General features: G+C 42.5%; 1 long non-coding RNA gene across 1 annotated transcript; it reads left to right on the plus strand.

The window, feature by feature from the left end:
- Positions 1-35,124: 35,124 nt before the first annotated feature.
- LOC138787147 (uncharacterized) lies at positions 35,125-35,672 on the plus strand. Its single transcript, XR_011362310.1, has 2 exons — positions 35,125-35,223; positions 35,304-35,672. It is a non-coding gene; the product is annotated as an uncharacterized lncRNA (long non-coding RNA).
- Positions 35,673-72,089: the final 36,417 nt, after the last annotated feature.

The following is a 72,089-nucleotide window of genomic DNA, read 5'->3' on the forward strand; positions in this document are numbered from 1 at the left end:
ACAGGTGAAGCAGTTACTGTCCCTAATATAGAGATTGCTGTTGTACCTGGTAAAACCCTAGTAATAAAAGTAGGTGTACTCACCATAAGTAAAGAGAGAGGGGGACAGTTCTGCTAACTTTGGAATATGTATATGTATGGTGATGAGGGTACCCTGATCAACTTCCCTGACCAAGGCAGGAGAGCAGGTCATCTGCTTTAGATGGGTTAGCATGCCTTCCTTAGGTAATAGTATAGTTGGGAGGTTTAAATTTGAATGAGAATAGGTTTCTGCTGCTCAATTATGAAAAACCATCTCAAATAAATTTGAAATGGAGGTAAACCAAGTACAGATTAGGAGTGGCTAGTAGTGATAAATTAGAAGTGTTTGTAGTTGTTTTTTCCCCCTTCTAGATATAGTAATATTCAGCAGCAGAGGAGTGGTAATACTCTTCTAGGCTGGGTTCACACTATATTTATTTCAGTCAGTATTGTGGTCCTCATATTGCAACCAAAACCAGGAGTGGATTGAAAACACAGAAAGGCTCTGTTCACACAATGTTGTAATTGAGTGGATGGCCGCCATTTAATGGCAAATATTTGCTGTTATTTTAAAACAACGGCTGTTATATTGAAATAATGGCAGTTATTTTCTGTTATATGGCGGCCATCCACTCAATTTCATCATTGTGTGAACAGAGCCTTTCTGTGTTTTTAATCCACTCCTGGTTTTGGTTGCAATATGAGGACCACAATACTGACTGAAATATAGTGTGAACCCAGCCCTAAACTGTAAAAGTGAAAGTTGGTATTGATTTAAAGACTCAAAGTTGTTCTTTCTATCCCTTCATACACAGGTGGATGTGTATAACCTCCATAAATCTCCATTCAGATTGAAAGTACATAGAATGGAATTTACTCAGCTGTTTGCACCAGTTTTCTGGCGCATCTTGTTCTATTGCTACCGTCTTTGACCCGTTGGTCACATTTATCAAGCATGTGCACCATTTTTCAGCAACTTTTTTTCTATACTCATGATTTTTAGTTTTTGTTCTAAAAAGATGGTGTGGTGATATGGGTTTTTAGACTTTATTTCTCCATTACTGTAATGTGCATATCAGTGTGTCAGTACTGTAGCACGAATATTTAAACAATTTTTAGATCTCCTGGTATCATAATGAATCAGGAGTTCTGGTCTGTAGCACATCTTCCATGCACGGACTGTAATCACGGAGCATGTATATGCCCCTTACTCTAACAGATTTTTCTCTAAAGGTGTCTCTACTGCACTTTATACGTTATGGATATTTATATAAGGCTTTCTGCCCAATTGGTTTGTATTATTGATGTAAGCAGATATGTGTAGTCAAATGCCCCTTCTATGTTATTAGCTTGGTATAATTTAAAAGTCTTAGTTACATAGTTTGTAGAAGAGGTATGGATGGGTGAGAGGATATGATTCTATATTTCTATATAAGCATTAATGAACTTGTCTAAGCCTGTTTTAAAGCCCTCCACTGTTTTTGCTGTGACCAGATCCTGGGGTAGACTGTTCCACATATTCATTGCTCTCATGGTGAAGAAGAATTGTCGCCTCTGGAGACAATTTTGGTTCTTTTAATGCAAACCTAGAGAAAAAGAAGTGGCTCACCTCACACCCATGACTGATGCTAATGCCTCGCGGCTACATTTAAAAACCAACGCCAGGATGTTGGTATATACTTTGATCAAACCATATTGCCTCATGTACCGCGTGCAGGTCCCCTGGACCACATGAGTCCCTACACTAAACCAACACTGTGTCGGTCAGCGACCGCCAACCCCGCAAAGCAAGTGACAACAGGGGAGGGGGGGGGGGCAATATGGTTTGATCAAATTATATACCAATATTCTGGCGTTGGCCTTTAAAAGTAGAGGCATTAGTGTCAGCCATGGGTGTGTGGTGCAGCAGCTCCTTTTTCTCTAGTTGTTTTCTGCATGTTCTCTCCTATCTGAATGGCTAGCAATCCTCCTTGTAAGACCCATGTGACCCCAATTAGCAGGAAGCACCTGTGCACATATGGTAAGTACCTCTTCTTTCTCGCATTCTACCTGTTGTTGCAATGGTGAGTAGTAACACCTTGTTCACACTTGTGTTGGTCGGTGGGCGCCAGCGGGGTGTGGGGGCCCATTGGGTATGGTCCTGTGACAGTGGGGTTGCAGGGATATTCTGAGGCCCCTCCCCCTGTTGTCGCTTGCTTTGCAAAGTTGGCGGTCACTGACCGACACAGTGTTGGTTTGGTGTAGGAACTCATGTGGTTCAGAAGACCTGCACGTGGTACATGAGGTGTGAGGTGCAGCAGTTCCTTTTTTATCTAGTTTTGTATTTAGTTCTTTTAATCTTTCCTCATAACATGCTTCATGTCCCTGATCAGCTTAGTTGCCTGCCTTTCTACCTTTTCCAGTTTCAGGGCATCCTTTCTTTGAACAAATATCTTTCTGGCCTTAGAAGCAGCAGATAGACATTGCAGACCAAACCAAAGGCTTTTTAAATGGAAGCCCCTCCATTTAAATTATTTCATTTTGCAGCCATGAGAGTAGTTGCGTTTTTTTTTTTAAAGGATTTCAGCTTTAGGGTATGTTCACACACAGTAAAATATACCAAACTAGGGCTGTAATGTTAAGTGAAAATAAAACAATGTGTAAACATGTTCATTATTTGGACGGTCGTTACGGTTGTTACTCCATACTGTGTGTACTGCCGACCAATTCCCCATTGATTTCAGTTGAGCACATTATTACTGTATATATCCGCCTGTATTTGCACCTCAAGATTACAACCTTATTTTACCTTTATTTTGGTGTGTAGACATAGCCTTAATTTCATTGCTAAGAATTTAAGCATTAATGCATTTATTTTATTTTCTTCCTCTGATTTATAGGTCAAACTTTTCTCCTATAAAATTGACATAGACATAACACAGGATCCATTATTAACTGTATACGATGATCATAGCACATCCCTGCTGGAAATAATTTCTCTTTATTGCATTAAAACCAGTTCAGGCAAGATGACTGAATTTTAAAAAATCTACAATCAGAAAATCATAATAAAGAAGAAACAGTATCAGTATGTAGATTTTATTGGCAAAAATAAATGATTTTAAGGATTTCAATAACATCCCATCTTTCCTTTCTTTCCTCCAAGCTATACAAATATAGTTCCTGATAAGTTATTGCTTCACATTTTTCACAGTTTTTGTAGTCTTGCAGTTGATCCTTGAACTCATGCTTTTATATCAATGTGGTTTTGTAGGTAAAGTCTCCAAAACTGAACACATTATTTTATATATGTTCTCACTGGGCCTCTATAAAATCCCTCTCTCGCTCCCAGAGAGCTGTGGATTTGAAACTCAGATAGATAATTACTTCCAGTGGTGGATTAAATGTACCCGGGGCGCAGGCTGTCACACTGACACAGGACCCTAGAGGGACATAATCCAGCCCAGAGGCGTTGCTGAAATGCAGAGAGGTGGGAAGGAAGCACAGAAAGGCATTGCAGGCCTAGGCCCTACCTCTTGACCCTTCTGCCACCGGAATAAAAATATTTTTTTCGATCTGTGTATCCCCTACATAGTAGATGGCCCCCTGTGTAGTCCTGCTTAAGTAGATGGCTCCCAATGTAGTTCCCCCAATAGAAAAGGCCCCTATGTAGGTCTTCTGTTAGATGAACCCCTGTGTAGTCCCCCTTTACTACATGACCGCCTGTGCAGCTCCCTTAAATTAGATGGCCTACATGATGAATGATGGGGGGGGGGGAACAATTCCCAGATGCTTCCTAATTGCTTCAACTCTCACATAGATCTCTAATCTTTTGTCATCTGGCACAGGCAGCACATGTTAAAGACACTGCCTGCACCAGAAGTCCTGGCCAATGTCAGCACTGCACAGGGGCTGCACATGCGTTCTACATTTTCGGGACACCCCCATCCTCCGGTGGACCAGTGATAAGATCAGATGTGGGCAGTTTGGATGACCATGAGGCCCCAGGAGCCTCGGGCCCCACGCCGCCTTAACCACCCGCCTTACAATCTGCCCCTGATTACTCCCCCCACCAAATTATTGTTTCACATTTAAAAACATAAAATTTAGTTTCCATTGTTTTGACAGTTTATTTTGTAAGGCCATGTGCACTCTCTGTATAAACATCGGCCGTTGTTTGACCTGGCTGGGTCAAACAACAGTCAGTGTGTGATAGTATCGGCCGGGTGAACATCTTTTTATTTGAATTGGAAGGTGGGCACATTTGGGTGCGTCTGCACTCCAATTAGCCAATAATTAGTAAATTATTTTGTGCAGACGCAGAGAACCACGGCCGGAGTGTAGGCAGCGTGTATACACTACGGGCGTGATTCCCTGCAATCTAATGTAATGCTGCAGTGTCATTAAACAACGGCCATTGTTGCAATTGTTTAATGAAAAAACACACTGTGTGAATGAGGACTAAAGCTTAATCGTTTTCTAAGTAAGTTACTATACACCTTAATAAATCCACACCTAGCCAAGAAAATAAGAACCAAAATAGAAACTTATCAACATTAACAGTAATATTAAAAAATTAAACATGTCATAATAAATAGTAGTCGGTTTCTTTAGCTTTTAGATTGTCTGAAATGTTCTCTTTTTTTGATCTCCACTTACTAAACATATTAAACTTACTCCCTTCTGTCTTGCTTAAGTTATGTTGCCATGCATTCACAAGGAGTAAAGTCAACAAGCATTTTCCACTATAACAAAATCTGTTTATATACATCAAAGAATTTTGGCAAACTTGTTTGAGCAGAGACCAATTCATTTTGGTTCTTCTAACAAAGAAAAAAAAAAGAAAAATCAAGCTTAGTTTATAAAAAAGAGGTTTGTAAAGAAAAAATATGCAATCTCAGGCATCCAGCACAAAATACAAGAAAAAAATGACTAATATGATATTTAAGATTTTAAAGAAACTTGGTCATATATTAGAAAATAAGAAGTTATTACAGCGCCGTTTGGTAATTTTGCTTTTTACTTAAAGAGATACTGACTTTTTTCCATTCAGTTATGGGGCATTACTAGAAACAGCTGGGCTCCATAGCAAGCCTTTGAATGCCACCCCAATCCCCCAGGTCCCAAGTGTAGGCATAATATGTTATATGGTTGTGAATAATGTAAGAAGTAGATGGGACAGGAGTGAGAGCCAGTGTGATCAGTAACTTTTGACATTTTTTGAGGACAAGTACAAAGCTACTGCAAATGACAGTAACGCTTGAAGCTTCTAGAAGGCCCCTGGCTGCCATGACAAGCAAAGAGCACCCTGTCATTCTATCATGGTGATACAATGACTGGACTCCATGACTGGACTCCAAAAGTAAATGACACACAGCTAGATGCCATGGTCACTACTGATGCGGCATCTATAGGGTAAAGCAGCAGTGCCATTACACATTTACAATATATACAGTATATATATATATATATATATATATATACATACACACACACACACACACACATTTATATATTGTCTGTGGCAGTCTAGCAACCTAGGCCTGGTGGTGAAAAAAGGCCTGACCACCCATAATGAGGCCACTCTAACTGTGGAACACTAGAGGCTGAAGCATGAATACAGCCCTGTGTCAGCAGAGTATTACAGGAGCTACCAAAGCTGGTAGAGCCTAACCCTTATGGTGTATGCCATAAACTGTCCCCACACACAGAACATGAGATCATACTGTTCTTAGCTATATGGGCAGCATGTACATATACTTACCTGTCCCACTCCACCCTCATTCCCGTGCCGTCCACTCTCCGCCGACAGCAATTTCAAAACATCTGGTGACGCGCCGTTCCTGCCAGAAATGGAAGATCAGTATAGCAAGTGCAGAATCTATACTGAGCTTCCATATCCAGTGGGAACAGCATGTCACCAGATGTTCTGAAATCGTTGGCAGTAGCGGAGAGTAAGCAGCAGGGGACCTGGCAACAGCGGTGGGACAGGTAAGTATATGTCCCTGACATCTCCCCTGCAGCACCAGCAGCATAGTAAAATATAATTTCATCCTGGACAACCCCTTTAAGGTTTGGTTCGGATGTACCCGAACCTTACTTCAAAGTTTGGAGGACCTACTGTATTGGCATACTTACGGTAGGTGTTCCAGTGCATTTCTGTCTGTGCATGTAATATGTATACCTTAGATGCACCATAACAAGGATTACTTAACGACTTGTGATGTGATGCTGGGATCGCCAATGCTCATTCATGACGGGAGAACAGCTGCAATGAGTTTGTATGCTTTCATCATGTTTCTGATTTTCTGTCTACATTTTCATAATAAACTAGCAGTTTTTTTTTCTCTAAAAACTCCAATATGTATATATGTTCATATGATTGCTTTAAGTCTTATGTTTTTGGAAATGCTTCATGCATTCTTGTGTTTAAAAATGAAATAGAAGTAAAGTTGTCCTACCAGTGAGATTAACTGGTCATATAGCTACAGTACCAGAAAGGAATCATTCCATGTTAACTATTTGACTTGTATTGTTCAAACCCACACAGTATAATATACTCTTTTTCAATAATATCTTAACCAGCACATCAAAAAAAGCTATCAATAATGTCAATGTCAATAATTCCGGAACCTCGCCTATATATGACCACCAACATGTTTCCCTATGACCAATAACTATTCATGTTCATCAGTAAGTACAGATATGGTGTCACCAACAGTAGTAGCGCCTTTGTCTAATCCTTATCAATACTATGTATATAGATTATGGATTACCTGCATTACCGATACTCAAAGAAGCGCTCACTTTCTGAGATTCCACGTCTTGGAAGGCTTACTTCCTCACCTTGGGAGGGACAGGGCTAACTTGCAATTATTGTGTGCATGCTCATACGCGATGTCAAATAGCTCCACAGTGTCAGTGATATTGCAGAGACACTGTAAAGCTACTGGACAACATGTGCAAGCATGTTTCACCCCCTGCTATCAGCAGCCAGGTCCTAACTGTTCATGACAGTTTTTAAAAAACACACCATAGCCCCTCCCCCAATAAAAGTTTAAATCAACCAACTTTCTCATTTTAAAAATAAAACACAAAAATAAATAAATAAACATAGTATATACCGTAGCGTGCATAATTGGCCAATCTAATAAAATAAACCAACATTGTCCCTGCACGGTGAAAGGCGTAAACAAAAAGGTAAAAAAATTGCCATGAAAATAATAGCCAAGAAAATAAGAACCAAAATAGAAACTTGTCAACATTAACAGTAATATTAAAAAAATTAAACATGTCATAATAAATGAGTAGGTTTCTTTAGCTTTTAGTTTGTTTGTTTGTCTGAAATGTTCTCTTTTTTTTTATCTCCACTTACTGAACATATTAAACCTACTCCCTTCTGTCTTGCTTAAGTTATGTTAAGTCAACATGCATTTTCCACGAAAAGCGGTAAAAAAATTGCCTGGATTGATTAATTTTGTTTTGATTTATCAAAATTGATCAATATGTCTCATCTACACAAATATGGTCCTAATAACAACTAGAGATCATGGTGCAAAAAATGACAACCCATACAGCCCCCATATGTGAAAAAATAAAAGCGCTATGTGTCAAGATAAAAATAGTAAAACATTAGAAAAGCTATATAACCTGCTTATCGTTGTATCAGACTGACCTATAGAATAAAGATGTCATGTCAGTTTTTTTCATAAATTGCATTACATAAACATGGAACCCCCATGTGCAGAATTGCATTTTTCCCCCCAATTTCACCCCATAAATGATATTTTGGCGGTTCCACCATACATTTATGGTAGATCGAAATGCGCCTTTACAAAGTAAAGTGGTGGCTTGGATTACGAGCATAATTCCTTCCGGGACTGTGCTTGTAGTCCAAATCCACTCTTGAACCAAAGCAAATTTTCCCATAAGAAATCATAGAAATGCAGACAATTGGTTCCACATTCCAAAAATAATGATTTTTATTCTGAATAACATGTAGAATAGATGAAACAAACATTTATAAACAGCTGAATATGTGATATTATAAGTTACTGTACAGTATAGCAATCAGCATGTGGAGTATAATGTATAGTAAGTGCAGAAACCTGAAAAATAAGCAGCAGTTTGTAGATACAGGATGGAGCTGCAGATCCCCATAATGCAGTAGCGTAGTACAACAGGCTAGAATAGAGAAGCAGGACTGCTGTCAGAGGTCTGTGTGGTCACATGACAGCAATGGAGTGGGGGGGGTGTTCATCATGGACCAATCAGGACTGACGGAGACTGCAGGGAGCATGAAGGAATGAGCAGGACATATGTGGGCACATACATGCAGCACTCTCTGTCCGGGAAGAGAGGGGTTACAGCTATAGAGACATTACCTCCACAGTCCTGTCCCCTAATGCAACCCCCAGCCTGAAGTGGATCTGGTATGATTTGGAAGGTGATGGAGACTTCTAGGGTCAGAGTACAGTGCTGTAGACCCCTCTAAAAAGACCATGCCCCTCCCCCACTCAGTACAGGGTGCTCTTAAACCAAAACAATGTTAAACCAAGTCACCACTAAACACCTATTCCTGAAAAAAAGTCATATATATCATATTCTTTGCTTTCATTTAAAAATCAGATGGGCACTATGCTTAATATGAAGAACAATAGCAAGTGAAAAGCATGGCTTTTTTTTACTTCATGGCAAATGCACAAAACCTTGGTTGTTTGATAGCAGAACATTCTGGTTTCATGAAACATATCTCAGACAATTGAAGTGATTTTTTTTTTTATTTAATGGCAGATGTTTTTCCCAGATCTATATAGGCCTCATGACAGGCATAAAAAATCCCAAACACTAAATAAATCTGGCCCATGGCATGTATGTCAGCTTTTGGTGCTAGAATTCTGACATACTTTGCTTAGTAAATCTCCCTCACTGTATTTGTATTTGTCATGACTGCCTAATAAAACCAACTGCTTGTTTTATGGATATAATAGAGATGGTGTGAGTGCTATGTTATAGATGGTAATATATCATGGATGACAATTTCTTGTCACTCTCTTAGTTAAATGCAAACAGTGGATGCGGGCCTCCGCCACCACCATATTTACTTACTGATGTGTCTTGAAAGATATCCAAGCTTATGGAATGATCTGCTCGCTCGCTACACTGCACAAACTTTCATCCCGCTGGGAATGACATCACTCTCTAATGTAATTTCGCCTGACTTTTTTCCCATTATACTCTAGGCTTCTACGTAATTACCCACCTCAGAAAGGACTGACCTAATTGATTTCACGGGGCTGACTTATAAACACTGGTAATTGATTATGATTAGTCTTAATAGCCTGGCTTGTGAGACCTGCCGAGGAGCATATTGGATGGCAGAAAATAGGTTGCACATGTGAAAAGAGAGCTGAAGTAGTAATAAATAGGCATCCCGATAGGCATGTGTTTAAGTAGCTTGTTTATTGTCTATAGATAGAAGAAAAACAAGGAGCATGTGGTGACTACTGGGGAATTTACTTAAGGCTTCATTGTGGTTTTGTAACGTCTTCCAATTGTTACACAGCAGCTTTGGATTATTTGTCCTACGTGAACAAATTCATCTATAAGACTGAGATTTTTCGAAGAGCTTAATACTTTTGAGCGCTCAAATGTGAACATATCAAGAGCTGTCACTTGCCTTTAAGCTGTCCCAGCTGTTTCACTGCGGAAGTGTTCAATAAAGTACATTTTCTTCATATCTTGTAGAATATAACATTGTTTTCAATGACCTCATTGGTACTGCTTTTCCTCACACTGACTGACCTGTTCGCTCTCAGTTATCCGACCAGAGTTGGGTCATTGAAATTTGAAAAGGAAATGAAGGTCAGAAGTTGAAATAATTTTTCATTCTATATTATTGCTTAGGTAGCTCTCCAGCAAAAAATGGCTATTCAAGTAATTGCATCTATAGACTTTCTATGGAATAGGCAGGATACAAGCAATTATTATTTTTTCACAGGGTCATACTGGTCCGCCAAAGAATCCACCAGTGGTCCCAGGTTCTAAAGTGATAATATGACATCAGAAGCATGGATCACACATAAATAACCCTAGAGTAGGTTCTTACGGGGTACATTTGTTGCAAAACACACTATGACTGTTTTCCTTTATCTGAACTGGGTTTGTAAAAATTCCACACATGGAATTTAGCTTTAGCTGCAAAACTTTCACGAAGAAATCGGATACCTTTTATACTGACATGGTCTATGTGCAGCCATCACAGCACAGTACACAAAGTAATTAGACACATATACACATTTTCTGTATAGCAATTCAGCTAGCCCTCAGAATCCCTTACTCTTGTGGGTTCACAAACTTTCGTGCAGAAAGCAGACATGCCAATTCCTTTAATAGGGATTATGTTAAAGGGGAACTATTAGCAGGTTAGCGCTGAAGGTAAGAGACATTCCTTCCTCCTCAATGTCTCCTGTGCAATAGAGAGCTATCAGTAAGTTAGATTCATCTAACCTGCTGATAATTCCCCTTTAAAAAAACTTCCATCCATCTGATAGACTATGGGATCCCTAACATATTTGTTAAGCAAGATAAAAACAAGCCCTAAAGTCTTTATCCACTAAGGCTTTTGCTTGCCTGCAAATCATTGTCTATTGCCTGTTTGGGGAATTGTGTCTCTAGCAGCAGAAGGACCTTAATAGAACACAGGAAGTGTGGGAAGGGCTTAGCTACTGATATGTGCAGGAGTGAGGCATAGAGATTAGGTATGTACCTGTAAGCAAGGCTTTCTTTATCTTTTTGACCACCCTTGTGCTAGTACTACTGTGTACCCAGTGATGCCTCCTGAAAATAATTTTCCTCTCCCTTCTCTGTTTTCTCATCATCATCATCAGTAGCAGCTCTTAGTGTTGTGCGCCTGCTGTTGGCCAGACAAGTGCAATAGTGTACTACTAGCAAACTGTCCAGAGTGCCGATCTCATTGATCTATGCAGTCTAATTATACAGCATAGATCTCAATGAGAGATCAGAGTGCTTATACTAGAAGTCCCCCAGAGGGGCTTCTAGTATAAGGGCCCTATTCCACTGGACGATTATCGTTTGCATAATCGTTAACGATTAACGATCTCAAACGACCGCTATTGCGAAAGACCTGAAAACGTTCACTCATTTCCATGGAACGATAATCGTTACTTATGATCGTAATTGCGATCGTTTTTTCTTCGCTATTTATTCGCTATTGCGTTCGTGTCTATTGCGAGCAAACGAACGATGTCTTATTCAATGCGAATGTTTTGCGAACGAGCAACAATAAAAATAGGTCCAGGTCTTATAAAGCAATCAACGATTTCTCGTTCGGTCGTTAATCGTTAACTGCATTTCAACCGAACGATTATCGTTTAGATTCGAACGATTTAACGATAATCTGAACGATAATCTTCCGGTGGAATAGGGCCCTTAGTGTAAAAAAAAAAAAGTGTTGTTACTAGTAAAAAGCCCCCTCCCCTAATAAAAGTTTGAATCACCACCCTTTTCCCATGTTATAAATAAAAATAAACAAACATGTTTGGTATCGCCGCGTGCGTAATCGCCCAAAATATTAATTTATCACATTACTGGTCTCGCACGGTAAACGGCGCAAGCGGAAAAAAAAAAAAAAAGTGCAAAATTGCACATTTTTGGTCGCATCAAATCCAGAAAAATTGTAATAAAAAGTGATCAAAGCGTCATATATGCGCAATCAAGGTACCGATAGAAAGTACGTATAATGGCGCAAATAATGACGTTTCACACAGCCCCATAGACCAAAGGATAAAAGCGCTATAAGCCTGGGAATGGAGCGATTTTAAGGACCATATATCTGTTAACAATGGTTTGAATTTTTTAAAAGCCATCAGATAAAAGAAAAGTTATACATGTTACATATCGTTGTAATCATAACGACTTGAGGAACATATATAAAAAGTCAGTGTTACCCCAGGGCAAACGTCGTAAAAACAAAAACCCTCCAAATAAAAAAAATGCTTTTTTTTTTTTTTTTTTTTTATTTCACCACACATTAAATTTTTTTCTGCTTTTGCAGTGTACTTTATGAAAAAATTCAGCCTGTCATTGCAAAGTACAATTAGTGGCGCAAAAAATAAGGGCTCATGTGGGTTTCTAGGTTAAAAAAAAAATGCAGGTGCTATGGCCTTTTAAGCACAAGAAGGGAAAAACGAAAACGCAAACATTGAAATTGGCCCCGTCCTCTAAAGGGTTAAACTCATAGTCATGTAGGCAGGATAAAGAAATTTGTTTTGGTGACATTTGTAAATAAATTAGCTAACACATTTTTGATTATATTTTACACTCATTCTATTCTTATTTAATCTAATTTAGCAATAAAAACCAAGACATGCAGTAAATAGTCAGATTAATGGCAAAGCTTCTGCATTTTTGCTATAATTCAAATATAAATTTTTAAAGCAGCCATGTCAGTGTTAAACTGCAGCACAGCTGAGGAAGATTATTGCCAGCATGACACACAAGGGAAACGTTTTGGAATAACATTTTTTTTCCTTTAGAGTCACAGTGAAATTTTAGAATCACTACTGAAATAAAGAAATGTGTTTCTGTCTTCCTGGGCAATTTGAAAAGTAAAATAAATATGATTTATGCAGTGACAGAAAATTAGGACGGCTGGAATAGGCATAATATAGTGGATTTTATTAAAATTATGGGTTTATTCTAAAACTCCATATAAACTATGAATGTCCCCAAATAGAAGATTGTCATAAATAGCTTCTCACTCTCCTTTACTGAACTAGTCTCAAACAAATCCAAGGAAGAACTAATAAAGGCTATGCCAAAATACAACCTACCTAATTCAGGTCTAATGCTTATAGGTTTACCATGTCGCCATGATGATGCCATAAGAAGCTTAAAGGACTAATTGAATATAGAATACATAGAACATAAAGGTAGACATTTACAAAGCTTACAGTCAGGGCATACGCCAGGGGGAAAGTGCAGATTCGCACCTACTTCCTTGCATACACCTGCCGTATACCCAGCTCGCCCGATGGACAGATAGGCTCGAGGGGAGAGGGGCAAGGCGGGACGAGGCCTCCTCCTGCACCACATTTATGGAAGCAGGCATAGATTTGTTGCGCCAGGTGCAGGTTCAGCCGCCAAGCTGGCCGGATTCACTAAGAGGCGTGCGCCTAGGGCGGTGCCTAATTTAAGATCAGTGCCAGTCTTGATAAATCCCCCCCAAAGTGTCAGATTGTGGGGGAGCCGAAAGCTGGGATGTGTTGTGATTTACAGAATGGGTCCCAGACTCTTTGTCATAAAAATAGCCAAGTAAAACATTTGGCTAGCTTTAGAAGTTCACATAGAGACAGGATAGGGGATGGGCTATTTTAACTCAGAGCACCCCTTTAATCCTCCACAAATCCACACATTCTAGTTACCACAAGTACCTAGTTTTTCCTTCTCTTAGGATGACATATGTGAGTTTCCAAGGTTAAAGGGGACTTCTTGTGCCAGGTTTTCACTGCTTTACCATACCAATAGTAATTTGCTCATTATATCTTACCACAACAACCATAGGACACATTTTAATACTTCACACTTTTAATCATGTGACAGATTATGTGCTTCCAACATCTTAGGAACTGTATAAGAAGGATAGGGTTAAAAGCAAAAAAATTATTTCTAATCTTCTATTAAGCCATTTTAAAGTGTCTTTTAAAGGACAATTTTTTATGAAGTCAGTTTAAAAAAAAAATTAAATTAAGCTCACTCACTGAGCTCAATACACCCTGCTATCATTCCAATAGCACCCAATGTCTGAATCTTGTCACTTCTACTGATGTACTAACAGCCAATCACTTCAAAGATATAAAAGAGTGATTCAAATCACATTGATAATCATTATATATAGTAACTCTAGCAAGATGTTTTGAGGGTGCACAGGCATCCAGTGCTGGTCATGCAATTGACCATAGATGGGAACTCCGGCACTCCAGGACGCAAAAGCTTTAAAATAGCGTTTATTCAGTGGAGGTTAAAATACAGAGGTGCAGACATGCCAACCAATGTGTTCCATGGTCCTGATTAAGCGCACTTGTGTGAAACGCATTGGTCGGCTTGTCTGCACCTCTGTATTTTAAGGGTATGTTCACACTGAGTAAATCAGGCCTGCCTCAGTGTGCCATAGCCTGTCTATGGGAGAGGGCGAGCTCCTCTGCTGCCGCCACTCTTCACTCAAATAAGTGACATGTCACTGCTTCGAGCAGAGAGCTGCGGCAGCGGAGGAGCGCGCTCTCCCATTTATAAACTATGGCACACTGAGGCAGGCAGGATTCCATGATGGAAAGTTCGGCCACGGAATTCCGCCTGATTTACTCAGTGTAAACATACCCTAACCTGCACCAAGTAAAAATTATGTTTCAAAGGGAACCTGTCACCGGGGACGCGGGCACGGAGCCCAGATACTTACCCTTTCCGGCGAGTCCCGCTCCTGAAGCCGGTCCCGGGACGAAGATATCAGCGCCTGAAGCCGTGTGCGTGCGCTGCAGAGATGAGTCCGATGCCCATAGAGAATGAATGGAGCCGTCATTCTCTATGGGCATTGGACTCATCTCTGCAGCGAGTGCACGGCTTTGGGCACTGATATCTTCGTCCCAGGAACGGCTCCAGGAGTGGGACTCGCCGGAAAGGGTAAGTATTTGGGGGCTGCACAGGGGGTCGGGCAGGCTCTGTGCCCGTGTCCCCGGTGGCAGGTTCCCTTTAAAGCTTTCAAATCCTGGATTGCAGAAGTCCCTACCTATGGTTATTGCTGAACTCCGACAATCACTGGTTGCTGGTAGGTGACACCACTCAACCGCTGCCTAGACAGCAGAGGTGGGGGAACAGGACCAGTTAGTATGCTTTTTTTTTTTTTTTTTTAAGGTGCCTCTCACTTTAAAAACATCTATCTCCCCGGAAAACCCCTTTAAGCCCTTTCCCTATGGTGTTAGGTCATAAATGTACAAAAGCACAACTCACAGATAATTCCTAATGGGTAAAAGGAGCATTTTATTAGCGGCAAATGCTAAACGATGTTGAAAGATTTTCTGGTCCTTTTATTTATGCAGGATACACTGAGAATACTCAGAGCAGGGGACCACAGACGAAGCTTAGCGGGAATGCTGCATAAATTAGTCTTATGACTTTTTCATGATGTCCTTAAGTGCATAGAAATTATTAAGATACATTAGATGTAGACACTAGTAACCGGTACATGGAAAAAGCAGTGTAATAGAGACCTTTATTGCGTAGACATTTATTTCAAACCTCTTGAAAGTACATCAAATATTCAGGTTTTTAGTAGTTGTTAAGTGACACTTAAAGACCTTAAATAACCTCTTGAGAAGTTTTGAACATTTTTCTGCTAAGATCATATGTGTAGAGTGCATGGAAAAGATGTCTGATCTGCCTGGTGGCTTGGAAAAAGTGTGAATAAACAGCTGGATTTGTGATGTGGACAATTCAGGGCCGGTCGGCATTGTGAGTAAATGAAATAGGAACTTTAAGCAGATTTAAAAAATTTTCATTTATATTTTATAATTTGTATTTGTCTAATAGAAGCAGTAGATGATAAATATATTGGCACATTGTTTCATTAGTATTCCATACATTTATTTAACTAAACTCAGAGTTTGGGCAATTTGTGCAATGCTTAATTAAATTTTGGGCTTCTAAAGACTCACTGATTCTGGTTTCCCTGAAAAGGGAGGTGCAGTATATATCAAAATTGTATGCAACATCATACTTGCAGATTTCATATCATATTTAGGGTATGTTGATATTAAGGGTATGTTCATTTTCAATGAAAACAGCGGCCGTTGTTTTCAGCCTAGGAGGCATTGCTTTGAAATGAACTATCACCAATAAATATAAATGTAATACCAATGGAAAGATTAAAATGCAAGTGCAGAGAAAATAGTGCAATCAGAAATATCTTAGTATAATACAACCTGCATGGTTCTCACAAAGTGGGTTAGGACAAAGCATCCATGAAATATCTGGGCTCCTTGAAATCAATTCAATGCTGCCCATTTCATGCATAAACCCCAACAACAATGGCCGTTCGGTGCGGCTGTGCAAAAGAATGATCACGTGAATTAATAATGGCTGTTATTAATCTTCCATGCACACACAGATGCAGTCTGTGCATCCGTGGTGTGTATGGAAACCAATGCTTTAATTGATTTCCATACATACCCCAAAAGGGCCGTATAAAAATAACTCTTCCTGCAGCTGTCACAGCTCTGACGGCTGCAGGAACATTCAAACACCTGCGAGTGTTCAACCAGTATAACTACACCACCCACAAGTTTAGATGCTGCACATTCTATATATACTTGTAAAAAAAACTTTTCTGTGTCTTCTTTCTGTTCTAAAATTGCTTCATTTTATCAGTGGACTGTGTCACCTAGGCGGGCTTCACGGCAGTTGTGTCATCTCTCCTATATGAACAGCGCTATTAGGCTTTATCTCAGGTGGGTACAGTGACTAGCTGCCATGAAGCCCCACCTAAGTGACACTGTCCACTGATAAAATAAAGCGATTTTAGAGCAGAAAGAAGACACAGACAAGTGTTATACAGGTATATATATATAGAATGTGCAGCTTCTACGCTTGTAGATGGTGTAGAGAATCGCAATATCATTTTAACAGCAGAGCTGTGATTGGTTGCTATGGGCAACAAAGAGAATCTTATTATAAGACTACTAGATATATTTGAAGGGTATGATGAAATTATAAACTATACTGTGGAAGAAGTAGACCTTAGATTCACAGGAGTGTAATATTGTAATTGTAGTGATCTGAGATGCTGTTAGCTCAGGTCATCAGACCACAGATTTTGGTCATCATATGGGCACAATAATGGCCTGTATTATAACAATGTCCATAAGCACAGTCTGATCCATGCTTCTAATATGATTTTTTTTTATTACTTTCATTTTTATCTGGCAGTAACAGGTAGTGCACTCTGTGGTAAAGCCATTACCCATAGCAACCACTAAGATTACTACTCTCATTTTCAAAGGGGCCTTGGAGAGATAAGAGCTAAAATCTGATTGGCTGCTAGGGGCAACTACATCATTTTTGTTTAAGCCAAGTTTAGAGAAATCATTCCTTTTAGGTTACAAACCCACTTGCCGGATCTGCAGCGAGTCTCCATGCTGCGTTTTTGCAGCGAGACTCGCTGCAGATCCCGGCCCTATACTTTTAATAGCAGACAAACACGCAGCAGGGATGTACATCCCTGCTGCGAGTTTATCTGCAGCCCGCCCCATTAACCCCCCCGGCCGCCGGAGCTGATACTTCACCTGATCCCGGCTCCGGCGGTTCCCGATGTCTTCAGCAAGCCGGAGCGGGGACCAGGTGAGGTATATGCTTCAGCCAGCCGCCCGCAGCCCCGGCCGCCCGATCGCCCCCCCCCCCCCCGCAGCCCCGGCCGCCCGATCGCCCCCCCGCAGCCCCGATCGCACACACGCCCCCCCGCAGCCCCGATCGCACACACGCCCCCCCGCAGCCCCGATCGCACACACGCCCACCTGCAGCCCCGATCGCACACACGCCCCCCCGCACCCCCGGCCGCTCGATCGGGGGGGCATGTGATCGTTGCTGCGGGGGGGCGTGCGAAGGGCGGCCGGGGCTGCGGGGGGAGGCGATCGGGCGGCCGGGGCTGCGGGGGGGGGGGGCGATCAGGCGGCCGGGGCTGCGGGGGGGGGGGGCGATCGGGCGGCCGGGGCTGCGGGGGGGGGGGGGGGGGGTCGATCGGGCGGCCAGGGCTGCGGGGGGGCGATCGGGCGGCCGGGGCTGCGGGCGGCTGGCTGGAGCATATACTTCACCTGGTCCCCGCTCCGGCTTGCTGAAGACATCGGGAACCGCCGGAGCCGGGATCAGGTGAAGTATCAGCTCCGGCGGCCGGGGGGTTAATGGGGTGGGCTGCAGACAAACTAGCAGCAGGGATGTACATCCCTGCTGCGTGTTTGTCTGCCATTAAAAGTATAGGGCCGGGATCTGCAGCGAGTCTCGCTGCAAAAACGCAGCATGGAGACTCGCTGCAGATCCGGCAAGTGGGTTTGTAACCTTAAGCTGTTACAGTTTTCAGGTGGCTCCCATCTGCAATGATTATAGGAAAGGTCCAAGGCCAATTATTTGCAAGTGGTTGGCCTAAATTTGGACTAAGCATGTTTGTCACATGGACGATCATATGATTGTATGAGATAACAGCCAATTGCTTTAAAGGGAAACTGACAGCACGGATATGCATATTGCCAATCACACGAGCAGTGCATACTTACCTTCTGCGTTGCTCTATGATCCGACATGTTCCTAAAAAATTGTCTTTATCTCTTTATCACAGAGGTGTGCCTGTGACACTTTCTGCACCTACCCCGAACAGTCTCTGTCTCTGCTAATGCTGTCTCTTGTGGAATCGGCAATGGGAAACTGGCAGCACAGACATATGGGTATCTGTGCTAATACCTGCGGTCCCGGGCTACAAGCGGCACCCGGGACCGCCGCGGTTCAGAGCGGGGTTGCCCCGCGGCCCCGCTCTGAACTCCCTTACCGGCAATAGGGCGTAAATATACGCCCTTTGTCGTTAAGGGGTTAAGGCTCTCAAGTATCCAGCGGAACCGGCCAGCTGTGCTGAGAGGCGTGGGCTTCTTAGTAAATCTAGCTGGGGAAAAGGGGTCGAGCTTTATTTAAGACTGGGGTACTCCCCCATAAAGTTGGTTCATGATCCAATCTGCTCACTACAAGATATAAGAAATAAACACATAATACACCATGTACAATAATTCTGAATGTGCCCATACACCTTCAGTAACTATCAGACAATTGTTTGATGTGCATTTATCTCTCCCCTGTCCTTCCCATAAACATGAACATTAGACACAACCAAAATATAAGGATTTTTATTCTTATGCAAATTAGGCTCAAGTACCAAGGGGGAATTCCCCAACATGGCAAGAGTCCATGTATGTCTAGCCTAGGTCTGTGTAATAACCCCCTTTCAGCCCACTTGTATCTGCCTGCCACCCAGTGGTGACCTGGGCTGGACATACCTGGGGAAATTCCATGCTGGGAAAAGCCCACTTGGCACTTTGTATAAGAATAAATATATATATATATATCTTGACACTGGAGGGCACAAATAAGAAAGGAAGCACCCAGTTAAAAAAAAAAAAAACTTTTTTTTTTTTTTTTTTTGCTGACATGTCCACCTTAAAGGGAACCTGCCACCCCCCGTACCGGGGTGACAGGCTCCCGACCCCCCGTTAGAGACCCCTATACTTACCTCATCCCGCCGGGTCCCGCTTCTGGATTCGGTCGGGTCCCGGAGATCTCAGCCGCTGCAGCCCGGCGCGCGCGCTGAGAGATGAGTCCAACACCCATAGAGAATGACAGGAGAGTCCAGCGCTCCGTCATTCTCTATGAGCGTTGGACTCATCTGTCAGCGCGCGCGCCGGGCTGCAGCGGCTGAGATCTCCGGGACCCGACCGAATCCAGAAGCGGGACCCGGCAGGATTAGGTAAGTATAGGGGGCTCTAACGGGGGGTCGGGAGCCTGTCACCCCGGCACGGGGGGTGACAGGTTCCCTTTAAGGTCCAGTGTTTGAGAAGCTGACAGTCCATCTTACTTTATAGGTAGAAAACAATGATGACATACAACACTAACTTGTAGAATGCATGAGAAATGACTAAATTACATACAGTAACAGCCGTACAGTAACGACTTTGAATATGTGTAGGATATAAAGATCTATGTTAAAGAAAAGTGTAAGGAAGGCTGAAAGTTGTGCTGTGAGCCAATATTCTACATATAAATAAAAAATAGTGTTAGGTATTAAATGGAACATGTATATGGAAAACTGGGAATATTTGTGTCATTATTGTTTACAATGGTTTAAAGCACAGTTTCTTTCATTTCTAATGTACTACCCAGTGGGAGACAATTTCAGCACATTGTCAATGTAAAGGTTAAACCACTGGTCCCCAGCCATGTAAATCTGGACTTATCAGGTGTCAGTAGTATTTCCTACACACCCATGGTCTTTGTCTTCAGCGCTGATTAATAGAAGCAGCTAAATTTATACTGACATTTCCTGAGTCTTTGTTAGAAACTCTTTTGTATTCTGTCCAGTTTCTTTCTACAGTGAAGATGGCTACACAGAATATCCTTTTCACGTAACCACAAGCACAGGACTGTAACAGAGACAAGGTCATCCTCTGAAAAGTTGGTGCCAGGCTTTACAAACACATAAGGTATCCAATACCAATAAAGATTGAGAAATTAATAGATTGTATTGGTTGTTATAAAAAATCCATCATAACATGTGAAACTACAAACAATAAGAGTTGGCTTTGATGTTCTGATGTATACACATTAGCCTTAAGCAAAACACAAGATATATTGTTTATGTAATAACATGTTTATTCATATTGCAGGCTGTTATCGCCCAAGTAATCAGTAGTATATTAGAAGACTTTAATAGTAAAATGTGGAAAAAATTAAACCTTCTCTTGGTAGGTCGGGGAGAGTTGGATCCATCAAGCTAAAATATCCAGTTTATTTATGTTGTAATCTGCCCTGGTTTATTAAATTAGCCAGCATATTTACCGCATATGGTCGGCTTTACGCATTGTATGAAAATGTCCAGTTCATGCTGTAAAAGAATTTTTTTTTAGCTTGGCATCTTCTAATGTATAGCGTGAATACAGTAAACATTACGCTGTCTACCATGTAGACAAACCAACTAATCTGAGGATCAAGTTCATTTTATTTATATACTTTTAATAATCCTTTATTCACGTTTCGTATGGCCATAAACCGAAAAGATTTTTTTTTAAATCCAAGTGGTATGATCTAAAACATTTCCTGCAGGACATACAGCTGATCATAAATACTGGAAGGTTTAAGATTTTTAAATAGAACACATTTATAAAATTGATGTAACAAGTAGTTCGATATATTACACTCTTCCAGTGCCACATCCCTGATAGATGGTGATGCACTGGGTTAAGTGGACCTGTCTACCACAGAATGAAAAACAAGTAACTAGCACACAAGGTGATAACACACAGCAATAGTGCAACCTCAGGCACAACTCACCTATAAATATAAAGACAAAGAGATGTAAAAGGAAAAAACATAAAAGGATGCCTAGAGGAGAAGCAACACACCACTAGATACATAGGGACTCAAGGACTGACACAATAGCAGTGGATACGTAAATAGTTCACTCTTCAAATATACATTTACAGTGTGCGGCCATATCTGTCAATCCGTCAACCCGCAACTGCTTCTCCACAAACTAGCTCACTCCAGCGTAAGGGAAATAATTTTAGCAGTACCTGGGTGTCTTGGGGCACTGATGTCCCTTATCCTAAATTGAAAAAAAAAATTGCACTATGGGGGGCCTACTACAATAAGGACTCAAGTATTATACCCAAAAAAATGATGTTAGTGGTCAGAATGATATGCACTAGCAAACAAAGTGCAAAACAAATAGGGGCAAAAAAGAAAGCACTTCCTGCTTCTGTAAAGTTCCATGATACCTCTCAGCCAATCATCAGCTTTTATAAAGATTACGTCATGCCATCTATAACTTTCTTATTAACACCCTTGTTTGGCACTTTGGGGTTTAGTAAAGGCAATTACATCCACTAATGTGACTTCTTCTACTCTTTGTGATATATTTATCACCAACCTCAACAGAAAAAATATTATTTCTACTTGCAAGAATGTGCAATCAGCCTTTGTATCTCTAGTGTTGCTTAAAAGGGTTGTCTGACAAGATCAAGTTACTGTAGCCTCAAGATGGTATGTTCACATCTTCGTTTTGTTGCCCATTTTCAACAGATCTGTTCATGTATATAAATGGATCTTAAATAACAAAAAGACACACATTGAACACTCTTCCAATCATGTTTGTCACCATGGAAAAAGGAATACATTTGGGGGAAAAAAACTAATAACACATGGAAAGGATGCAAATAGTCATGAATCGATACTAAAATGAATTAGACAAACAGGAAGCAGGTGGGGAAGACAAACATATGTGTAAACCCAACATATTTAATCATAGGGGGTTCTATGGCTGGGACCCCTGAGATATCGAGAATGGGGATCCTGCCAGATAGATCACTGGAGCCCACATGTGACAATTGGGGATGGGGGGGGGGGGGGGGGCCTGTATACCTGTAGTGTAGAGTGTGTGGGGTCCTGTATACCTGTAGTGTAAAGTTTGGGGGATCTGTATACCTGTAGCGTAGAGTTGGTGGAGGTCTTGTATACCTGTACTGTATAGTTTAGGAGTTCGTTATACCTGTAATGTTTAGTTGGTGAAGGTTCTGTATACCTGTAGTGTATAGTTTAGGGTTCCTGTATACCTGTAGTACATACTTAGTGGAGGTCCTGTATACCTGTAGTGTAGAGTTGGGGGGGGGTCCTGTATACCTGTACTATATAGTTTGAGGTCCTATATACCTGTACTGTATAGTTTGGGGTCCTTTATACCTGTAGTATATAGTTGGTGGAGGTCCTGTATACCTAAAGTGTACAGTTCGGTGTTCCTGTATACTTGTAGTGTATAGTTGGTGGAGTTACTGTATAACTGTAGTGTATAGTTTGGGGGTCCTGTATATCTGTACTGTATATGTGGGGGTCCTGTATATTCTGTGGATCTGTTTTGTTGCCCCTAGCAACCAATCAGATTCCAGCTCCCTTTGAAAATAAAAATAGTAATCCTTTTGCAGTGTCCCAAAGTGGGTGTGGCCTCTGCCCACCTGTAGTCAGGTATCTTTGTATAGGACACTCTGGGTGAATGGTATCTGCATTAGCTGTCCAACTGTCACTAATGTGTGGGGTGATATTCCCCTGACCAATCAATAAGCTGGGTACCTCAAGTAATCTGGCCAATCCCTGTCCAGTATTAATGCCTTCCTGTTGTTTTTTGCCTAATCAGGAAGTGGTTTATTCCCCGAGGGAGACTCCAAACTGAGGATCTTATTACTTCTTTCCAAGCAACCCCATCTTAGCCATGTCTGGCTATAGGCATGCTGAGAAAATTGATGTGAACAGGGACAAAAGGGATCACCTCTACTTACGCTGGGCGGCTGCTATTTCTCTCTCCTGACAACCAATGTAGGATTTCAAGTCAGTGGCTAGGTAAGCGGATAAAGCAAAGACTCCACTGCAATTTACTAGGTTTCCTTAGGGGTCCCCCTGACGGCTAGCTTCACCCACAACTTGGGGCCTATGTTCCTGCTCTATGGCACTATGTGCCCATAGACGGCAAACAGGTGGGAGATTTATACCCATGGGCGTAGATACTCTCTCTCAAAGCCCCCACAGCTGAGTACCTTAGGGTCTAAGTAGAGGCCCCTAATAAGCCTGTAGTAACCCTCAATTCGCTCCTCTCTCCTCTCCTAAAGCCAAGCTACAGTATTTAGAGATGAGCGAACCTCGAGCATGCTCGAGTCCATCCGAACCCGATCGTTCGGCATTTGATTAGCGGTGGCTGCTGAAGTTGGATAAAGCCCTAAGACTATGTGGAAAACATGGATATAGTCATTGGCTGTATCCATGTTTTCCAGACAACCTTAGGGCTTTATCCAACTTCAGCAGCCACCGCTACTCAAATGCCGAATGATCGGGTTCTGATGGACTCGACGATGCTTGAGGTTCACTCATCTCTTACAGTATTCAAAGACTTTCCAATTAAATTAAGTATTCAAGTATTATTCCTCCAGCGAGAAGTTGTGTTTAGGTCTAAGGTACCCAGCTCAGGGATTGGATTTTATCTATTGCACTTCTATTTAAAGAAAAGACTTGGTAGTCTGTGCTGCGTTAAAAAAACTACAGTAAATTGGTTTCCTGTTCAAATTCAACCAAGACTCTGTGATTTTCTTCACACCTTCACCTATATTATAAAGTGTTTGTTGGTGTATCCAGGGGTGGGCATATACCACTCCTGGCCACTGTGACAAGTGTCTCAGGAACACCACCATCTAGCATCCCCTGGTCACCACACTATTGGTTGCTAAGGCTTCCAACTGCCATTATTGCGGGGGAGCTGCAGCACTAATTATGCCACCTGTGTGTGCAATGTGGAGATTCTCTCAGTCATTTCTATGCGGCGGTCTTTCCCACCTCCCTCCCCTCCTGTACATCTGGCAAGGACAGGACCTTTGCTCTAACCTTCCCGGGCAGCCAATGTATCTCCATGCCAAATTTGGGGTCAAACGGTTCAGGCATTCGGAAGTCTATAGATGACAGGCAGACAGAAATACATTTTTTTTATATAGAATATATGTACGGTGTTGTAGCCTGATTATAGGAATAAGGGCCTTTAGGCAAGCCTAATTGGTCAATATAGGAAATATATTAGGAAGAGGTCAAAGGGTCAAAGGTTAGAAGGGTCAAAGTCCTCAGGACATAACTAGTCATGGCATCTCAACAGTTCAATCTAAAATGTTATAATATGAATGGAAAGTAATCTACTTTAAGCTCTAATTGGCTGCTAAGGACCTTAAGGGTGCGTTCACACGTACAGGATCCGCAGCAGATTTGATGGCCCAGATTTGCTTTGCTTTGAATCTGCGCCAGCAAATCTGCTGCAAACCTGCTGCTGATCCTGTACATGTAAACACACCCTAAAGGATTACAACACCTATCACCTTTTTTATAGGATACTGGAAAGACAGAAAGGGAAGGGCGCTTTCTGGTGCAGTATATTTAAATCCAATGTGAGAAGGCGTAGCTTACAAGAATGTGCTCGACTAACCTTGTCAAGTTGTGCAAGGAGATAGGCACAACCAGGGGTGGATTAAGGATCCTATGGGCCCCGGGCAGTATACAATGCATGGGTCCCTGCCCCGCCCCCACACACTCCCCCTGTTTTCCAAACATGTCCCCCTCCCCCTGTTTTCCACATGTACCCCTCCCCATTTTACACACACATGTCCCCCTCCCAGTTTTCCACATGTCCCCCTCCCCCTGTTTTCAACACACATGTCCCCCTCCCCCGTTTTCCACACATCCACTCCCCCTGTTTTCCATACACACGTTCCCTTCCCCTTGTTTTCCACATGTCACCCTGCCCCTGTTTTCAACACACATGTCTCCCTGCCCCTGTTTTCCACACACATGTCCCCCTCCACTTGTTTTCCACATGTCCCCCTCCCCCTGTTTTTCACACACACATGTTTCTCTCTCCTTGTTTTCCACATGTCCCCCTCCCCCTGTTTTCAACACACATGTCCCCCTCCCCCTGTTTTCCACACACATGTCCCCCTCCCCCTGTTTTCCACACACACATTTCCCACCCCCCCTGTTTTCCACACACACATCCCTCTCCACTTGTTATCCACATGTCCCCCTCCCTGTTTTCCACACACGTCCCCTTCACTTGTTTTCCACATGTCCCCCTCCCCGTTTTCCACACACACGTCCCCCTCCCCCTGTTTTCCACATGTCCCCCTCCCCCTGTTTACCATATGGCTGACTTGCAGTTGCAGGCGCCCATCCGGCTCCTATGCTGTTCATCGAGTGACTGGCCTGTGTCACTCAAGTGCGGCAAACGGAACCCAGGGGGAGTGCGCGGCGCTGGCGGTGATGGACAGGTGTGCGGGCCAGGTCGGCACATCTACGAGCAGCGGTGCGCTGAGGCCGTACGGAGCCTCAGTGCATCCGATTATTGAAAAATGGCGGAGGCCTGGGGGTGGGGGTGTAAGTAGCTACACTCACCCATCCGATGGCGACCTGGGCAGTCTGGCGGGAGGCAGCAGGCGGTAGCAGCATAGTTATAATAGGTGCAATCTCACTGAGGCTCTGGGCCCCGGGCGGTTGCCCATATTACCCTCATTATAATCTGCCTATGGGCACGACTCTATTGTAATCATTTGTGCATACACCGCAGCTCTCCTGGGGTTACATATATATGCTGTGAGTGTGGAACATTTTGTATAGCTTTAGAAAGGCCTGTCCTAAATATATAGGCCGAAACACGTTGCGCTGTTGATAATAAATTGCTTGATATTACCACTGAGTATCTGCTTGGTTACACCAAGTGGATTCCTTGTGATGGTATCCATGTGATTTTATGATCAATTGCACCTGTGCCTCCGATTGGTAAGGGGACCAAGTCCGTGGGTATCAGGCGGACTATCGTTGTTTTGCATTCTATAGGATACGTAATAGGTATTTTATTGGTGCTGGTCTGACTGTATGGAGAAGCAGTGTGTGAACTGTATCTCTGTATCTCTTTGTATCTTCTGCAGCCATCAGACCCTCACCAATAAGATACTTATCACTTATTATGTGAGGGGTTATAAGTCATAATCGTCATGTTTATATGTAGACATACATTTTTATACATTGGTCTAAAGGCTACAGGTTAACCCCAACACTATGATTTTCAGTGATACGATTTTATATATGAGGTAAAGCATTGGGTTTCACCAAAATGTATGTTTATGTATACATTTCAAGTTTCAGGGAAAAAAATAACATGCACATAAAGCTTTAAAAGGAAGTTTACAAAATGGTGGTCTATAAAACCTAAAACTGTTCTGACATATATAACAAAAATATATGTATGTTTACTAGAGTAGTATACAGTATGACAAGTAAGTCTGGAATGAGCATTAAATAGCCTTGTACCTCTATATTCTATGGGTACGTATACACATTACAAGGTCTTATGACAAATTTTAATTGGATACGTTGTGGAAATGTTTACATACCTCTCTATGGCTAAGTTTACTATGGGTTTAGAATTTCTTTTGAAAATATTCGTTACTACTGGGAGAAGTCATCAGTTACATCGATGAATATGATGTAACCTTGAGATGTGTGGGAAGAACATATACTGAACATAGAGGAAAAAATCTTTAACGTGCATTTATTACCTGGACTATACTAAATGGGCCACATGAGTATTTGTTTATAACAGAGCCATGACTGCTAGCTCTCTTTTTTTTTAACTCATTTTATTAGAATAAGTCGCAAATTACAATATCTCTTTTAGGGTATTCCAAAGACAACGCAGTTTCCAAAACATCAAACAAACACCATACAAACACCACTAAACACCATACAAAGTACCATAAAACCTGACAACTTATGCAGTACCAGAAGCTAAAAAGAATGGTTATTTTACTCTGTAATGTCACCTATCATCATTCAAGCATGTAGCTCATGTACAGAGGTTGCAGTAAGAGGCGAGGAACACCATGAACCCCACATTAAGAGGAATTTCCTGGGGCATTTTCTGTGAGTATAAACCAGTTGCTCGAACCCCACTAACTTGTTCACTATATTAATCCACATTGCCTGTCTTGGGGGTCGCCTATCTATACACCTCATAGCAATTGCTTTTTGAACCAGAAAAAGTGTCTCTCTAAGGAAAACAAGTAAATGGTGTGGCCACTGTTCTTTGCCCAGGAACCCTAATAAACAGATAGGCGGTTCACATGGTATAGGTCTTTGAACCATGTCAGACAGGAAGGTGGTAATGTCACCCCAGAATGTGGCAACCTGAAAGTTTAAAAGTTTAAAGGGAACCTACCACCTTCCTTAGGGAGTGTGACCTGACCCCAGTATCTTAGTCGAAGGGGGGGGGGAATCAGCTTGGCTCTCGATAATTAGGCACGAGGGCGGTGCCACATCGGCATGTAATCACGCTGCCTCCACCCTCTTCCCAGCCACTCACGCTTGATTGGAAGCCTAATTGCTGAGAACTTTATGCAAAGGCCACTTTTAGTGCTACCCATATATTAAACATAACAAACATGTTATGCTTACCTTTCCATGCTCCCCCATTATGCTCCTGTGGTGTCACCAGATGCCACACTGACAGCAGTCACTTCCACAGGAGAACCTGTCTCAGCAAATTAGGGTGATTTACAGTCAATACCAAATCCCCCGTTTCAGGTGGCTTACAAGCATACTGGCTGTTTTTCTAGACCACCTGTGATGTGGCATAGTAATTTAGAGGCAGACTCCAGACTATACTCCTACATTTATTTATACCCCAAATGAGACTTCTACACTATTTCAGAGTCAAGACCAGACACCTACATTACTTCAAATCAGAGATTGTACCCCAAAGTTTATTGAGCCCCCAGACTACATGTCTGCACATATACAGGATTCTGAGTATGCACAGTTTTTTTTATTATTATGGATCTGTCAGACAGAAAAAAATAAATCCATTATTTTTAAATCCATCAGCCTATTGACCCCCATAAGAGTAAAAAAATGAGTTATTCAGGACTAGAGAAAACACAGATACTTTCCTGCAAAAACAGCACCACATCCTCTCTCAGGTTGTGTGTGATTTACTTCAGTGGAACTGAGTTGCAAAACAACACCCAAACTGAAGGCAAGAATTGGTGCTGTTTCTGGAAGAAAGCAGCCATGTTTTTCAAAGCATAAATTACCCCTTTAGGGTGTGTTCACACCTACAGGATCTGCAGCAGATCTGCAGCAGATTTGATGCTGTGTTCAGTTATTGAAATGAAATCTGCTGCAGAAAATCAGCTGCAGATCCTGTAGGTGTGAACGCACCATTAAAGGGAATCTGTCACCTGTAATTGTTGTTCCAAAGTGCAGACACTGTTAGTAGTTAGGACAAGCAGACACATAGGGTGAGATTTAACAAACTGGTGTAAAGTAGAATTGTCTTATGGTGCGTTTACACAGACAGATCTTTCTGACAGATCTTTGAAGCCAAAACCAGGAACAGACTATAAACAGGGATCAGGTCATAAAGGAAAGACTGGGATCTATCCTCTATTCGAATCCATTGCTGGCTTTGGCTTCCAAAATCTGTTAGATAAATCTTTCTGTGTAAACGCACCCTTAGTTGCCCCTAGCAACCAGATTCCACCTTTCATTCTTCACAGATTCTTTGAATTTGAAAAGGTGGAATCTGATTGGTTGCTAGGGGCAACTAAGACAATTCTATTTTACACCACTTAAATCTCCCCCATATATTTGTCTGTGCTTTCAAAGAGAAACATAGAAAGATGCTGTTATTCTCTGGCACAAGAAGTTAAGTCCTAAATAGGCTGAAGTATGGGAGGGGGAGTACCGAGGTGTTACAGCGTGCGACACTTTAGGAGCTTGGGAGCCTGTAGTAAAGTCAATAGGTGCAATAAAGTCAATAGGTATGTGGGTTGCCCCCTGTATGTAGGATCTCCTGCTGTGTCCCCATATAGTAGTAATGTTTCCCACTGTCCTTCCATGTAGTAATAATGCCACCTGCTGTGTGTTTCCCATAGTAAAAAAATTCCTCCACTGCTGTGCCCTATGCCTTTATAGTAATAATGCACCTGCTGTACCCACCATAGTAATAAAGTTCCCTCCTCTGCCTGTAATAAACCTACCCCACACACACTACCCCCCACATTACTCCCCTTATACACATTATCCCACCTGACCCTCCTACACACACTATCCCACCTAATGCCCCTACACACACTATCCCACCTGACCCCCCTTCAAACACCATGCCATCCTGACCTCCCCCCTTCAAACACTATCCCACCTGGCCCCCCCTACACACAGAATCCCACCTAACCCCCCTTTACACACTATCCCACATGACCCCCCTCCACACACTACCCCACCTGGCCGCCAACCCAACAGACACACTACCCCAACAGCCCGGCCCGCCCAGACCTAGAATCTGCCCTGGGTCGCGTCTGTGCACTAGCCGCTCCACAGTATCAGGAGATACAGATATACTACAGGGTGGCAGATGTAGCAGAGCTCAACTCCCTGAGACCTGCAGTCCTATGTAACACCACACTTAACTCATTGATATCTCTGAGTACAGATAATGTAGTAGATGTCACCTGCAGTCCAATGTAACACCACACATAACACAGTGATATCTCTGAGTACAGATAATGTAGTAGATGTCACCTGCAGTCCTATGTAACTCCACAGATAACACAGTGATATCTCTGAGTACAGATAATGTAGTAGATGTCACCTGCAGTCCTATGTAACACCACAGATAAGATAGAGTGATATCTCTGAGTACAGATAATGTGTACAGTCATGTTAAACTCTGGCCCGCAGGGCCATTATTTTTGTCCCACCAGGCAGTTCAGAATTTGAATTACATCTGGCCCGCCATTATAATATGGGAGGTCCGGACAGCCACTCAGACTGCCCATATTATAATCTTGTAGGCCACAGGCCACACGTCCTGCTCTGGGCACCTCCCGCGGCTTTTGGGGCCAACGAAAAGGGTGACTCCAAGCTAATGGGACAACCTGTCACCCCTGGATACAGCCCCCCATACTTACATGAGAAGATGAGCGGGCGGCCGTATCTCCGCAGCGGGACGGGCAGTATGGGGTAAGTATGGGGGGCTGTATCCAGGGTTAGGGTGGGTTTGAGGGTGCCATCCACGGGTGACAGGTTCCCTTTTACAACTATTCTGGGTGCCGGCTACTATATAAGAGGCTATAGGGCCGGGCTGACTACTATTAGACTAGTGGGGGGTTGGCTACTATATAAGAGACTATGGGGAGGACTGGCTACTATATAAAATTACGGTTAAGGTTTACAGCCCTGGGAGACGCACACTGCTGACAGTGCCAGGAAAACGCATGCTGCTCTGACAGTGCCAGGGCTACCGCATTCGCAATTCAATAATTATCAAAGTTGACCCGCGACTTTGTCCAATTTTTTAATTTTGGCCCACTGTGTATTTGAGTTTGACACCCCTGATGTAGTAGATGTCACCTGCAGTCCTATGTAACACCACAGATAACAGAGTGTTATCTCTGGGTATAGAGACAGAATATGGGGAAAGGGGCACAGTATACAGAGATATGGGCACAGTATATGGGGACAGGAGCACAGTATAGGGGACACCCTGCATTACCCCCATAGTAGAGTCCCCCTGCATTGCCTCAACACAAAAATAAACTAAACAAACCAATATACTCACCTAATCCTGGCACCAGTCTTCCTCTTTTCTGGCCTCTCCTCTCCAGTATGTCAGCTGCCGCACGGATCCTCCAGCAGGCGCGATGACATCATCACTGTGCCTGCTAGAGGATCTGTCTGAGAGATATACAAGTAAGATCCGCGCAGGGGGAGAGGGGGCTGGCGGCATCAGCATAGAGGGGATCAGTGAGATCTGTAGGGGAGGGGAGGCGGAGGGGGCGCCGATTACGTGGTAAGGGCAGGAGCTGGGCGGTGACGGCGCCGCCGGACGCCCCCTTAGCTTATGCCACAAACTGTCACAGGCTCAGATGATAATTGCAGTATATGGGAGACACAGCAAAGAGAGACACTACAACGGTGTTAGCGCAAACATGGGCTACGTTCACACTAGAGGATTTTGTGACCATAATTGCAGATGGCCGTCAAAATGATCTTGATGGTTAATCGGTATGGGTGTGAACACTATGACCTATCTAAACTTTTGACATATCTTTATGACGTAAAAAGTTTTTACAAATGACAGTGACACTTTGGGGGAGATTTATAAAAGGGTGTAAATATACACCTGAAGTAAACTGCCCACAGCAACCAATCACAGCTCAGCTTTCAGCTTTGGTAAAATGTAAGAGGAGCTGTGATTGGTTGTTGTGGACAGTTAACACCAGGTGTATATTTACACCCTTTTATAAATCTCCCCCTTTAAGTTTATTATTTTTCTTTTCTTCACCAAGAATATAAGTAATATATCTAGTGCCATGTGACTGAGTGCTTAAGATGGTATTTGGTTTGGTTATACAATCTAAAAAACTAAACATACAGGGGGAGATTTATCAAACATGGTGTAAAGTGAAACTGGCTTAGTTGCCCCTAGCAACCAATCAGATTCCACATTTCATTCCTCACAGACTCTTTGGAAAATGAAAGGTGGAATCTGACTGGTTGCTAGGGGCAACTGAGCCAGTTTCACTTTACACCATGTTTGATAAATCTTCCCCACAATGTCTACTAATGACGACATTTCATTTTGATTCTATAATATAAAAGTAGCTGTTAGAATGTAGTTTTGAGTATTTTAATTTGAGTAAAAAGAAAGTTAAATAAAATCTGTTTTATGTTTCTCTAATATCCATTGGTTCATTTAAAATCTCTAAGTCATATCTTTAAAAGGCTATCTGATTCCATTGGGAAAATATTGTAACTTGATAGACTAAAACATAACTCAATGCTAATCCATTCTTAGTGATAAGGTTGCCCCTTGGCATTGTGTGCAAATACCATACACAATAAGTCATCCAATTCCCCCACTAACCAAAGTCATTAAAAAAACTCACCAAAGAAATGTTATATATAACTCATTTTTTGTAGCAAACAGGAAAGTCGTGGCAAAAGCTTTGTCATACTGTATCATAGTTAAAGGGTATTATAGTGTAACCCCTTCATGACCAAAGGTCATTGATGCACGGATGTCCAGGTCACATTGAAGCAGTGTTCCTCCTCGTTTTCTAAGTGCCGGACTAACTGCAGCACTAATTCCTATCAGGCCAATTAGGATGTGCACACCTTTACATAAATCCAGGTGCATCGGAGCTGTCTGTTCACTCCCACTAAAATCTATGCCAGTGCACCACCAAGATTGGCTAGATAGAAAGAAGCCCAGCTCAGAGCTGGAACAGATTACAGGAACAATATACACCTGCATATGTGATAAATATAGTGTGATAGAAGTTACACCCCCATTGTGCACATGCCAAACCCCTTATGTGGCCCTTTTGGGTCATTTTGTCATCTGCAGCAGTCATAGTTGTGGACAGTCTGGTAAAAAATTAAAAGAGTAATAACTGACACAAGGTGACAAATGAGACTAGTTCTTATGATATTGACTCATCTGCTCCACAAATCTTAAACTGGTTTCTTAGTGGTATTGATGATGAAATGAATGTGTGTAATGCAATAATATTAATGGAAATGAAACTTGTGTTTAGTATGAACACATTTCATCTGGTAAGGCAGCTGCACGGATTGCACAACTATTGCAAATATTACACGAGAACTGCTTCCCCTCAGATTTTATAAAAAACATATTTATCATTTTATACCGCTGGAGTTCCTGTAAACCAATGGAATGCACCTAAACCAATATGATAGACAGGTACTTCTATTACTATGATAAGAACGTCTTCTAGATATAATTTGGACAAATTTTTTTATAATTACATATATTAAACACACACACACAATGATAACTAAACCCGGTGGTGAGAAGCGCTTGTTAAGTGTGTTCTTTCCTTCTTCTGTCCATGTGGAAGGAGACGGACTACCATAATAAGTCTATGAGAAAACCCCCTGCAAGGAGAAGTGGAAATAAGGAGAGAAGTGCTCAGCCGCGTGCTTCTCCTCACTGGTTCTGACAAGTTATGTTGAGTCTCCCTAAGGTAAAGCTATAGATGGGAGTCTGAACACCCACCCCCAACCCATAAAACAAAAAGCCTTTAGGACCCATCAAAAGTTTTTTGTATTTTTAAATGACAGGTACACTTTAAAAATAGACGAAAAATGCTTTTATAGAAGCAGAAAAGGGTACTAAACTCAAAAATGAAAAACTTACAGAGGCACTGTCATGAAAAAAAAACTTTTGTCAAAGATATCTCAAAAGTTTTGATTGGTCGGGAGAGCAAGCTAGAAGAAGTCCCACTGAGTGCAGTGGTCTCTTGGCTTTGGGTCATGTGAGGAGACGGTCGCTTATTGGTCTATGGAGCATGTCTCTTCACAATGACAAAGAGCAGGGAGAGAACTGCAAGGCACCACAGTTTTCTCCATACTAATCCCCCTTATCGGTTGGGGTCTGAACATTCAGACCCTAACAAAAAATATATATATATATATTTTCCCTGACATGTCAATTTTTTTCTTCTTCACGTCAGGTACACTTTTCAAGCAGACATATAGCCCACTTTCCTGTGGCTTATAAAGGACCAACAATGTATAAAAAGACTGCCATCGCTGACATCAATGTCTCTATCTCTTCCTAAAGGTGTGAACTGACAAGCATGTTATTTCTGAATTGACAAAAACATGTGATAGCTAGCTAGATAGAGAGTCCTGCACCTGGTGTAAAATTTGTATGCCTTTTTGAGGATCTATGGGTCCTATGAGTGGGAGGTGCTTGCTGCAGCAAGGACATGGCTTCTCACAAAGGGAGTGTGGCTACCCTTGTGCCATACTTACTACTTTACCAAAGCAGCATGGTAAACTCCTCCTGATCTTGACAATTCCTGGCACAGACAGAGATGGCAGCAGAGCTCTGTTTTAGGTTAGAAAGAACACACCACATCCTGCAGGACATACAGCAGCTAATAAATACTGGAAGGCTTACTTTTTTTTTTTTTTAAAGAATTAGATAGAATTCATTTACAAATCTGTATAACTTTCTGACACCTGTTGAGTTAAAAACAAATTTCTCATGAGTACCCCTTTAAAAATCCTGTAGTTAGTGGGTGGAAATTAACCTTTTAGTCTTTTTTGATGATTGCTTTACTTTGTAGTTCAATTTAAGTATGGTTCCATAAAGTAATTCCCACACTTTTATCTATCCGGTGCCCTCATTCATTCTCTTCCTCAAAGCTCAGACAGAGAGTCTGGCAGCAACTAGCAACCAATACGAATGACAGATTCTAACAAATAATACTAGTCCCTGCATGTTTTATTTATGTTCTGAATTGTTGTACTTGACAATGTAGTTTCATAGCAGTAGGAACTAGCTATAAAATACATGCTATAATATTGTCAGTATAGTAACCGGCTATCCTTACATGACAACACAATAACCTTACCATCATAAACGCCGCTGTATATTTTATTATTTGTGTAGGCAAAATGTTTTGAACATGGTACAAGGCCTGAAAGGTGCTCTGCCGTTCCTGTATCTCTGTGTCTGCAATAGCGACTAATTCAGAACATTGAAAACAAAGGGGGAGATTTATCAAGCATGGTGTAAAGTGAAACTGGCTCAGTTACTCCTAGCAACCAATCAGATTCCACTTTTCATTCCTCACAGACTCTTTGGAAAATGAAAGGTGGAATCTGATTGGTTGCTAGGGGCAACTGAGCCCATTTCACTTTACACCATGTTTAATAAATCTCCCACATAATTCTGAAAAGCATTAAACAAACCTTTATTTAGTAAATGCAGGTTTGGAAAAGATCCTGTTTCATGGTAGTAAGATTGATAATGTGGATCTAAAGAAGTTAAATCTTAAGATAGTAGTTAATACCTGTTGCTTTTATATGTCATAGGTAACAAGAGAATGGCCAATAGGAAGAAAAAAAGGTGGTTTCAGAAGGCGTCCGGCCCAACATCAGTGTCTTCATCTGGAGCGGGTTAATACCATCGAACTGACAAAGTAATTTTATTTGAAGATGACATGTTTCAAAGATGAACTACCATCTTCTTCAGTTCCTCAGTGCAAAATCTGCCCCACCCTCCGGCTGCCTCCTTATGAATATTCATCCATTGCTCTGCAGTGGTGAGCTCCGGGGTGACGTCAAGTGCCGCAAAGTGCCGCCTCTACACTATGATGAGGCAGAGGGCAAGTGGGGCAGATTAGAGGCCATAGTACACCAAACCATTTATTTACATAGTAATAAAATGGAAGTTTAACTCCATTCTAGCTGACACATTCCCTTTATATATGAATAAGTGTGGGAGTAATAGTAGTACATATGTGTTGCTGGACCACGGGGTCGCTCCCTCCATGGGCACTGGTGTTGTGGCAATGGTGGTAATCAGTGCTATGGCACTTAGATTAGACACCCGCATGAATCAGGAACCGTGAAGTGGTGTGTGGGCTTGTACACTTGATACTAACAGTATACTAACTCCTGATGTTGATTGTGCTAGAAGCAGTGGATTAGTGAGTAGCATGTGGATGTGTGGTCTGAGTTCTTTCTTATAGAATTACAATAGTAGTACATGCCTGTAAACCAACACATGCTGTATTTCCGTATGTCACAACGGTGCACATATAAACAAGAACTCATGGACAGATTTCAGTGAATCTAGTTCACAGCATTGTGAAAGGTGCCGAGATGAGTAATACTCAAGTGAATGAAGGTACAGATCTGCTCATTTTACACAAAGTGAGTAAGTGAATTTGCCTTCCCACATATCCCAGCTGTGGGACCTTTATTTCATGTCTGATTGATTTTCCTGTATAGGTCACAAGCCTCTATTTAAAGATAATAGTTGTTTCCTAGAAACAATGAGCACTTGGATGATGTTATAGTCTCCCCCTTCCCATTGCATTTCTCTGCATGAGATTATTGCACATAAAGTATTAAGAAAATAGTGTGATACAGTAAAGGATCATTATTTATGTGACCATTCACAGTTGGAAAGACTTCACAGATTCTAAAAAGTATAAGGTTGTTCTGCAGAAGCTCTCTCATTGTTTGCTGAAACTATAATCCTGCCCTTCCCCCACTGACCTTAAAGGATTGTCCCTCCAGTGCCTCCCTTACTGACCAAAAGCTTACATTAGAAGAAAATATAGCTTCAACAATACTGTAGGAGCTCATCTAAGCTAATGTAACGCCTGGAGTCGTGGATCCACTGAACCGTCACTAGCGATGGCACTAACCTCACAGGGAGCGGAGTCTAAGGGGCCGCTGGTTTTCACCAGAGCTCGCCGCAAGGCGGGATGGACTTGCTGCGGCAGGCGACCCCCAGGTCGCTACCCCTGGCTTGGTTGCTAGTGACGGCAGGCGAGGCGTGGCAGGAGCAGTAGGCAGGAGATGGTCTGTAGGCGTCTGTAGGTCTGTAGGCGTAATCGCAGGTGGCGGACAGTACTCAGGAACAATAGGAAGGCAGCGGGCAGGGACTAGGGACAAGGACAGCGGACAGGAACAAGGAACAAGGACTGAGGTCAGGAAACAACAGGGAGCTGGGCCAAACGCTATGGGAAGCATGTAGAGGCTCCAACACCTGTGGTGGGGCATGCTGGGATTATATAGGGAGTGATTAGTGCAAGTACCAATTAAAGGCGGACTGGCCCTTTAAATCTGAGGCAGCCGGCGCGCGCGCCCTAGGAGGCGGGGACGCGCGCGTCGGCCAGGACAGACGGAGACAGGAGCGGGGCGAGGTAAGGCGCCCCCCGGGGCCGAACTAGTAGCAGCGCCGGGTCCCTGCACATGGACCCCGGCGGCTGCATGAGGCAGAGGTAAGTTGCGGCGGCAGCCCGGAGCACGGGATGCCGACGCAGCCGTGACAGCTAATAGGTGGGAATCAATCTTGTTGCCTGATTCTAATACCAACCAGTGGCCTCAGAGCTTAAAGCGACTCTGTACCCACAATCTGACCCCCCCAAACCACTTGTACCTTCGGATAGCTGCTTTTAATCCAAGATCTGCCTGGGGTCCGTTCGGCAGGTGCTGCAGTTATTGTCCTAAAAAACAAATATTAAACTTGCATCCCCGTGCCCAACGGGAGTATTTGTGCCCTAACTTTGCACCACCATAGTTTTAACCTAAAAAAAATTATTTTTAATATAACTTTATTAAAATAAATATATCATTCTTATTATTTACTTCCACTGACTGTCAGCAGTAAGGGGTGACATGGGCCCCTCTGCAGCCATCGTTTGTGTTGGGAATTGCAGAGCTAAGACCTACAGTTTCCAGCAGTCCCCTGCTCAGATCCAGCGCAGACTGCTGCCAGTCAACAGAACTGCATATGTAAGTTAAAAAAAAAAAAAAACATTTATTTTAACCCCTTCCCCCAGCATGCATTCTGGGCCTTAATGCCCAGGTCATTTTTTCCCTTTTCCATGGTCGCCTCCCAAGCGGTGTAACCTTCCAATTTTTCCATTGACATTGCACTATGAGCGCTTATTTTTTGCAGGAAAAGTTGTAATTTTATTGGTATTACTTTAGAAAGTTGTTTTTATGGGAGGCAGACTAACAAAATACAGAAATCAGCTTTTTTTTTTCTTTTTTTTTTTAGCCTTTTTTTTTACCACATTCACTGTGCAGGATAAATAATAAAATAATTTTATTGTTTAGGTCATTACAGATGCTGCAATACATAATCAGTGTATTTTTATTTATTATTTGTATGTTTTATTTAGAAAAAATGAGTGTGAAGGGAAAAAGTACTTCAAGGCCCACTGTGAAAAGGTGGCGGCCTGCAATAAGGACCTTTCATGACTGCTGGTAAAATTGGTGGTCATTAAGAGGTTAATAAAATTTAAAGCATTTACCCACAATTAGTGGGCATCTTGAGAGGGAATCAGAAAAACACCAGGGGCTCCATAATGAGTATGGAACAGCAATATCTAGACACAAGAAAAAAAACCTTAAAATTATTATATTTCTTTTGCATGACCTACTAATAATATTTTACCATAGGACAAAAATGCATAAAAATAAAGTTCTGAAACATATAATATATGTATAAAGTCTGTGTAAATAAGTGTTTTACTTCCCATAAAATCTCAGCAAAATTTGACATCATAAACTAAACCAATTCACACAATATATCCTTCAGCATGTTTTTAGTGGATTAAGTGATGTTTATGGATGTAGAACGTAAGTTATGAGTGATAACTAAAGAAAGAAATGATTGACATAAACTGTAAGATAAAGTTTCCAAACTACATCATGCTGTGTGGAGTTCCAGCTGTAACACACATTTTTACACTTATATAACAATGTGAACTTTTATTGAGTTTCCCTGTTCTTCCACTATGAATGCATCTTGTTTGCTAAATGCACGCCATATGTTTGGAAATGGAGACAACTAACTAGAAGAAAAAGAAAAGATACCATCAAGTAGGGTTAACAATTAAAACAATACACATACAGTTCCTATACAATACATACACAGACTTAGGCTAGGTTCACACTGAGTTTTTGCAATCCGTTTAACGTATACGTTTTATGGAAAAACGGATGCAATTGTGTGTTATCTGTTTGGATCCGTTTTCCATTGACTTTCATTATTAAAAAAAACGGATCAAAACGGATGCTTTTTTTTTTTTAACGTACAGAAAAGTAGTGTCAACACCACTTTTCTGTACGTAAAAAAACCCGCATCCATTTCGATACGTTTTTTTTTTTATGGAAGTCAATGGAAAATGGATCCAAATGGATAACACAGAATTGCATCCGTTTTTGCATCCATTTTTCCATAAAACGTATACGTTAAATGGATTGCAAAAAAGCAGTGTGAACCTAGCCTAAGCGTCTGATTCCTATTACTGAATAGTCCTGCAGAACTGACCAGAGACAGGATATGGTAATAATGGGGACAAATCTAACCTGCTGATAGCCCCCTATTGTGCAGGAGATGCCAAGAATGCAGGTATGTCTCTTACCTTCCTCCTCAGCATTGTTTCTGTGCACTTAGTCTTTTACACCACTGTCTGGTAGGACCATTAGAGCACTGGGGAACCGTTAAGAGCAAAGCCCGGCCCCCATAGCAACGATCTGCAACCGGCCAGCAAAGAACGGCACCAAGGATGGTAAGAGACATACTTTCATTCTCGGTGCCTCCTGCACAATAGGGGGCTATCAGCAAGTTAAATTCGTCTAACCTGCTGACAGTTCCCCTTATAGATGGGCTGTTATAGATGTCTTATAGATGGGCTCTTACCCACAATCTGACCCCCCCAAACCACTTGTACCTTCGGATAACTAAGATCTGTCCTGGGGTCCATTCGGCAGGTGATGCAGTTATTGTCCTAAAAAACAACTTTTAAACTTGCAGCCCTGTGCCCAACGGCCGGGGCTAAAAATATCTGTGCCCTAACTTTGCACCACCCCTTCGTCCCTCCTTCCCACCCTCTTCATCAATAGGAATGCCAATGGAACATTTTCTCCTGTCTGAACATTGCACAGGTGCCTTAACGATCCAGCCCATGTGCCAGGCTGACACAGGTGAGGAATAGGAGACAATCTGCCTGGAGCATTCCTAATGATGAGGAGGGCGGGGAGTCAAAACTGTGTCTTTCAATTCAATTGGGAAGAGGTCAAAGTTCAGTGGCACCAAGTATCATTTTGAGCTCAGGTGACCAGTGATCTCTGGGAGTGTAGAGCTGAGAGGTACAGTCAGTGTAGTAGAGTTGTATGCCTCCACAGCTATATATAGTGTCCTACTGTAACTCCTGCCAATGGGGACTTTATAATGCTCTTTGGTCAGTACCACCACTAATTAGAGTAGTCCCTAGGATTACTCATCTGGAAGTCACCAGTGTACTACCTCTCCTATTAGTCACCTCATTGTACTACTCCAGTGTCAGCCACCTCACTGTAGTACTACTCCTATGCCAGTCACCTCATTGTACTACTCCTGTGTCAGTCACCTCACTGTAGTACTACTCCTATGCCAGTCACTTCATTGTACTACTCATGTGTCAGTCACCTCACTGTAGAACTACTCTTATGCCAGTCACCTTATTGAACTACTCTTGTGTCAGTCAAATCACTGTAGAACTACTCCTATGCCAGTCACCTTATACTCCTATGCCAGTCACCTTATTGAACTACTCCTGTGTCAGTCACCTCACTGTAGAACTACTCCTGTGCCAGTCACTTCACTGTACTACTCCTGTGTCAGTCACCTTACTGAAGTACTACTCCTATGCCAGTCACCTCATTGTACTACTCATGTGTCAGTCACCTCACTGTAGAACTACTCCTATGCCAGTCACCTCATTGTACTACTCCTGTGTCAGTCACCTCATTGTACTATTCCTGTGTCAGTCACCTCACTGTAGTACTACTCCTATGCCAGTCACCTTATTGTACTACTCCTGTGTCAGTCACCTCACTGTAGAACTACTCCTTTGCCAGTCACTTCACTGTACTACTCCTGTGTCAGTCACCTCACTGTAGTACTACTCCTATGCCAGTCACCTCATTGTACTACTCCTGTGTCAGTCACCTCACTGTAGTACTACTCATATGCCAGTCACCTCACTGTAGTACTACTCCTATGCCAGTCACCTCATTGTACTACTCCTGTGTCAGTCACCTCACTGTAGTACTACTCCTATGCCAGTCACCTCATTGTACTACTCCTGTGTCAGTCACCTCACTGTAGTACTACTCCTGTGCCAGTCACCTCATTGTACTACTCCTGTGTCAGTCACCTCACTGTAGTACTACTCCTATGCCAGTCACCTCATTGTACTACTCCTGTGTCAGTCACCTCACTGTAGAACTGCTCCTATGCCAGTCACCTCATTGTACTACTCCTATGTCAGTCACCTCACTGTAGAACTACTCCTTTGCCAGTCACTTCACTGTACTACTCATGTGTCAGTCACCTCACTGTAGTACTACTCCTATGCCAGTCACCTCATTGTACTACTCCTCTGTCAGTCACCTCACTGTAGTACTACTCATATGCCAGTCACCTCATTGTACTACTCCTGTGTCAGTCACCTCACTGTAGTACTACTCATATGCCAGTCACCTCACTGTAGTACTACTCCTATGCCAGTCACCTCATTGTACTACTCCTGTGTCAGTCACCTCACTGTAGTACTACTCCTATGCCAGTCACCTTATTGTACTACTCCTGTGTCAGTCACCTCACTGTAGTACTACTCCTATGCCAGTCACCTCATTGTACTACTCCTGTGTCAGTCACCTCACTGTAGTACTACTCCTATGCCAGTCACCTCATTGTACTACTCCTGTGTCAGTCACCTCACTGTAGTACTACTCCTATGCCAGTCACCTCATTGTACTACTCCTGTGTCAGTCACCTCACTGTAGTACTACTCCTATGCCAGTCACCTCATTGTACTACTCCTGTGTCAGTCACCTCACTGTAGTACTACTCCTATGCCAGTCACCTCATTGTACTAATTCTGTGTCAGTCACCTCACTGTAGTACTACTCCTATGCCAGTCACCTCATTGTACTAATTCTGTGTCAGTCACCTCACTGTAGTACTACTCCTATGTCAGTCTCAAGAACTAATCCTAATTCAGTCACCTCATTGTACTATTACTCCCATGTCAGCCACCTTACACTCACTGAAGCAGTAGAAATACACAGCAACAGATAAAAAAAAATTCAAATGCTGCTAGAAGATTTTCAAATCAGTATTCTGGAGATCTTTCTATTTAATTTTACTCAGGGTGCAGTGAAACTATACTTACCACCCTTGCTACTATCTCTGTGTCAGTCTCCCAATGTGTTGCACTTTCTTGGACCTTTACGCTCATGTTATCAGCGGCCACAGTGGTATCCTGCCGCAGCCATGGATTGTGGGGTGCACAACCGATCCTCTAAAAATATGTATCCACAGACATACAGTATGTCCAATAGCATCAGTGCTAATGCAGTTAACGTATCAGCAGGGTGTCAAAACATTTTTCTCTCCACCCCAAAGGTAATATTAGTGGCTTTGCTTGTATGGGAATTGAAAATGTCTTACAGCCACTTTGAGGTGGGGACAGAAAAAAGATGCTCTTAAGCTGTGAGGCTTTCTGTATTTTCACCTTAGGCATTTGGTGTCCAAATGGCCTCAATTGCTGATATGACCAAAAGTACCAATTCTAACGGAGCTGTGTTGTGACTTACTTCCCTTTGTTACTAATAAGTTTTGTATAATTAAATTGCTGTTATGTCTCCTTTAAGAGCTAATCCCTCTCCTTGTGGGAGTGTGTCTAGGAAAGTGGATGTGGCACATTTTTCTATGTATATATAAGATCCATGATATGATTAAGATTGTTAAGATCGAAACGCGTCAGCTGTTTGTTATCAGGTTTTAGGTGGATTTGACAATAAAGAAATTTGTTTGGCGCACTGGAGAGAGGCTCCTTCCCACCCAACCGCTGGATCCCTGACCCCTGTGACGTAAGCACACTGTTGATAGATAGGATACTCTTCTCCAGTGGATAGGGACAATTTTCTTTACTTTCGGGTGGTGAATGACCTGCTGATGCAATGGAATGGTTGCACAAGCATAATTTACAAAGACATGTTTTTTCAAAAGTTCAGTTAAATCAAATTACATTTTTATTAAGCGGAATATCTTTTTACTAAAATTAAAAGGTCATTCCGAGTTAAAATAACTTGTAAAGACTGCTCCATAACCAGCACCCAGGGCCTCGCTGTACAGATCAGATCTCCTGTAAAGAGGGGATAAGTTATTTCAATCGGGACTAACCCTATAGGAATAATAAGTACTCTTTATAACTTAAGTTACTAAGGGTAGTATTACATGGCCAGATGGGGCCTGATAATAACTGTAAACGAGCGCCTATCTGCTAGATCGGCGCTCGTTCACTGGGTCTATTACATGGCCCGATAATCGTTCAACAAGGGCTGCATGGGCTTGCAGCCCTTGCTTAAACAGCATACATTACCTATGCATGGTCCAGGCTCCTCTTGCGGTCCGCTTCTCCCCGGGTCCTGCGCGATGCAGCTTCAGAGCGGCCTGTCTTAGCTGGCAGGCCACTCAGCCAATCACTGGCAGCGGCAATCACAGCCAGTGATTGGCTGAGCGGCCTGTCAGCTAAGACAGGCCGCTCTGAAGTTGCAGCGCGCGGGAGAAGCGGACCGCAAGAGGAGCCTGGATCATGCATAGGTAATGTATGTACTTTGCAAATCGTTAGCCACCGGGCGCACACCGCTATTGCACATAGGGATGCGTGGTCGGTGCTATCGGCTGATCGTTGTTTCTATTACACAGGACAATAATCGGCCGGATAGGGCCGATTCGGACGATTATCATTCCGTGTAATAGTACCCTAAGGGGTATTTATTAAACTTTAGAAACCCCTTCTTAGACAGTAATCCCGGTTTGCACAGATTATGCTGGCACAGATACATGAGGTCCATCAGGCTTCAGTAAAATTATATTCCAGATATTTATAGAGACTTTGAAGTTATAAATAAACATTTCATTTATCTAAATAAATAATAGATAATGGCCCTAAAACACAAAGAGAAAATGTTACCGTGTAGCTGAAAACAATTGTTTTGAAAGGATCTATGTTATTGCTGGAAAACACATTGCCGAGGCAGGACAGCTGCCAAATTCCAGCTCCAAGCTACACATGCAAGCGGATTGCTTAAATTGCCTATGCTGTGAGGGAGTGGGGTTTTCCAGCCAATGGGGACTCTGAAAATCCTGACGCAACTTGAGATTTTTATTGTGGCTCTAATCTTCCGAACAGTCCAAGAAAAATAGCAACAGTTCCACAGAGCTACACAAAGCATTTGCAGCGAGATAACATTTGACAGCATGGGGAAAGTATGTAAGATATACGAATTCTTATCACACATTGCCGGAAGATATACTAATTCTAATCACATATTGCCGTAAGATATACTAATTCTAATCACACTTTGCCATATTGCATACAGTGTTTTCACAGCATAAACAACCCACAACACAAAATAATACAACATTATTACACGGCAGGTTGTCACAATTGCCATTCGTGTTCATAAAGAACAACGCGTCCACGTCCCGGACAGATTTTATGATCTGGTATGCCTGGTGCACATACACACATTGGAATAATTACCCTAATTACCCTATCTAAATCAAGTCAGCCACTTCAGCGTATGTTTACCAACAACGTTCTGTCCTAAAAAACTGGAACAAACATGTCAACTAAACTGCTGCACATACCAGAGAAAACACTATAAAGTCTATGGATAAAATCTGTGACTACAGGAACAAATACATGTATTCATGACACTTTATTAAAGGGGATCTGACAGTGACATTGCAGGGCAATCTGCATGCATCATGTTATAGAGCAGGGAGCCAAACTGCAACCCTCCAGCTGTTTCAAAACTACAATTCCCATCATACCTCCTGGACAGCTAAAGCTTTGGTTTATTCAGGGTAAGATAGTATAATATGGTCCATATTCCAGGATCCTAGGGATGCCCGAAGTATAGACTTCATAGCCCAGTTATCAATATAATTGAATAATAAAGTAATCACAGCTAATGTAGCTCTTTACATAGCACAATATTGTGCCCTGTAGCAATTAAAAAGAGAGTATACAAAGTACGGACATAAGATATGCATACATGTCATAAGAAGCAATAGGTAGAAGTCATGCAAATATGAGCCTGTCATTTATAATTTAGTGGATACAGCAGTATCTAGAAATAAGAGGGACCCATCATTTTAGGAGCTCACAGTGCAAATAAATTTTGAGAATTAGTAACTGTAAAGCAGTGAAGCAGGTTATTTGTGGTGGTGATGATGATGATGTTGTGAAATTCTGTATGATAATTGTGCTTTCTGATCTCAAGGGAGTTTGTCAGCAGGTGAATTCACCCAATCACCAGGCACAATTTCCATTTTGAGACCAATCAGCAGAAAAATAGTGCAGTCAATGGGGGACATTTATTAAGTCCGACGTTTTTTACGCCGGACTTATGAATGTCCCAGCATCTCCGGCGCTACGGAGATTTATGTAGAGGCGGACTGCCTTTGCATAAATCCCGTGCGCATCGGTGCACACAGCCGAAAACCTACGCCAGCTGAAAGGTGGAGTAGGTTTTCAGCGTATCTTTCAGTTTAAAAAATGATGAATGATGAATCACGCGGACTGTGTGTCCGCGCCCCCCGTCCCGCCCTCTCCACACCCCCTCCCCGCCCCCCCTGGCGTACGCGGCGGAAAGTGCAGATTTGCAAATATTTTATTCGCAAAACGGCCATTTGCAAATAAAATATGCAAATCGGCACCTTCCGCTGAAAATACACAAACCGCCTCTTGATACATGTCGCCCAATATGTCTTGTAATACTTCATTATTTCTTGTAGCTTCGAAGATGGCTTAAAAAGCACCAGTCTAGAAAAAAAATACCATCTGCAGGGCATGCAGCAGCTGATAAGTAATGGAAGACTTACAAATTACAAATCTCTGGCACTTTCTGGCACCAGTTGATCTGAAAGAATTTTTTATTTTATTTGGTGAGCTACCCTTTTAACAGCCGTTTTGTAGACTGGAGTGGTAACGCAGGTGATAAGATCTTTTACATCTACATATGATGAACATATGAACAACAAGTATTTACACTGAAAGACTTGCAAATGATTAACAAGGATTTTAAGGTCAACACAAAACATGTGATCAAGGATATACAAACAAATTTTAAATTGTCATTTGATCATTAAAGGGGAACAATCACTTAAAAAATGCCTGTTACGCTATGGGAATGTGCTGTAGCAGCACCAAGCACACTTCCCAAACACCCCCCTCCCTGGAATGTACAACACGAAAACTTACTTTATAGGCTGGGTTCACACTATGTATATTTCAGTCAGTATATGTATATTTCAGTCAGTATTGCAACCAAAACCAGGAGTGGATTAAAAACACAGAAAGGCTCTGTTCACACAATGTTGAAATTGAGTGGATGGCCGCCATTTAATGGCAAATATTTGCTGTTATTTTAGAACAACGGCTGTTATATTGAAATAATGGCAGTTATTTACTGTTATATGGCGGCCATCCACTCAATTTCAACATTGTGTGAACAGATCCTTTCTGTGTTTTTAATCCACTCCTGGTTTTGGTTGCAATACTGACTGAAATAAACTTAGTGTAAACATAGCCTAAATAGAGATGAGCGAACCGTGTTCGGGTTCGAGTCGATCCGAACCTGAACGATCGCCATTTGATTAGCTGGGGCTGCTGAACTTGGATAAAGCTCTAAGGTTGTCTGGAAAACATGGATACAGCCAATGACTATATCCATGTTTTCCACATAGCCTTAGGGCTTTATCCAACTTCAGCAGCCCTGTATGTAAATTGCCCCAAGTAGTCATCTGGGAGGTGAGCCGCTGACAAGTTGTCACTGTCCCCTGGGTGTTCCGGAGCGGTAATCAAGCCCTTCTTGGCGTGATTAGACTGCATAATTGTGGTGATATCACTGAGAGGCCCGCCGTCCCTAACGTCCGCGAGCCTAAGTCCTTACTGCGCCGCACATGCACAATACAGCGGGTCCGGTCTTCGCGGTACTGCGCAGGTGCAGAATAGCCTCGAACTCATATTCTGCACAGTATGGCAGTATGGCGCAGACCGGACCCTCTGTACTGTGCATGTGCAGACGTAGGGACAGCGCGCGGTGTGGGGACGTAGTAAGGACGTAGGTGCGCGGACGTTAGGGACGGCCGGCGCCTCTCAGTGATGTCACCACAATTATGCAGTCTAATCTGGGCGTGATTACAGCTCTGGAACGCCCAGGGGACAGTGACTACTTGCCGCGGCTCACCGCCCAGATGACTACTTGCAGGCAATTTACATACAAGGCGCCATGTTTATAAAGTAAGTTTTCGGGTTGTTCATTGCAGGGGGGGAAGGGGTGTTAAAGCATGTTTGGGAAGTGTGCTGGGTGCTGCTACAGCACATTTCTATAGCATAACAGGCGTTTTTTAGGTGATTGGTTCTCTTTAATGCATTTACATTAGATTATCACTTAAATTCTAATGATTTAATGACTTACTGCACGATAATCAGCCCCTTGTGCAGCAGCAAACGAGCCAATCAGCGGGATTAGCACTGGTTTGCAGAGCCTTTACATGGCATGATTAATCAAGTGGCCATGTCACACAAAAGAACTCTGCATTGTTTATCCAACGTTTACAGCCGTACATCCCCCGTTTAGACTAAGGGCCCTATTACACGAGATGATTATCGTGCGAAAAATCGTTAAAAATCTTTCATGTGTCGTTGTTGTTTAGATCTGAATCTAAAATAATCGCTAATCATTCGCTGTAATTCCACATTTTTTTTTTTTTACGATATTTTATTAGTGGCTTATGTAATATTTGAACATACATATTGAAAATTCATTACATATTCAAAAAGAAAGTCGCTCACAGGCAACAAAGGATTGTATGTTTACAATATCATACAGATACAATGAGCCTTTGTAATAACCTTAAAAGACATGTTATCATATACAATACAACGTAGTCTTACCAAAAACACAGGTAGAAAAACAGTAACCTATAATATCACCTTAAAACATGGTATAGATGTCAGATATTCAAATATGCTACCAATAGAATGGAGAGAATTGTCTTTAACAGAGAAAGGGAAAAGCTTAAGATATTTGGAGTGCTCCCAGAGTTTCCACATTTTATTGCTCAAAACTAACGACTATCGTTCTGTGTAATATGGTGAACAATTTCTAGTTAGCAATAAACAACCTCGTTTGTGATCATTTATCGTTAGTCGTTAATTGTTAAAAATTGATTTGTGTAATAGGATGCTAAGGGAGTGTGTTTGATCACTCGTCGGCTGATCGCTGGCCCTCTTACCTGAGCTGATTATTGGGTAAATGAGTGTTCCTAGGAATGGGCCTATATAATAGGCCCATGTAAAAAGGCCTTAACTTTGTAAATATTTTCCTTGGCTTATCTTCTTTTGATTGTGATCTACGCCATTTTCTTTACCACTCAAACCCAAAGTGTCAGCAATTTACTTCTTGGAGTGAATATGCAGTTTATCTGATCCACATACACATTTATGAAACTTACCACATTGTTTAGACATAAAAGACATAATTTAACAGTTAAACGGTTAAACAGTGAAGTAATTTATGATGCTGCTATGACGCCAATGCTGTCGGCTTTATATTTCCCCAGCGTGCATGCCTGCCTTAAATGTACAGTGGATGCTGCTGAGGGGTTACACCTCTGTCAGCTTTACATGCCTGAACTATATATCCAAACTATACTACTACACCCTTAGGCTATGCTCACACTACGTAAAAGTATGGGCGTTGTTGCCATCGGCAACAAAGACTGTACTTTGTGCAGAGGGGAACATAGCCTATTGTTCTATGGGATTCCGGACGGAGCGTATACTATGTGAATACGCTCCGGCCGGGATCCCGTGCGGCGCCACAAAGAACTGACATGTCAGTTTTCTGTGGCCGCAATTCAGTGAATTGTGGCCGTAGGAAACCCTGTCAGTTCACACAATGAAGCGAGTGGCTCCGGCCGCTTGCTTCATTGTGTCCTATGGGGAGTTCTGATGCGGGCGCGCACTGATGTAAATATTGATGAAATAATGATCATGAACATAAATTCTGGCTGTGGTTTTACAACAGCTTTTAGAACATGCCCCCCTCTCCTCAAAGTTCATCTAGACAACTATAAGATGCACAATAATTGTCTTATTTTTCTGCTCCCCTCTCCCCCTCTATAAGACAATAGGTTTTTCAAGAATCAGTTATAAGAAATAGACCTTAGTGGCAGGTGCTCTACAGTCTGCTCAAAATGGGGTTGTCTTCTATTATTGTGTCACCACTTAGCCAAGTGGAAGAGCCTCTGGTACTGTTATTTATGCTCTGCTGCCATATATTTTACAACTTTCTCTCCTTGCCCCATCACCAATGTGATAGAATAGGGCTCACATTTCCACAGCATTATTTCCTATCTTGGCAGTGTCCGGTTGGTTGTTCATAGTGTGTAATTTTTTTGATCCTTAAGTTAAGAGTCTTTCACCCCCGCCTACTCCTTGTCCCAGACCTGACTAAACCAACAAGATGCGTGTCACGGCCGCGTCCCGTGTTCTGGGCCGCCGCCGCGACCTCCTCCTGCCCCATGCAGCCGCCGGGGTCCTTGTGCAGGGACCCGGCGCTGCTGCTAGTTCGGCCCCTGGGGGTGCCTCACCTCTCCTCCGTTCCTGTCTCCGTCTGTGCCGGCCGGCGCGCGCGTCCCCGCCTCCTAGGGCCTAGGAGGCGGGGACGCGCGCGCCCCGGCTGTCTCAGATTTAAAGGGCCAGTCCGCCCCTAATTGGTGTTGCACACTATCACTCCCTATAAGTTCCTGCCCCCTTCCAGGTGTTGGAGCCTCTACATGCTTCCCATAGCGTTTGTTCCTGGTTCCTGCTCCCCTGTTACACCATTGCTCCTGTGTTCAGCCTGTCACCTGCGGTTACGCCTACAGACCTCTGCCAGCACCATCTCCTGCCTACTGCTCCTGCCACGCCTCGCCTGCCGTCACTAGCAACCAAGCCAGGGGTAGCGACCAGGGGGTCGCCTGCCGCAGCAAGTCCATCCCGCCTTGCGGCGGGCTCTGGTGAAAACCAGCGGTCCCTTAGACTCCGCTCCCTGGTGAGGTTAGTGCCATCGCTGGTGACGGTCCAGTGGATCCACTACTCCAGGCGTTACAGTAGGCTCCAACCATGAATCCCGGCGAGGTGCCTGATATCCGCGAAGTAGCCCGAGTGGTCGCCCTACAGGCGCAACAAATCCAGAAACAGTCGCAGCAGATCCAGCAACTCACTGCCGCCTTACAGCAGCATACTACAGCCCAGCGCACACCACCTCCTGCTGCTTTTTCTACACTTCGACTGGCTCTCCCAAGCAAATACTCTGGTGACTACAAGTTGTGCAGAGGATTCCTGACTCAGTGCACTATGCATATTGAACTTCTAAGCAGTCAGTTTGCCACCGAGCGCTCTAAAGTGGCTTTCATCATCAGCCTATTGGAGGGTAGAGCTGTGGCCTGGGCCACGCCGCTGTGGGACCGAGATGACCCTGCTGCTGCCAATCTCCGAACCTTCCTAGTCGAGTTTCGCTCCGTCTTTGAGGAACCTGCCCGTGCCTCTTCAGCTGAAACTGCTCTCCTCAACCTCTCTTAAGGGAGCTCCTCTGTTGGTGACTACGCCATCCAGTTCCGCACCCTGGCGGCAGAATTAGACTGGAATGAGGCCGCTTTAATAGCCACCTTCAAGAAGGGCCTGTCCAGTCGGGTGAGAGACGTGCTTTCCGCCCGAGACCTACCTACCTCCCTGAACGAACTCATCCTACTGGCCACCAGGGTCGATACTCGTTTTTCTGAGAGAGAGGAGGAGGTCTGGCATGAACGGCGACTAAGCCTGTCTCGTAGCCATCAACAGCTGGCGCCGGTCTTCCAGAATCCTGACGTTCTGGTGTCTCAGTCGACTCCTGAGATTCCTATGCAGGTGGAACGGGCTCACCTGACGCCTGATGAAAGAATTCGTCGTCTGGAGCTGAATCTCTGCCTCTACTGCGGTGGTTCGGATTACTTTCGGCTGAGATGTCCCCAACGTCCCCAAGCGTCCGGGAAACGCCAGCACCTCGGTCCGGTGGGAGAGGTCTCCCTAAGTGTGAATGCCACCTCTCCAAGATTGTCTGTGCCAGTTTCCATCCAGACACCCTCAGGACAAACTCACCAGACTACTGCCTTTCTCGATTCTGGGTCAGCAGGCAATTTTATTGCAGCTACATTGGTCCAGAGATGGCGGCTACCCGTGACCCCACTAGCCAGACCCCTGACTATCTCCTCGGTCACGGGCGAGATTCTTACCGACCATCAGACCGTACCTCTAGTCCTCCAGGTGGGCACTTCACATCTGGAGAAGATCTCCTTCTACGTCCTGCCCCATTCTTCTTCCACCATCCTCCTGGGACTCCCTTGGCTGCAATTACATGCCCCTAAGCTGGACTGGAGAACCGGGAAGATTCTTAGTTGGGATCAGGACTGTTCCAACCAGTGTCTGAGGTCACCTCAGCCCAAGTACTCTATGTTGTCACCCGAGCCCGCCAAGCCTTTGTCCGGCCTACCGGCGGAATACCAAGACTTGCCTGATGCCTCCATCTGCAGGCAAGAAAGAGGGGGAGGCCAAAGGGGGGGGGGGTACTGTCACGGCCGCGGCGGTTCCTGCTCCCCTGTTACACCATTGCTCCAGTGTTCAGCCTGTCACCTGCGGTTACGCCTACAGACCTCTGCCAGCACCATCTCCTGCCTACTGCTCCTGCCACGCCTCGCCTGCCGTCACTAGCAACCAAGCCAGGGGTAGCGACCTGGGGGTCGCCTGCCGCAGCAAGTCCATCCCGCCTTGCGGCGGGCTCTGGTGAAAACCAGCGGTCCCTTAGACTCCGCTCCCTGGTGAGGTTAGTGCCATCGCTGGTGACGGTCCAGTGGATCCACTACTCCAGGCGTTACAATGCGTAAAGCAAAGCATATATAAATTAAGATTTTGAATTCATTCTGAATAAATATGTTGTGCAAAAGTAGAGTTTTGCAAGGATTCCTACAGAGAAAAACATCAGAGAAACCTTACTGAACCACCAGGTCCCATCTGTGTCATCAGCCTTCTTATAATTCCCTCAGCTAGTCTTGTCAGCAATACGTGATATAGTAAAACTGGCAAATTTTCACACTGGTTTTACAGCTTAATGAGTTTTTATTACTGAAAAAAGGTTTGGGCTGCTTGCAAAAACTGTTTACTCTGAAGATCCCAGAGAATGAGCTCTGTGAATCATACACTGTGTTTACTGGGAGAAATTTGTGTTATTACCAGTAAATATTTCTCTTGGAAAACCGTAAAATATCTTATTCATTAACTTCATTGTAGCAACTATATGTTAATATTTTTCCAAAGCAACTGGAAAAACTGGTGATATACTATAACCTGACTTGAAGTACCTTCACCTTTGGGGAACCAATACATATATACTGTAACTGCATAAAACAGAAACTCATTAGAAAAAAAAGAACAGCACTGTCAGTGAAGTTCACGCCGGTCGGTATGGCAGTGCCGGCCGGATGAACTTAAAGGGGTAGTGCGGCGGTAAAAAATTATTCTCAGAATAACACACATTACAAAGTTATACAACTTTGTAATGTATGTTATGTCTGTGAATGGCCCCCTTCCCCGTGTCCCACCACCCCCACCCATGTACCCGGAAGTGTAGTGCTTTATACATACCTGATCAGTGCCGACACGCGTCCGCCATCTTGTGCCAAACGTCATCTTCGGCCGGCCGGCCCGAACACCTCCGATCTTCCCGAGTGCCAGCCGCGTCATCAGCTGCTCAGCCGCTATTGGCTGAGCATAACTGTGCTCGGCCAATCGCGGCTCAGCGGCTGATGACGCAGCCACTGTGAATAATTTTTTACCGCCGCACTACCCCTTTAACTTCTTTTGATTCACCATAGCAGACAATGTAAACTGTGGCCAGAGCCGCACTTTACATTGTCTGCACGGCCAGTTTTGTGCGGCCGCTATTCAATGAAATGTCAGTTTTTTATGTGACCGCAAGGAATCTCGGCCGGAGTATATACAGAGTGTATGCACTCCGCCCAGGATTCCATAGGAGACAATGTTCTTTTAATTTTCAATAAATAGTGTCTGATGTTGCAACAGTCGTTATTTATTGAAAATTTACATCGTGTGAACTTAGCCTTAAAGTGTACCTGTCATTATAAAAAAAAACTTTTGACTTGTCATAGAGACATGCCAAAAGTTTTGATCGATCTGGGTCTGAGTGTTCAGAACCCCCATGGTCCTCTCCTAGCTCTGTGTCAGGCTCATGTAGTAACTTTATGGAACCTGACTTATTTTTTCTCACACAGAGCAGGAAGCGGACACACTGCCGTGCAGTCCTCTCCCCGCTCGGGTCTGAACACTCAGACCCAGACTGATCAAAACTTTCAGCATGTCTCTATGACAAGTCAAAAATATTTTATAATGACAGGTACACTTTAAGTGAAAAAAAATAATAAATTCAAATTTGTGCTGTGTTTAGTTCTGACAACTGATATGGAATCCAAAAAGGTTCTAAAGTTCTGAACTCCACTGAATGCCTATTCCTGCCTAGTTATCTAGTTTTATCGTACTGGGACCTGCCATAGCTTGATCTATGTGGGAGCTGTAATAAGTTAAGTTGGTAAATTGCAAACTTTCCCAGAAAGAGATAAACTATAAAACCAGGGTAGGACCTTGGGGGAAAAGTTTGCTGGACCCCTCCTATATAATTAAATAGCTGTCATATAATGTGTGGCAAAGTTAATCCAGCCATATACTGTATATTATTTATCTATAAATAAATAAATTAATAATAATAATAATAATAATAATATGTTAGGTAGCTATTGGCAGATTTCTCTGATATTGAATTGGATCATATGTCTTACAGAGGCATTCTGATCTTGTACCCCACTGAAAACAAGAACGGCATATATTTTATTGTAATATACCACATGCTTTGTATCAATTAAAGTTAAGTGGCATCTGAGGTGTATGATGATAGTTTTATGCAAGCAGATGAAACATTCCGTAAGTGAAAGTTTTTGGTCCTAGAAGTTGCTGAGATGAACTGTAAATAATAATATCGTAAGACTAGAAACAATTTGTGGAAGTGGAGCTGCATGTGTTTTGCCCAGCTATAGTGACTCTCTGCTTCTCTGCGAGATGAGCAGCTTTTAAGGGTTGCTAATCTTGGAGAGCCGGCTGACATCACCTCACCTCTCATGGGCTGATGCTTGGTACAAGCCTCTCATTTCCTTAATACTCGGAACGCTGCTGCTGATTTGCCACAATCTTATGTTTACTTTTTTTCTTCTTTTCCCTCATGTCTTTTTTGGTTCAGATTCCTGTTAAGCTGCTTCCCACCCTCTTTCACTCCTCCGTCATGTTTTAATACTGCACTGTTCAGCTGGACAGCAGGCTCTTACGACACCAAGATTTTTTAAAAAAAAGTGAGAAAGAAGGGGATTTTTTTTATTGATTTCAGTACCATGTGACTAGACTGTTTCCATTTCTCCTCCCGACTGAACAGAAACATTGTTTGGCTGCTGCTGCTGGGGCGGGCTTTCTGGTCACTACGTAGGAGGATAAAAATAACCAGCATATTTAAAGGCAGCAGTGGAATCCCAGCACAGACAGAGAGGCTGGTCGTTGGATGAGGCATCAGCTCTCCACTACATGTGCGCACGTAAAAACACTTACTCTCTAGGGGACATCTACTACGCCGTGTAAAGTGCTTGCAGATGCATGGAGAAACTTGACGGTTTCATATGGATCACACAACTTACTCTTACATGTAACACTGGAGAAAAGACACAGAAAAATATAATACAATATAATGGAACACATATAACATTCAGAAGCATGCGTGCAACAGCAGCATCAGTCATCTACCTTCCACCTGCCCTCCACATGCCAATAGTTAGCAGCTTGGAAGGTGGTATAACTTAGACCTGGATAACAATTTGGTCACCACATTAAATTGAGAGACTGTAAAAGAGAACTATGCAGTAGAGTAGCTATGGATTTTTTAATCATATCTTGCTCAACTAGCATGATGTCCCACATCCGTCAAAAGCCTATGAAGTTTGACCTAGTTTACACAAAGCAGATACGTCACAAAGATTATCTTTTGGCATACATCTTCAGGCTGCGTTCACACTACGTATATTTCAGTCAGTATTGCAACCAAAACCAGGAGTGGATTAAAAACACAGAAAGGATCTGTTCACACAATGTTGAAATTGAGTGGATGGCCGCCATATAACAGTAAATAACTGCCATTATTTCAATATAACAGCCGTTGTTCTAAAATACCAGCAAATATTTGCCATTAAATGGCGGCCATCCACTCAATTTCAACATTGTGTGAACAGAGCCTTTCTGTGTTTTTAATCCACTCCTGGTTTTGGTTGCAATACTGACTGAAATATACTGACTGAAATATACATATACTGACTGAAATATACGTAGTGTGAACCCAGCCTAAAGGATTAGATTAAGCTACTCTTTTATGGTACTGAAAAATATATTATTTTCAGTTTGAGATTAATAAAAATGTAGAAAGTTGGTATATGTCTGTCTATTATCTACAAACCTGGGGGGCGGTGGGTAATATATCAAGACCAGCATATCTGTATGCTAGTCTTACATAAGTCTCAACTCCATAACCTACTTCTGATTTACTGAGAAGCGCACACCTCTCAGTAAATCTGACGAATCTGAGGCTGCTGTGCGTCCGTCACAGAAAATTGGGCCAGATTTTTGCCTAAATAATGATGAATCTGATGTGGAGGGGCAATCATTGCAGCAGTCCAAAATAGTGTAAATCTGATCAGACGAGCAGGTTATACCTTAGGAAAAAGATGTATGCCCAGCACATGATTGATGGACCTTCCCCCAAAGTCTTTTTCAAGCTCTCCTGAATAAGATTCTGTTATAGAGTTTAAATGTCACACTTTGTAAGGCTTTCAATGGAATAAATATCATCTGATATTAGATTTACACTATTTTGGACTGCGGCAATGATTGCTGTTCTATTGTATTGAGAGGACCTGGATTAAGTCCCTGCTCTGCCTGCATCCATCTGTATCTATCCAGCAGTGCTCCTCTCTTCTTTATGTTTATCTATCTATTCGCTCTACAGCACAAACATGATGGTCAAAGAGCCTAATTTAAAAAAGCACCTTAAAAAACACAAAACACATGCACAAAATGTAGATTGGTAAAGTCAATGTAGGGCTGGATCAATGTTGGTGGGTGTCCCTGTCTAATATATTGGATGCAGCATGGAGCAATGAAGGCATTACCAGAAAAAACTTCAATGGCTTCTTCATACAATCTACAGCAATAGTTGGTTCATTTAATATTACACACAAAAAAACCATTTGGTTACTCCACAGTATAAAACCCTTTTCTGCACTGCTTCCACAATTATGTGGGTGCCACTTGCACATTCACCAAAATTAAGATGAGAGTCAATTCCACATAGGAATTACCCATTTGTGGGGGCACCACCCCAGTGTCAATGGTAGTACAAAAGGCAAAACCCCTCTGTTAGTTTTTTTTCTTCTACCTCTCTTTCTAGTAAAATATTGGATATTTTCGACGAAAAGAGGCAATAGACCAGTGGAATCTGTTATACAAAGTCACTCCCAAAATATTCATATTTATACTTTTTTATTGTATATTGCCCAGTGGAATAGTCCAGCTTTCTGCTTTATACCATACATCAAATGTCAAAGTATACCACCTGAACAAAGGGTAAATTTACACTCTTGATGAATTGAAATCCCAATAACGTTCAAAAGGAGAACACTGTGTGAGGAAAGAGCTGTTGGTTCACAATTTAAAATGACTTTACGTGTCATTCAATAAGAGCCCATGGACTCCACACCATAAGGCTATGTTCACACAACGTAAGTTCTGTGGGAATCACGGCCATTGTTACAACGGCTGTGATTCCCACGAAACTTACATAGTGCTGCCTTCTGAGGGAATCCCAGGCAGAGCGTACACACATAGTACGGCCCTACGGCCCTGGCGGTGTCGTAAAAAACTGAAATGTCAGTTTTCTGCGGCCGCTATTCATTGAAAACACTGTCAGTGCACACTGTGGAACGAGCGGCACTGGTCCTTCGCTCAATAGTGTGCTGTGGGGAGTTCTGATGTGGGCGCATCAGAACTCTGTGGCGCTACAGATCATCCGGTCAGTACAGCAGTACCGGCTGCAATGATCTTTTCTGAGATCGGCCATTCCGGGTGACGGAACAGCCGGTCTCTTATGTAGTGTGAACATAAAAGTGCAAAGGCCATTAAGTTAGGGTCGACACTAAACACAGAAAACACGACACAAAACACAGTTAATTTTTAGATCTTAGGTAGAAGCAAGCTATACAGCAATGAAAGCAAAGCCATGTTGTCCTAAGTCTATTCAGGTTAAAGGGGTTATCCAGAGCTACAAAAACATGGCCACTTTCTTTCAGAGACAATACGATTCTTGTCTCCAGTTCAGGTGCAGTTTGCAATTAAGCTCCATTCACTTTAATGGAACTGAGCAGCAAAACCACGCCCACGCTGGAGACAAGAGTGGGGCTGTCTTTGGAAGAAAGTGGCCATGTTTTTGTAGCGCTGGATAACCCCTTTAATAAGCATGGGTGGGGAGAAGAGTACAGAACAGAACCATTGGAAAAGGGTGAGATGTTCACCATTTTCTTTTTACCAGTGTTTCCGCGCATAAATGAGAGTGCAAGGGGATAGGTGGAGATGGAAATTCAGTGTATTGTAATGTATCATGTCTATCAGGGCAATGCTTACAAGAATCCTACTAGGCTCTGCTTCTGACAAGGCCTGAAAAGTGTTCTAAGATGGTAGACCTAGGGGGCCATTGTTAGGCCCCTGGCTGCCATTGTAACCCATCAGCAGCCCACAATTGCATCACAGGGAGATGATGGGATGATAGATGTAGCGCCCTTCTTCTTCAAACTGTGTTAATGACATGGTTGCTACCTAGCATGGCATCTAAAGCCTTAAATTTTTGACACTGGGGTTAGTTTTCAGATATACAGCACTGCTAGCAAAATACAAGAGATAATACATCCCCATACCATCAGAGCCTCGCCATACAGTAGTACATCAGTTATGATGTACTGTTAAAGCATGGGGTAGGAAAGAGTTAAATATCCCCCCCCCCAATAAATCCATGTAATAATGCATTGATGATAATAATATGTTTGACTTTTGACCATTTGTTCAGTCTTTAATATCTATTTATTCCATAAGAAAATTATTTGTCAAGACTGCCTTTCAGTTGTAGCAGACATCACATCATTATCACTCCACGCACAAGATCCTTTGAACATGGAAACAGAAAAAGTGCCAAGGAGTAGGTTTGATGAACAGGCAAATTGAAAAGCAACCATTGCAACACAGGACTTGATTACTCTTGTCTGGACAGAACATGCCAAGTGCAGTTTTTATTGGACATGTATAGCTGTTCAAACTATTAAATGCTCCATAAAATTCTACAGCTATATGTACTGTAGTAGAAGTACAGACATTAATTTACCATGAAACAGATCTTTTCCTGTTATTACTTGGAGCAGTTTAATTCCCAAGTGACTTTTCTAGGTGAACTAGATTAAATTTCCCAAGTTTACATGGAGACCATTAGTAATATCTCACAGCTTTCTCTAGATCATATTGTTAGGATATTAGGACCTACAGTTAATATTTCATATTTTAATCTGCCCATAGCAAGCCCATTTCTACATATCTGCTTAGAGAATGTGTAATGGTCATGCAGATTGATGGTTACAGTCTCTGAGAACAACTTTCAATAACTGAAAGTGCCAGGGTACAGTCCGTATATCATCACTTAGCTTCACATTTGTTCCAGGAGGTGACGCTTATCTACTCCACAAAAACTCCGGATCAGCAACTAGACTCATCCACACATCAGTTTTTCTTTTCAGATCTTAGAAATCAGGATCAGTGATTCCTAGAGAAATTATTAGTATGGCATCAGTGATGCATCAGTTTTTACAGGTCCGCAAAAACAGATAGGAGGTAATAGAAGGCCACAGGGTGGAGCCTTCCTATGGCTTGTTAGGCAATGCACAATGAAAAAAAAAGCGGACAGTACACGGAGGGTGCATGAGTATGTCATCCATTAAAATCTGACCCACTGACTTCTACAGGAGCTTCTGTTCCACAAAAAAAGTGCAGAAGGGATCAGTGGTAAAAAGCGGATCAATTTTTAAAACAGGTGTATGGATGACAAAATTGAAATTAATAGGTCCTTTATCTGTCTGCAAATCAGAATCCTAATTTACAGACAAAAAAAACAAAAAACAAAATCGATGTGTGGATAAGGCCACATAGATCAGACCAGGTGTTGCTGGTTCAATATCTCAGTCACTTCCATGTGGCCTGTGACAGCCACACCTGATATAATGATGCTACCAAATGCTGATTGCATCATCACCCTGGTCAGGTACACTACAGGAAGGGGGAATTACAATATACAAGGGGGGTGATGTTTTCAGATTAGATGTAAGATAAAAACTTAAGGATTATCGGAATTCTCTGATTTACAAACATTTTCATATAATAAGAAATGATCTTGAACTATCAGCAAAACCTTTGTCACATACTGTACACATCAAATTTCCTAATAATCTATGAGAATCACAAAAATTCTTTTTTTACATATTACACTAAAGTTTGTGGGAAATCCAGCACATTTGGTCAGCGCCAGGTCTGGCAGCTGTGACACTGGATGCTTACCAAACATTTTTAAAGCAGTCATAAAATTAGGGATACGGCCAAAAAGAACAATAGCAACACTTTAATGGCTTCAATGTGTTCGTATTATTTATTTATTTATTCTATTAACCATAGAATAGCTGGCTTATACTACAGTTCCGTATTCTGTCAATATGCCTAACTTTTGCATTTCTGTATGTATTTAAGAGTCCTATGCATCAGTATAAGTACACTGAGGGGGAAATTTATCAACATGCGCCCCTGGCATAACCCAGGGAAAAAGGGCACATTTGCTTCTGTTCCGCGGTGTACGCCAGTTGCAGCCACCGCTCTCCTGATGAGCGGGCAGGGCACAGCAAGGCAGGAAGAAGGCATGGCCTCCTCCTGCACCTGCTTTATCATGATTTACGCCCGCTCGCAACATGATACAAATATACACCTGCTCCCGTTTATGTAATAAAAGATAATTTGACACATTCTGCTCATAGGCCTCTTTTCTGCAGCTCCAGATCATTTATCCCTATGCCAAAAAATGTCTAGGGTTTAGTAAGACAGTCCTTTTAACTATATTATCGGGGCTGCTATAAGGAAATATTTTATTGCCCTTGCCTTGTGACTAAAGTGATGTGATTGATAATTCTGTGGTGAGGGCACAAAAGTCTGGGCAACTGCGTATTGATGTCATTTAGTTGATAGGACTATTTAACCTAAACATCTTCTTAAGGCTATGTTCCCACTACAGGATCTTAGCGGTAAAACGCATCCCTCTATTGATAATGACGGCCGTAAATAGTTGAACAATCTTGAACACTATTTGTGACCGTCTTTATTGAATTAAATGGCCACCTTTCCCCGCTAGAATCCTGTAGTGGGAACATAGCATAAAGCCCTTATTACACAGGGCGACGTAGAGGAGCAAATAAACGCTGTCAGCGCTCGCTTGCTCCTCGTCTCCCACTCGCTCCTGCCGCTATTCAGCAGCGAGTGGGTGAGTACGGGGGGGCTGCAGGGAGCTCCGGGGGGGGGGGGGGAGGGGGGTCCTCCCAGGTGATAGGTAGATCGTCCAGACAGTCAATAGCAGAGAGCACCGCTCCTATTCCACAGAGCGACAGCAGCAGATCGCTGCCATATTAGTCGTTTGTCTTCTAACCTGATGAAAGACAAATGACTGCAACAATCAGCCGACATCGTTCATGTTGGCTGATCGTTGCCTTCTATTACACAAGACGATTATTGTCTGTAATGGCCATTATCAGATGAATACGGCCGATAATCGTTTTGTGTAATAGGGCCTTTAGTATTTTTTTTTGTTACATTTTTATTTATTTATTTTATCCTTTACAATTACATATATAAAATAAAAGTAAGAAACACATACATTGTATACAATCACATACAATTCTGTAAATGTGGTCACTGAGTGGCATTGAGTCACCCATTAACTTCCAACCAAACATTCCTGTCCTTTTTAACTAGCAACCAAGTATACTCATGATGTTTTATTTAAGAGACCTACTCCATATACAACCAACATCTCTAATTAGATTACTTGCAGGATTCTTGCGAATGATTCTGGGGTTACGTTTCTCATGGCTACTGATATTTACAAAAGATGATATAGAATGAGCTCCTGCAATAGATATGGAAATCTATCCCTATTGCACAACATGAAAAGTCTATTAGTCATGCACATCTTACCCTCAAATCAAGGAAATAGTCTAAAATCATACAAGATTGAAGACATAAAATACCTACTGGCTTTGTATTCTGAACAATGTAAGCCGATCCAAATAATCACACCTAATGGACAGAAAATACTTTTAGTATATAGCAATAGTTGATAAAGTTGGAAAAAAAGACAATAGTCTATTTAACCTGTAACTCCACTGTGCTGTTCTAAAGGAAGGCAAAAAAAAAAAAAAAACAACCTTATTAGACTGGAAACACACACAGCAGTTTTTTCTGTTTTGTTTCTTTCTTTTTTTTAAACTGCCACTGCCGTTTTTGTCCCCAAACCAGAGGTGCATTGAAATGGAATGGAAAATATAAAAGGAGGACTTGTACTTCTCTTTTCTGTTGGATCCTCTCTTGGTTGTGGCACAAAAACTGCACTGGCAGTTTTCCAAAAAAAAGCTGTGTGTTTTTTCAGCCTTGGACAGATGCCAATTGCCCCCAAGTACCCATCTACTAACGTATAATATTATATGGTTTTCTATTATGTAAGTCACCAGGATAGCCTTATTGGTGGCTCCAGCCCGAGTCTGCCATAACTTGAATATTTCCTCGATATTTCATCTCCCTTTCTCCTCTTTACTATCATCAAGATCATCTTGAAAACGATTAGGCTATTAAAGGTACCTTTACTCTTTAGTTTAAAAGTATGCCGGCATTGTTTATGGGGTTTTGTGGTCAGATGAAGACAAGAGACATAGCTGCACCAGGCAGAAGCTTCAACATCATTCAATTCATAAATGTAAAGATGGTAATTACAAACAAGGCAAGGAGAATTGGTGACTAGCTAAAGGGTTATTCTCATCTGGAGAAATGAATCTCTATCCACAGGATCGGGCATAACAAAAAACATTGGGGTTTCAAATGCTGGGCTCCCTGCAATCTTAAGTACAGGGACCTTGGAATCAGGGAAAAAAGGAGCTGCAGGCCACAGATGCAGCACTCCATTGGTTCTCTACAGAGCCGTCATAGAGAGCTGAATACTGTATTCAGCTCTCTTCCTGCAGCTCCACTAAAAATACATGGAGAGTAATGCACATTTGTGGCCTGCAGCTCCTTTAAGATAGGATTTCGGGGTCCCCATACTTGATAACCTGTTGATGGGTCATAGCTTGTCTAGATGGGATAATCACTTAAAATTTTCTATGAACAGCAAAGTTTCTTGTTTTTGTCTTTTTATCATTTAATCAAGAGAACTTTGATTAAAGATTTTTTTTTCCCTTACTGGATGAAGGCAGCATAGATAATACTGTGATTGGTTTATTCAAGGATAAGGTGAGTGTATCATGTGAAATCTACATGTAACAAATGTTTTTTATTCTGGGGAAGAGGATGATAAAAGTAAATGCTTCTAACCAGTGGGATAATAAGATGCCTGCAGGTAACATAGGCATTGTGTCATACATCAGCACATGATATGTCATAACTGGAATACTGAAGTTCTGGCTTCCGACTGTGTCATTTTATATGAAATAGAAACAATAAATGATAGTTGCAGCTCCAAACCACAATAAATTCAAGCTTTTATTAGATCATAGCATGAAAAAGCGCAACACCAACAGGTTTCAAAATTAAAACTTCTTAATCATGGCATAGTCTGCATGTTCCACAAAGCTTGCTTGTATAATACTGAGAGCAAACACCACAAAATTTAATTTTATATGACTACATGTCATTGCATTTTTGCTCTTAAATGTTAATTTAATAACATAAGCGCATGCTTTTATAAATTGAATAAAAATGGGTTTCCTGGCTGGGTGGTTTTTTTAGTACATGGCCCAGACTGCAGGGAAAATAACAAAGAAGTATACTTGCTACTGCTGGTTTCCCGATTGCCCAGTTCCTGCCACTGCCCTCTTCTTTAATAGTTCTGGTGATTGTGCAGACAGGTAATGCCCGCACAGCAAATGGTGAGAACTGAAACCTGCGAGATTACTGTACTGTACACGTAGAATGTCACCAGTAAAAATAGAGGGCCGTTGTTGGGGCTGGGCACTCAGCAGAAACCAGCAAAAGGGGAGAAGAAGGCCAGAAGGTGTACCCTTTAAGGCTGGGTTCACACTACGTATATTTCAGTCAGTATTGTGGTCCTCATATTGCAACCAAAACCAGGAGTGGATTAAAAGGATCTGTCCACACAATGTTGAAATTGAGTGGATGGCCGCCATATAACAGTAAATAACTGCCATCATTTCAATATAACAGCCGTTGTTTTAAAATAACAGCAAATATTTGCCATTAAATGGCGGCCATCCACTCAATTTCAACATTGTGTGAACAGAGCCTTTCTGTGTTTTTAATCCACTCCTGGTTTTGGTTGCAATATGAGGGCCACAATACTGACTGAAATATACGTATTGTGAACCCAGCCCCAAGGTGTATTCCCAACTCAAAAGTTATTCCCTATAACCAAGATAGGGAACAACAAACTGATAAATGGTGGTCTGTCTGCCGAGAGTGCTACCAATCACGAGAACAGAGGAAATTTGCCCCCCGAAGAAAAAGGGCACAGTATATGTGTATGACCAGTAACCCATTTACTCTTTATGGGACTTAAGAATATTGCCAAGCGCTAAAACCCACAGCAATCAGCTTGTTATGCCGTATCCTACGAATGGAGGATGGCTTACAAATACCCCTTTAAACTTCTGGTCACAGTTCGGGTGAAAGCAGCGTTTGAGTGCTTGCTCACCTCAACTAGTCAACTCATTTGATTATTTGGTATATACAAAAAATGTTGTCATCTTTCTACTTCTAAAAGCATAACTGAGTTTTCCTCTTAGTTTTAATTTTGAAAGTATTTAGCTATTAGGGACTTCAATTTCCTGAAGTGTACTTATACAGTTTATACAGTACACGCAACACTGTAAAAAGTATTTGTAACCTCAATGTCCTCCGTCATTGTCCATTAATTACACTCAGTTGTTTCCATTTTGTTAAAATGTAACAATAGACAAAAAAATGGAAAACTCAGTAAACACATGACACTATTTTTATACCACTCTTCCCTGTAGAACTGCTTTAACCCACACACTGGACAGTTCTCGTGTATTAACAGCATCCAAACAGATTGAAATTCAGAATAAAAATAATAAAAGTGACTATAACTCAGTTACACTTTAACCCTTAAAATATCTCCAAATGTATTGATTATTCCCTGAGACGTGCCAGCATACACTGCATTAGGAAGGAAAAGCCATTCAACACAGGAAGCCCTAACAAGTGCTGGTTATTCCTCTACCTACAGTATACAGAGTGGCTGACTGTTTGCACAGTTCTCAGGATTTTTTTACGCATGGCTTCAGTGTAGCAACTTTGTTTATTTAGAAAAATGTAATGTGTATGTTTCAGTCGATGACAAAATCTCCCTTAGTTGTTTCCTGAGGAAAAAGTTAACCTGGTATTTAATTTATAGCTAACCTAAACAATAGTTTCTCTATGGAAAGCAGCCAAACATTTAGAATTTTGTCTATAGTTTGAATTGTAACATGGGCTAGCTTGAACCAAATATACATATTATATAGCAGTAATATCTGCAGATAAAAAATATTCACTTATATTCACTATTAAATTAGTGAAGCTTTTACTTTTTCATTAAATGTCACAAACATATGTGTTATTTGTTTTTTTAGAAGAATCTGAACCTCCCTGATTCGGTCAAGGAAGGAATAGGGTGAACACAGAGAGTGAGCCCTAAATGTACCCCTGCCAGCTATCTTTGCTTATTTGCCTCACACAGCCCTTGGACGAACAAACACCAATAGTATATTGGCCAAGGACAAAACCAAATGCAGTACAAAACAGGATCCAAGTAGCGAGATGAGGTCAAAAGGTACAAACGCCAGTCAGATAACCAGGTAAAACAAGAGAGAGAATAAAGAAGCAGGAGGTACAATAACCATCAAGGGTTAACCCCATAACGACACAGGACCTACATGTACGCCCTGGTGTCGCTAGAGGCGTATAGAGGGGGGCCGCGTGGAGACCCCGCTCTGAACCGCTGCGATCCCGAGTGCTATCTGCAGCCCGGGACCGCGGCAATTAGCAGGCACGGTCCGATCACTGTGCCTGCTAAGAAACATTTATTTTACCTGGGATAGAGACAAAACAAACCCAGAGCAAGCCAGGTAAGTATCCAACATTCTTACTGTTATCTCCAAGGGGCACATTTATTATTGTGCACCTCTGGCATAGTCAACAAGGGAGTTTAAACTTGGTTTTATTAATAAGTATATATAAACAAAAAAGCCCCACTTGATTATATTCAGTGGAACCTTAGTGCATTATTTACAGTCTATATTAAAAGACCTATCAAAAGACCAAAGCCAGGTAAATTCAAGTAAGGACATTCACAGTTTTAAGTCCTACAAAACAAGAGTTAAAAGTGCTTGATCTTTCCAGGTGTCTTTTTATAACAGTAAGGTACTACATATAAAAGTGGACGAGCCAATTACTCTGCAAGCATCTGTACAGATATGAACTGCAGTACTGTATATTTGCAAAGATTGTTAAAGATAATGTGAAATGAAGGGGAGGCAGTACAAGGAATGGAGACAGATTAGGAAATGTGGTAGTCCTGTCTAAAAAGAGGTTTTTTATCCAGACTGACTGTAGGTTCCAGTGAACAGGGCCTGTACTCCTATGGACTGAATTATTTTGATGCCCTGTATGCTCGAAACACTATGGTCTGATTCTTTTTCATCAAGGTTTTTTTCACATTTTAATAGCATTTTAGAATTATAATTTCTTTTCTCTACACTTTTCTTGTATTACACCTTGTCATCTTAAAATATCAACATAGACCTCAGGGGGCAACATGATCTGTTTAGTTTCTTTTTTACCAGTACATATTCTTCTGAAACAAGAGCAGTCATACCCTATTTCTTCAAAAAATAAGCCCTACCCTGAAAATAGGCCCCATGTGTGAGCTGTTTGTCAAATTCCCCATATACAGTGGAATCTTGGATTACAAGTAATTTGGTTTGAGAAGGTTTTGAAAGACAAGCTAACAATTTTAAATAATTTTTAATACTTTTGTAATACAAGTACCCTTCTGTGCTCATCCTGATACTGTACTGGGTAGAAAGCCATCTCATTTAACTGCCGAGATCCTCCTGTGTAAGCGAGCAGATCGGCCTTATCTTCTTTCCCTTAGTATGAGTGAAGCTGCAGCACCCTCCTACTCTAGGGTTCAGGCAGCCTAGATCCTGCATGTACAGAAGTAACCCAAGCAGTAAGTGCTTCAACTCCCCAGGGCCTCGTCTGCACATCTCCCGATGCTGCCACACACACGTCAATGCTATCTTGCCTATACGAGCCGCTAGATTGTGTATGACTGCTGCTTTTCTCTGACCCCTGAATTAAACCCTTCACCAATAGCTACTCCAGGCAGCCGGCACCAGTACCAGCAAGTACCAGAACCAGCAGGTTTGGTGCCACCTGGGGAGTTGTGTGTGGAAGGAAAATTAATTGATTAACCCCTTCTTTACTGATAAAATATTACTCACTGCTGAGATCAGGAGATAAAGTCTCTGGTCAGGGGATGGTAAAGCTTCAACCAAAGAGTTCCTGGCTGCGGCTTATATTTCCCAGAACAAGGGGGTTTATTTTCCATCACGCCCGACCCCTAGCTCCACTGACATCATCTGTCAGTAGGAGGTCAGGAGACCCCAACACACCTTATACTGGCGGCAAGTACATCTGACAAAAAATATATGGGGACCTTAAGCCCCATCCCTTCATTATATGCTCCCCAAAAATGGAAAGGATCAGAGGGAGGGTAAACCCTAGTGTTCTCTTTAGGATTGCTATTAGAGATGAGTGAATCTCTAACTCATTCGGGTCTGTCTGAACCTGAGTGTGCAGCTTTTGATTTCCAGTGACTTTAGAAGTTGGATGCAGCCCTAAGGCTGTCTGGAAAACATGGATAAAGCCATAGGCTGTATTCATGTTTTTCAGGACTCCCTAGGGCTCCTACCAACTTTTGAGATCACCGGAGATCAAATGGTGCATGCTGGGGTTTCGGACAGACTTGAACGCACTTGAAATTTGCTCATCTCTAATTGCTATAAGATTGTTTCTGGTACATGCAGATAATGCAGCTTACATTTGACTTACCTTTCTAGGTCTAGTGTTCCTTTAAGCAGGAGAATACCAATGTACCACAAGTCTGTTTTAAGTGTCTATTATGGACTTTGTTAATTTTCTCAGCTTTAGTTTCTTTGCTTGAAAAGAAAACAATATTCTTGTATTTCTTTTAATAATTGACACGTTACAGACAGACGATAGACCGGATAGGTTGTCCTTTTTACAGCCACCACCAGGCATATCATTAAAGCAATAAAACTTTACAATTGTAATTACAATCCAAATAGGATAACATGAAAAAGGTCAGAATCCTTATCAACTTGATGTCAATCCTGCAGCTTTCAAGGTTCTGAATATTAGGGAAATTATTTTATTCAATCCAGACCACAAAGGACTGCTCTAATTGCATGATGTACATTTTACAGCACTATAGGTGATGATGGTATCCTGTGAATAATATATATATATATATGAACCAGTAGCGCATTCTAATAGGTCAGATTCGGGCGGTAGTCTTGGGGCCCTGAGTTCCTGGGGGCCCAAGGCCACCTAATAAGACTGCTTTTTTACCACAATTTTGCACATATCAGGGCATGACATTATCCATCCTGTACTATGAACACCAGGCTAGTGTTGCCATAGTTACAGTGGGTGGGGGAGCCCAGGCTTGGTGAAAAGCCCTGGGCCTATGGGCCCTGATGCCTTAAGGGCATCATATAATATAGGAGAAAAATATCTGTAAATAATTAAGATATGTAATATAGTCTTGAAGTGTATTAATTAATATTGTATACAGATTCATATGCAGATATATTCAGGTTGTATTGTCACATAGTGCCAGCTGAGCTAACAACTTTATTTATCAAGATGGCTGTTCAGTGATGCAAAGTGCAGGAATTAGACTTCAGGTCACTGGGATTCCATAAAGCAACTTTAAAGGGGTACTCAGGTGCTGATAAAAAAGAAAAACAATCAATCATAAACATAGTTTTTATATTTACCCTCCCTCCTAAGTCTGTCTCCGGTTAGTGTTTTCATTTTTTCTTCACTTCCTGGTTTGGGCTTTCCTATGATGCACTTTGTGTACTGTGATGTCTAACTGACTGTAGAACTGTTAGATGGCTTACGCGCGCATGAAGAAGGAGGAGCTTGTCCTCCGAAACGTCAGCCGCGAGGTTGGATGGTTTGGACTGAGAGGAGAGCACGTATCAGCCTGTGAGCACCTTATTACCTTGTCCTGTACGAGTAACCGAAATAAACTGTTAAAGTTTACTTGCAAAGCCAGCACTCGTGTGAGTATATGTTCTTGTGACTACGGAGAGCTAACACAGAGGAACTGCTACACAAGGTATTTCTCGTACGCTATACACATCTTGGTATATATTATTGCTGAGTTATTTCGGACAGAGTGGGTGTCCGGTATGATGTGGATGGACTTTACATTCTATAGATTTAGTGCGGTGTTGGTTATTTATTCCAAACTGCCTTATTAGCATATGGATTAAACTAGAAACTTAACAAAAACAGGACTAAGGATCAAGTAAGGAAACTACTTCCACCCTTAGTGCCCAGTGCGCTATCGGGACATAACAGCAGGTTAGATGCCTCTAACCTGCTGTTAGTTTCCCTTTAAGCTGAATAAAGATGTAGGTGTTGGGAAAGAGTCCTGGAAAACTAATACCTTTCCTGCCACTTTTTCCTATCTGGATCAGAAACAGGTGTTTGTAGTAAAACTTTCTACTCAGAGTGCACTGCAGGCAGTCTTGGGAAAAACTTCCTTACTCCACAAAACGCCATATTTCACTGTGTACATAGGCCTGATCTGTCCTTAATGCCTTTCTACACCACAATGTAAGGTTGTCGTGTCGTGGTGCTGGTAGGGGGGTATAAAGGGGGACAGCTACTACTATCAGTAGCTTGGGGTCGCCGCTAGCAGCTGTAACGGAGCAGTCCTCTGTGACAGCTACTTAACCCTTTAAATGCCTCTGTGATTGACAAGCATGGCTCAGAGGGCACAGCTGAGCGTCATTTCCAGGAAGTGATGAACAGGACAACTTTATCTCTCTCTCCAAGCCCTGCTTGTCTTTCACAGTGGCAGGGCCTTTGTTGGTAAGTGGGGGTATGGTTGCAGAAGCAGACTGAATATAGACAATAAGCTAGCCATACACCTTCAATAACTGGTGGCTGAATGATCATTCGGCTATAAATTATCTTTCCCACCCACTGCTTATCCTCCCCACACACAGGAACACTCGGCATAGTAAAGCATTCCTGTGCTCTTTATGGGGAGAGGTAGGCCACAATGCCATTAAGCTCTGGCTTATTTCTCCTTGAACAAGGGGTCAGGTGGTAATTTTTCATGAGGGCACACTTCTATCACCAATGATATTACCTGTCGGTGGTTGTTTAGAAGACTTCTTACATTGATGGATGAACCCACACAGTGTATGTCTATGGGGACCTCTAGACTGTCCAATAAAGTGATTAGGCCCACCACTATATACATTGTTATAACCTTTTGCTGGTAACCTGGTATATGCCAGCAACTTAAGGCCTAAATGTGGTGTGCTGTGAACAGGTCCGGAGCTGAATGCCATCAGTCACTGTATGTGAACAAAAATGTTTCCATTTAACCCTTAGAGCAGTGCTTCCCAACCTTTTCCACCTCGGGGCACACCTTGGGAAAAAAAATTAGCTCGGGGCACCCCTACTAAATAATGTTCTACAAAATAGGAAAACAGGTGACGACTTCTTTGATCTGAGGCGTCACTTTCCCTTTTCCTCTCCATCCAGTCCAGTCCTCCATGATGATTCCTTCCAGATACGTTTCATCTTTTCAGATTCTGCGAGACAAACAATTTAGGCTCCGCACATTTCTAGCAACTTCCTTTCCTTTCTCCCTCCTGTAGGCTCCCATAGTAACTGCGCTGTTTGGTATTATGTGCAGTAAAGAGAGTAGGAATGTGGGATGCCTCCTGTATGTAGGATTCCCTGCTGTGCCCCCATGAGCTAATAATGCCCCCAGAGGTGCCCCCAAGAGCTAATAATGCCCCCAGAGGTTCCCCCATGAACTAATAATGCCCCCAGAGGTTCCCCCATGAACTAATAATGCCCCCAGAGGTGCCCCCATGAACTAATAATGCCCCCAGAGGTTCCCCCATGAACTAATAATGCCCCCAGAGGTTCCACCATGAACTAATAATGCCCCTAGAGGTGCCCCCATGAACTAATAATGCCCCCAGAGGTTCCCCCATGAACTAATAATGCCCCAAGAGCCATGAACTAATAATGCCCCAAGAGGTGGCCCCCATGAACTAATAATGCTCCAAGAGGTGGCCCCCATGAACTAATAATGCCCCCAGAGGCTCCCATATGAACTAATAATGCCCCCAGAGGTGGCCCCCATGAACTAATAATGCCCCAAGAGGTGCCCCCATGAGCTAATAATGCCCCCAAGGGTGCCCCCATGAACTAATAATGCCCCCAGAGGTGCCCCCATGAGCTAATAATGCCCCCAGAGGTGCCCCCATAAACTAATAATGCCTCCAGAGGTGCCCCCAAGAGCTAATAATGCCCCCAGAGGTTCCCCCATGAACTAATAATGCCCCCAGAGGTTCCCCCATGAACTAATAATGCCCCCAGAGGTGCCCCCATGAACTAATAATGCCCCCAGAGGTTCCCCCATGAACTAATAATGCCCCCAGAGGTTCCACCATGAACTAATAATGCCCCTAGAGGTGCCCCCATGAACTAATAATGCCCCCAGAGGTTCCCCCATGAACTAATAATGCCCCAAGAGGTGGCCCCCATGAACTAATAATGCCCCAAGAGGTGGCCCCCATGAACTAATAATGCTCCAAGAGGTGGCCCCCATGAACTAATAATGCCCCCAGAGGCTCCCATATGAACTAATAATGCCCCCAGAGGTGGCCCCCATGAACTAATAATGCCCCCAGAGGTGCCCCCATGAGCTAATAATGCCCCCAGAGGTGCCCCCCATGAACTAATAATGCCCCCAGAGGTGCCCCTGAGCTAATAATGCCCCCAGAGGTGCCCCCATGAACTAATAATGCCCCCAGAGGTGCCCCCATGAGCTAATAATGCCCCCAGAGGTGCCCCCATGAGCTAATAATGTCCCCAGAGGTGCCCCCATGAACTAATAATGCCCCCAGAGGTGCCCCCATGAGCTAATAATGCCCCCAGAGGTTCCCCCATGAGCTAATAATGCCCCCAGAGGTGCCCCCATGAGCTAATAATGCCCCCAGAGGTGCCCCCATGAACTAATAATGCCCCCAGAGGTGCCCCCATGAGCTAATAATGCCCCAGAGGTGCCCCCATGAACTAATAATGCCCCCAGAGGTGCCCCCTATGAACTAATAATGCCCCCAGAGGTGCCCCTAAAAAAATAAAAAACATCCTACTCACCTTATCGCGCTGTATG

Source organism: Dendropsophus ebraccatus, chromosome 3 (assembly GCF_027789765.1).
Source record: "Dendropsophus ebraccatus isolate aDenEbr1 chromosome 3, aDenEbr1.pat, whole genome shotgun sequence".
Classification (NCBI taxonomy): domain Eukaryota; kingdom Metazoa; phylum Chordata; class Amphibia; order Anura; family Hylidae; genus Dendropsophus; species Dendropsophus ebraccatus.